We start from the raw sequence: 69508 nt of genomic DNA on the forward strand, positions 1-69508 counted from the left end.
GATGCCCACTAGCCATTGTGAAGCAGGTGAGTAGTGGCCATGGGTAGTGTGCCCATGGGAGGGAAATTCTCCCCCCACACGACACTCTAAGCCACTGTGGATCATATTTTTGAGCAATCCACGGTGGCTTGGTGTGTCATCTGAACAGGGTCTATATCAACTTCTTCAAACCATTTTATAATAGTATAGAATATTTATCTGAACCATTATAATGGAATTTCTGATAAAGGTTTACACTAAATCCACCCGCAAGTCTGATAAAGAAGCTGTCTGGTTTTTCTTGAAGGCAAGGAGCTGTGTGGTTTTACCCAAGAAGGAATATCTTGAAATATCCCATTGTTTTCCTGGCTCTATTTTTCAAATCACCCACCCGTCTTCATTATATTTTCCAAATAATGATGTTGAGAGAAATCAACATAGCAACAGCATTAGACAAGCAAATTCTGGCTGATATATAATGTGCATCCAAGCTGTGGTTGTATTGTTGCTGACTAGTCAAGATTACGGAGATAAGAATTATTCTATTTATTACATTTATATCCCAACATTCCTCCAAAGAGCTTGAAGTGGTAGGTGTGGTCCTCCCCATTCCATTTGATACTGAGAACAACCAAGTGAGGTAGGTCAGGCTAAGAGATAGTGACCAGGTTTGCACAACACAAGGGTTTTGATAAACCAAGATGGCTTATTAACCATTCCCATGTGTCTCAGTCATATCTTGGCCGATTTACCTAATTACTTTCACCGGGTGTGGCTTGTCATGACATCCGAACCCAGTGACAGTGAATGGCTGGGGTGACTAACAAGCCACCCAGAAACCGTGGTCTGTTGTAGGGTTGCTGGATAGTTCATTAACCAGCCCAGCCAGCCACCCTCACCGGGTTCGGACGTCACAAGAAGCTGTGAGGCTAATTAGGTAAATCGACTAGCATGCTACCAGCAGGCTCAAGGTAGTTATTAACCGCTTTGTGAGCTTGTGAACTGGCCCAGGAGCTGGCTGGACCAAACCCATCCAGTGAGCTTCATGGCTGATTGAGGATTTGAGCTTGGATGTCCTTTCTTGCTTATCTCAAATTTAAACATGAGCTCACTGGTTTGATACAACAATTCTGTTCTTGCCAGCTGCCTTTATCATAACTGTCAGTGATGGTCTGTTCAGGAGACCTTTATAGCCTCTTAGATTAAATGGACTCCTAAAAGCCAACTGCCCATTGCAGCAGATACGATATGAAAGTGCTCAGAAGATAGATCACCTGTTACAGACAGCCGCCTCCAGCTCTGCAGCAGTACACGCACCACGCTGATCCCACTGAATTCTCCATGGGTGCCAGCATAGATCTTGGTAAGGATGAAAGAGTCTAGCAAAGGGCAGGGCCCAACCCAGCAAGGTCCCACTGGGCTAAAATCGCACAAAAGCAGTGTGTTTTAAAAGCATATGTGGTGATTATGAGACACACACAGAGAGAGAGAGATCACAATAACAGTTACCACCAAATTAGGGTGGCCGCATGCCCTACTTTAGAGAGCATAGCCCTCTGTTTGAAAGGCTGTCAGAGGCAGTTCCCTATTTGACGGCATCCTCTTGTCTGAAGGGCTGACCAGCCCAAGTCAGCTTTAAAGAGAAAGACAGCAGGAAGGGGCCTAGATCCTGCCCATCAATTGTTAGCACCTGGGCAGCAGACTGAGCAGTGGGCACACTAAGCCATGGTTCGGCTGCTAACCCTTTCACAGCAAACGGTTGGTGAGCGTGTTTAAACTGCTGTTACATAGCCACCATGGTTAGGAATGGTTCACATAACATGCTAAGCCATAATATTTAGCTCAAAATGCTTAACCATCATGGCTTAGCATGTCAGCTGAACAGGGTCACAGTGCTATTGTATTTTCATTCAAATTATTTCATAGAATCATAGAATAGTAGAGTTGGAAGGGGCCTATAAGGCCATCAAGTCCAACCCCCTGCTCAATTCAGGAATCCACATTAAAGCATCCCTGACAGATGGCTGTCCAGCTGCCTCTTGAATGCCTCTAGTGTGGGAGAGCCCACAACCTCCCTAGGCAATTGGTTCTATAGTTGTACTGCTCTAACTGTCAGGAAGTTTTTCCTGATGTCCAGATGGAATCTGGCTTCCCACAACTTTTTTCTCATCTTCCTGTAACTTGAGCCCATTATTCCGTGTCCTGCACTCTGGGATGATCAAGAAGAGATCCTGGCTCTCCTCTGTGTGACAACCTTTCAAGTATTTGAAGAGTGCTATCATGTCTCCCCGCAGTCTTCTCTTCTCCAGGCTAAACTTGCCTAGTTCTTTCTGTCTCTCCTCATAGGGCTTTGTTTCCTGATCATCCTCATTGCCCTCCTCTGAACATGCTCCAGCTTGTCTGCATCCTTCTTTATAAATTTGCATCTATACATATAAATCAGCATATGTAGATTTGTATCCTCTTTTGCCTTTTTTTGTGGTAATGTATGCTTTAGGGTGGATTCCTGCATTGAGCAGGGGGTTGGACTCGATGGCCTTATAGGCCCCTTCCAACTCTACTATTCTATGATTCTGTGTGTGTCCTCTTTTTTGGCAATGCATAAGAGGCCACTTGACCCTAAGTGCAGAGTCCCAGTTCATTGTTTACCAATACTCACTCAGTGAGCTGGCTAGAGATATAGATAATCCTAAGGAAAACCATGAGGACATGGGCTGCTTTCCCTCTTCTCCCCAATTATGGACATGTCTCCAGGGTTCCATGCGGTACCATCACATTTAAACAGGCCACCACCACCGGCTCATGAAGCGTTAGAACACCAGCGCTCCGAGGCCTGGGTGTACACCGTGTTGCTACGCTAATGCCACATGCTCAGACACCTTGATTAAATGTGAGGCCAACCAAATGGATTTCTACATTATAAGTGTTTTTATACAACAGGTATTACATTTACAGCTGTTCTCAGCCTTTGGTTTCCAGGAAAACACACAAACACTACTTAGCTACCTTTCCAACTTAGATGGAAGGCATCAAATCAATGGCTGACAGCAAGACAATCAAACAGAAACATTTTAAACCTTTTTAAAAAAAACTAGATGTTTTTTATTTCTAAATAATTATCTATGCTGTTCATTGGAGAGTATATACTGCAATTCTCCTGGGAACCAATGTGGTTTCATTCCCTTTTTTCTGTTGTGCATGCATTTGATTGTCTGCCTATCAACATTTCCAGATGGGCAGCTGAACTGTCTTCTAAAGCAAAGGGAGACACCTTGTGTTGGATGAGGAGATGGCCAGGATTTTGTAGGAATGGTTTCTTGAAAGTATTGCCAGAGGGCTTTCTTCTTTTTACAATTCCAAGTTTCTTTTTAGATTGCTAAATCACTCCTATCTTGCTTTGGCAACATGTCACAACCGCTGCAATTCTATGCACAACTACTCAATTGGGTGTATTGAGTCCAACAAACCTCTGCATAAATATGTATAGGATTGTGTGGAATATCTTGCAAATTTGGGTAATTCATAAGTACAATTTTGATGATGATGATGATGATATCAAGGGAGCATTCTCCTCTCAGACTCCGTAGAACAAAGGGATTTATAACAAATTTTGGTTCCAGGGCAGAGTGTGTGACCACCTTCAAGGACTGAGATGTTCCTCCTGCTCTCCCCTACCTCCCTGTCTAGAAGCATTTTTGGAATTGGCTTCAACCAAGACCGCAAACAGTAGCCAAAACATTATGGAGCAGGAGTACACTGAAGACACATTCATTCCTGTCTGCATTTCATGCTTAAAAATCATTAGGTTCTCCTGCTGCTACTGCGATATTTGCATTTAACTGTAATTTGTATGTTAATGTTTCTGCAATATTATAAGTCACTTTGTCTGCCCTGAAAAGGTTAAAGATCTATTAAATAAATTGTAATCAACTATAAGAAGCTGTCTTATACCATGTAGCCCAGGCATGGAGAATGTGTGGCCATGTAAATGTTGGTGGGCTACAACTCCCATCATCCCTAACCAACATAGCCAATGGTGAGAGACAATGGGAACTGCAGTCCAACAAGATCCAGACACTCCCCAGCTAAGCAATATTGCCTGCTCTGCATGGGCTACCCATGGTTGCAAGCTCAGATTTTTTAGCTAGAGATGTTATAAACTGAACTTGGAAGTTGAAACACAAAAAAGTGTTACAGATTGCCCCCACCTCTATCTTGGAATAGAAAGAAAACCATTAAAGAAGCCTAATTCTAACTCAGCCCCTCCCCTCCTGCTTTGTGTGATAGTAAAAGCAATCTACTGGAATGCATTCTTCATCGTGCCCTGTGGGTATTTCTACATGAGGGTTTTATCCTGCATCTTTACTGAGGCTTCTGCATTCATTGCAGAATTAAGATTGGCTCCTTTACACATGCTTTTTTCCGGGGTGGGGGTGGAGGATTCTTTTTCTGCCTTTCTATACAAGTCATTATACATCCACTAGATGGTGCTGTGGTATAATGGCTGCAAAGCACGGGAGAGGCCCTGGAGGATGACAATGTCATGTAAAGGACCTGTAAACTACTGTGAATGAGCAAACATGAACATTCAATAAAAGCTTTGAGTAGAAAGGCTCTGTAGCTGCAGAATGGCCATCGTGCAACATTTGTTTCATAAGGTTCACTATTTCAATTGGTATCGCATCAATAATTGGATAGTACTTATGCACATCAGTTAAATCCCTGGCAATGCATAAGTTTTATCACCCGGATATCAGTGCTATTCAGCCACCAGGTGAAATACTTTGTCCCAGGCTTCAAGGGTGCAAGCCTAGTCATGTTTAGACAGAAAAAAGTCCTACAACTCTGAGCATTCCCCAGCCAGCATGGCTGAGAGTTCTAGGACATTTTTTCTGTCTAAACATGACTAGGATTGTGCCCTAAGATATGTTCCCAGTTTTATAAGCAATGCCCAGCCAGCAATGAATGATGCCTAGTAGCCCTTCATGGGTCTCCTCCCTGCAACCTTTGCCTAAACCTATCCATGTCACACTGTGATGCATCTTCTCATACGGCAGGATTAATATAGAGGAAAATTCTGGGGACACTCAGTGGTGGAATCCATTAGTGGACATGACCAGAAAGGTATTTCCTGGCTTGCTGTAGCGATCTAATGTATCTTTAAATGTGGGTGTCCTGAGAGTTTTCCTTCTTCTTTGTGTGCAGAATACCGAGTGGAATGCTCATCAATTCATCTCCATCTTTCTAGACTTGGAGCTGATTCCTTCGTTGGGATGGCTCCAGAATCTGGAGCCAGAATCTGGAGGAAGGGCTCCACTTGCGCAAAGTCCCTCAATCCAACCTTGGGGGATCCCTCTCTCCCACATGCCCCATTCTCTTGACTCTTTGTGTAGCATTTTCAGGAGGTTGGAGGGACTGCCGTGGGAAGGAGGGGGCGGAAAAGCCCACTTCCATCAGAGCAGATGATGCAATGTAAATCTGGATCCAGACCCTTACAATAGTCAAAGCACAGGATTCACATACCAGCCCTGCACAGGGTTTTGTACTTCTGAGTTGCTGCTTCACCAGCCCACAACATACATGTCTCCAGATCCGATATCAGCATTCATAACAAAAGCAGTTCATAAGCAGCTTCTTAATGTATTGCTTGTGTTGTCCTTGTGATACTACATATTATTCAGAAACCTTGAAATGGGATTTGACTATCTTTACAGGTTCACATCAAGTGGGCAAAAAACATGGACTTTGGATTTGTCTATATAAATGTGATCTTGTCTTTGTACTAGGCCTAGAGACGGGGTACCCTAAAATGGGGCTTCCGAAAAAACTGCATAGGTATCCATGCTACATCCTTAGGGCTTGTCACCCAGGCTGCATGTGCCAAAATTCCCTCTTTTATACAATGACTAAAGTTGCCGAGGCCTTGTCCTCATTTGCATCTGGCCATCCTCATCCAGAGGGAGAGTAAAACTCTTCTTCTGCTCACTAATTTCTCAGTTCTCAAAGTATGGGGAAGCCTTCTTAAGAAAGCAGAGTTAGTTGCTAAAGCAGGAGTAAACAGATGTTTTGGCCTACAACTCCCATGATCCCTCATCATTGGCTATCCTGGATGGGGCTGATGGAAGAAGTAGGCCAAAACATCTGGAGAGTCACAAGTTGACCACCTCTGTGTTGAAGAAACTCCAAGCTCCTTTCGGATGCCCCTACACACTCAACCTTATGTCTTCCTCTCAGTGGCTAGATCATGAGCAACTGTGTTGATCAACCAGGCAATGAGTCAACTGGGCACCTACTATTGAGCAATGTAAAAAAGAATCAGGGACCTTCCTGACCTTCATTTCCCCCTTTTTATTATCACTTGGGCTCCACAGGCTCAACCTGAGACATCTTCATCTTGTCGTCATTACAAGTGAGAAGGGTCGCAGCAGCACACCACCTCCTTCACCAGATTTTTAAAAGGGACCGAGCAACCTAAAGTGGGAAAGGTAATTGTCCACCCCCTCAGTTTTTTGCTCATTGCCTTTGGAGAGAGAGTTATAATGCTAGCAAAAAATAAGGAGCTCTCAGCTGCCTATCGCAGACCAGACTGTTGTGATCTCCATGCAAGGGGATGGCTTCTGACCCACCAGAGCAGCAGAAATATCTCTTAGGTTTTTGATCATTGTGGAAGATGTGGGTAGTGCCGTTGCAAAATCCGTTCTGGATGGCCGGCACCAGAGACTGCTGGCATGGTGACCTGTTAAGGAAACAATTGTGTTGAATTTCAAACCCTCACCCTTTAAAATGTCTGTATCCCACACAAGTGGTTTTTTTTTAAAGATGCAGAGTTGGCCAGTTTGGATATAATCCTCCAGTTTTTATGCATTTTATGATCACAGAATTTGAGGTGCTGAATAGAACTTTAGACCCCTTCTAATGGTATAACTCTCACTCTGCAGTAGAAAGAATTAAGGTGCCAATTTGGGGCACTGTTCCATACCCAAACCCATGGGATAAAGCACCATGAACTTTGCACCTAATGAACTTTGACTAAGGACCCTTGCAAAGTGGTACCTGTCAGTGAAGCTAGCCCAAATGGTGTATGATGGAGAAAGCTATGATTATTTCAAGTAAGTAGACCTCCATGTTTAGAGACAGTAGAATCCTAGGTTCCAGATGATGGGACGATCACCAGAAGAGGACTACAGGGACCCCTGATCTGATCCAGAGATCATTCTTATTTTGTTGCTGTTCTAGGTTTTTTGCATACCATTTTTGGCTCAAATGCTCTCATACCATTCATGTGCATGCACACGTATGCTATACCTGAGCAGGATTGAAAAGTGGAACTCCTCCTCTTGGGGGTGGAGGCACCTGATCAGGGCTGCAACAAGGTTTGGAGAAACTAGCCTGAAACATGAGCCAGAAAAAAACAAGAAGTAGCATTCGATGGAACTCAGAGGAAACACCAAGGTCCCTTGGATAGGCATCAGGCTAGTGGAAACATGCTCTCAAGACACCTGGTTCTGCACTTCTGCCAGGATGGATGACCAAAAGCCCTGCCCTCCCCCAGTGGAGGCCTCCCTCATGTGCAATACGGTTTGCCTCCTCTCACCTGGCCTCTTGCATCTTGAAACATGATCCCATCCCTGCTGCTATAGCCTGGCGGACTCTTGGGTCCTGACAAAACAAAATATATTTTGTTTAAATACTGATCCATTGCTTGGATACAACGTGGGATTACTGCTTTATTGAGGCTATTTTTCGGCTACATCCATATCAGCAATATATTCTGCAATTTATTGAGAAACAAACAGGAATATATTTACCCAAAGAGCTTTTGGAAAAAGGGCTGGCATCTGTGTGAGGTAGTTGAGGGAAAGGACGAGGAGGAAGGGATGAAGGCCTTGTCTCACTCGGGGGAGGAAGAAAAGGTGATGGAGCTGCTTTCTCCTGCAGAAAGGAAACCATACACCACTGATGAAACCATCTAGCTGCAAGCTACTTTCAGAATTTTCCCTCTGCCTCCCTGTGATGGGATCTTAACAAATCCACCCCGCCAAAGGAAACCAATCCATACTTTGGAGACTAGTCGACATGAATGGATATGAGATCATACACAAGCCTCACAGAGCTGCAGGAAGGCAATTGTCCAACAGCATCAGGGGCTCTGTGAGGGCAGGACTCTGGCGCACATGTCCAGGCCCTGTAGCCTGGGGGTGGGGGTAGCAGGAGAAGAGCAACACCAGGAAACACTTGCAGCACCAACACCCAGCACGGGCAGCCCATTGCAACGCAACATCCTTTTTTTCTTTTTCATACTTTGGTTGAGCAGTAGTGCAGCGTAACTAAGTGCCTGCTTCAGAGGCTGTAGCTCAGCCTTCCCCAACCTGGCGGCCTCCTAATGTTTTGGGCTTCAACTCCCTTCAGCCCCACCCAGTATGGCCAATGGCCAGGAATTGTAGTCTGTAATCCAAAACATCTGGAGACCACTAGGTTGGAGAAGGCTCCTCCAGCTGCGTTTGACATCTTAATTTCCCCCAGAGTACCTGGGGCAACTGGGCACACTCAGTCCTCTTTGGGCGAGTTGGGGGAAGGCTTAAGGGTTTTTTTCCCACCAGATTTTTGGGTACTTCTGCAGACCTTGGAAGCAAGCTGATACCTCCCCTCTTGTTTCTCAATGAATTCATGTTTTCACTACAGTCCTGCCATCACTCACCAAATGAGTTCACTACTAGTGGGAATTGTTTTCCGACCACCATAGAGAAGGTTGGTTACAGGCCACATGGCTGCAGGCTCACCATAGGAAAATGGGGAATTCAGAGCCTAGCCCAGAACTTGTCAATCTCAACTTCCAGAAGAGACAAGCCAGAAAATATGGGTTCGGTTTGATACAAACTTAGCCATTAGAATGGGTTCCAGTGGACAACTTACAGTAACTTGGATAACCTGCTTATCCTATTCCATAGCTACTGTTTCCACCTCCTCAGAACGTGCCGTGCATGCAAAGTTGAACGAGTCAAAGTGGGCAAGCAAACAGTGGAGAGAAGGCTGAGAGAAGGGCAATGGAAGAGGAGAAGGCAGCAAGTAGGGGGAGGTGGCAAGTTTATACATTCAGTAGCTTGCCTGGATGGGACCACGTCAGGCTGCAGGAGAGGGAGGGGGGGAATGTTCCCACATGTAAAAACTTTCCTGCACAAACAAAAAAAGGAGAAACGTTCGGCCAAACTTTCTCCTCTGCATGCTGTTTCTCTATGTTTAAGGAAATATTTATTTATTTATTTATTTATTTTATTACTGCATTTATATCCCACCTTTTTTCCTGCAAAGAACCCAAGGCGGCGGACATAATCCTCCTCCTCTCCACTTTATCCTCACAACAACAACCCTTTGAGGTGGGTTGGGCGAGAGGCTGTGACTGGCCCAAAGTCACCCAGTGGGTTTCCATGGCTGATTGGGGACTAGAACCCGGACCTCCTGACTCCCAGTCCGACACTCTAGCCACTACACCACACTGTTATGGGGTGGTGGTTGTTTATTTAAAAAAAATTGGGGGGACTCTAAATTTCAATCCCAATTTCAGCTCAAAGTAGCACAATCTGAAAAAAACAACCCATTACCACTTGATCCAGTTGAAGGCATAAAACATTCCTTCGCCTTTTTGCCTCAGGCGACGCAATAGCAAATGCCAACTTGATTTCCCACCCATCCACCCCATCGCTCCCAGCTGTCCTCTTAGACTTCATATCCCCAGCCTTCCACAAACATAATGCAATTTTCCAAGTTCCCCCACCCCACTGTCTGAACCTCATCTGCTTCCTAAAGCAGCAGGGAAATGCTGCAAGGAGAGCAGTGGTCACTCTCACGTCACGCAATCTTCCTGAAAAGGTTGGTCTATGGCAGCCCTGGGGATCCTTGAATGCCTACCAGGGATGCTTGAGTGAGAAGATCAGCAATGGCAGACCAGGCTTCCCCTTGCAGTGTGCAGGTGCTGGAGAACGCTGGGAACGGGAGAGGAGGGTAACTGCAACAAACAGGCAGAGGCTTTCTTTTCAAGAGACTCTTCATTACCTGGGAAACTGGAGCAGGGAAGTCCAAAGGAGCAGCTGGTGGTTTCTTGGAGGGTTCTGCGTCTTTATTTGGCCTGGATCGGAACCAACTGAACCAGCCAGAACCAGAGGCCTGGAAGAATACAAAATCTTGGGTGTGGGAGCTCTCGGGATTTTCTTCAATGAACACCAAAAGGTGGTGGAAGGCACCAAACCCACTGTGAAATTTTCCTCTCTTGTTGCACCAGCAGTATAGAGAAGGTCCTACGTTCTTTAGCATCACTTTCACACACTATGCTAAAAAAAAGTATCTGCAAGGCTCTCTTGCAAACACTGGGTGCGAATGTTACTAATGCAGAACAGAACGCAGAGGACATTGAACGTAGGTTCAGGCATTAGAGGTGATGTTCTGATTATATAAACCCACCCAAAGCCATTTTTTTTAAGTGCTTGAGAAATATCTTTAGATTTTGTGAGGGAATGGATACTTGGCTCAGCAATACTACAAACGAGAAGGATCTTGGAATTGTTGTAGATCACAAGCTGAATATGAGCCAACAGTGCGATATGGCTGCAAGAAAGGCAAATGCTATTTTGGGCTGCATTAATAGAAGTATAGCTTCCAAATCACGTGAGGTACTGGTTCCTCTCTATTCGGCCCTGGTTAGGCCTCATCTAGAGTATTGCGTCCAGTTCTGGGCTCCACAATTCAAGAAGGACGCAGACAAACTGGAGCGTGTTCAGAGGAGGGCAACCAGGATGATCAGGGGTCTGGAAACAAAGCCCTATGAAGAGAGACTGAAAGAACTGGGCATGTTTAGCCTGGAGAAGAGAAGATTGAGGGGAGACATGATAGCACTCTTCAAAGACTTAAAAGGTTGTCACACAGAGGAGGGCCAGGATCTCTTCTCGATCCTCCCAGAGTGCAGGACACGGAATAACGGGCTCAAGTTAAAGGAAGCCAGATTCCAGCTGGACATCAGGAAAAACTTCCTGACTGTTAGAGCAGTACGACAATGGAATCAGCTACCTAGGGAGGTGGTGGGCTCTCCCACACTCGAGGCCTTCAAGAGGCAGCTGGACAGCCATCTGTCAGGGATGCTTTAGGGTGGATTCCTGCATTGAGCAGGGGGTTGGACTCGATGGCCTTGTAGGCCCCTTCCAACTCTGCTATTCTATGATTCTATGTCAAACCCAGACTCCTGCCAATTGATCACACAGGAACATGAGCATGGTCTTACGATCAGGCCACAGAAGAGGCCAGCCAGATGCTTTTGGGAAGCCCACCATCGGGCATGGCAGCAGCAGCCTCCCCTGTGCTTTGTTCCAGGCATCTAGTACTCAGGGATATACTGCCTCTGAATATGGAGGTTCCATCGAACTGCCATGGCTAATGGCAATTGACAGGCCTAGGGTGCTTCCAGTGGTTGGCATCGCAATTGCTGGAATTGTGCAACAATTCCATCTTTTCCTCCTTCACGAACCTTTCATTTTGGGGGGGGAACAAAAAGGCAGAAGAACCACTGGGGGGGGGGGAATGGGAGGTTTACAAGTGGAAGATGATCTCTTTTAGACCCCTGGTGAAATTCTGTGAATGAGGCAGGGCAGTTGCTCAATAAAAGCCTTGTCCAAAAGCATCCTTATTCAATGGGCATGTTCACATGACATGGCAATCCATCATTGGTTTTGCATCATTCAATAACCAAACAATTTTGCAGACTGAGACATAATCGTATAAGATTATACACCAGAGATAATGGAATGTTGTAGTTTGATGATAGTAACTATTGTATAACATATTTTTCAGAGATTATATATAATGGGAGACTGTATGAAAGGCCTTGGCTAATTGTCTCAAATAAGGTAGGAAACAACGCCAGAGATTTTTGTTAGTTCATTTGTTTTAAATAAGAATGTTAAGGAGAATTGCTGGTCTTAAATACTATGTGAGTAATGGTTATTTTATATATATATTTAAGTAAAAATATAACAGTCCCTGGCGAAACAGGTTAATGTACCGGACTCCTGTTGCTATTGAATTTCTCACACGGCAAAATTGTTTTGTTATTGAATGATTACACATTGCAAAACTGTTGTTATTAAATTGTCTCATGTTACAAAACTGTTTTTGTTACTGAATCCATTACCAAACATTGTATAATTGGTTTCAATGTACTCTATTGTTAGCATTATTTACGCACAAGCTACTACACGCCACTTGTGTGTGTTTGTGTGTGTGTGTGTGTGTGTGTGTGTGTGTGTGTGTGTGTGTATATATATGTACTTACAGATTTGTGCAATAGAATTGGGGCAATGTAACGTAACTTGCCAATGAGAACAAAATATATTTATTTAAACAGTTTTTGTGACTATTTGTTTTTCTTGCTTGTGGTTGGAGGGTGTTTTACCCCAAGTTTGTTTGTAGTATTTCCAGCCACCGCCTCCTTCTATTTAGGGTTGCCCTTCTCAATAGGATGCCTCACCTTTGGTTGCTCTTGTTCTGCATTCTCTGTTGGTGGCTTCTCTAACGTGGCTTCCACCCCTGTACCATCTGGGGATCCTGGGGGATCCTCTACCATGGATATAGTGGAACTCTCAGAGACGGTCCGGTTCCGTGCATTTAAAGTGTTCTAGTATCAAGGAGAAAAACGCAGACAGTAGAGAGGCAGGTCCACAGAGATGATTTTTCAAGAGAAATTTGTTTGTAGCCTAAACCTAAAGATTTGTACTCTCACCCTATCCATAAGGTTCACAATAAGTCAAAATCTTTCTTTACACCACATCATCTCAAGAGCCCTATGAGGCAAATGGATACCTTTCCCATTTCGTGGATGGACAGAATGAGGCTGAGAGACAGTAACTTGCCCAAGACATCTACAGCAGGGGTCCCCGGGCCACGGACAAGTACCGGTCCATGGCCTGTTAGAAACCGGGCCATGCAGGTGAGCTGCTTTAACCCACCCACACCCACCCCAGCGTACCTGGGCGCAGGGTGCCATCTCGCCTGCCCAGCCGAAGGGAAGCCAGGATGCTGGAGGGGGGGGCAGCTTCGGAACAGCGCGCCCGGCCAGAAGCCGCTCTGGGAGAGCGATTTCCAGGCGCGTCGTTCTGAAGCCGCCCGCCCGCCCCAGCATCCTGGCTTTGCTTCAGCTGGGCGCCCACCCAGCCGAAGCGAAGCCAGGACGCTGGAGTGGGGGGGTGAGCGTGGCTTCCCAGAACCATCCCCTCAACACACACACCCCGGTTCCATGGAAAAATTGTCTTCCACGAAACTGGTCCCTGGTGCCAAAAAGGTTGGGAACCGCTGATCTACGGCACAAATGGCACTTGAACCCAGATTTTCCACATCAAATTTGATAATGGAATTGTTGCCTTTTATGACCATTGGTGACCCACTTCAGAGTCTCCAGTAAAAAAAAGAAAAGAAATGGAATACAACTTTAAATAAAACAAAATAGATAAATAGGTATATTTTCCCAGAATTCTGCTGGACCCCGAAGTCATGTATTTGTGACTCCACCACTTTAGAGATAGCTGTTGGTCAAGGAAGGATCAAATAGTCATAAGAACATGAGAAGGGACTTGCTGGATCAGACCAAAGGCCTATGTAGTCCAGGATCCTGTTTCCCACAGGAAGCCCACAAGCCAGACATGAGGGTAACAGACCTGTCCAACTCCAGTTCCCCCAAAACTGATATTCAGAGGCCTAGTTCCTCTGATCCTGGAAGTAATCTGTAGTCTTCATGACTAATAGGCACTGATAGCCTCAGCCTCCATGAATTTGTCTAAGCGCCTTTTAAAGTCATCTAAATTCACAGCCATCACCACGTCAGAAGTAGTTCTTCTGAAACTCCCACCATTCAGTTTCTTGTATGATTCCAGGTTTCTAGTGTTACAAGAGGGGGGAAGCCTCCCTATCTACTTTCTCCACACTTTGCAGCATTTTATAATGCACTATGTTACAGTCAGTTTGAACACTCTTCCTTCATCATACAGAAGAGAAGAGAGGCAGCTCTTCACGTCATTAATAAACTCTAGCTCAGGGCACATTGGACTCATCAATACTATCCACAGCTTTCAAGGATTCCAGTCCAACAGTGTTGTTGACATGACACCAATGATATGGGTTTTCCAGAAAAATTGGAATTGGATTTTTTTTCTGATGCAAATTAGCCTACTTCACATGGGGTCATTTGCATTGGAAAATGTTCAGTTCACATCAGAAAATTTTCAGTGTGCATGAAAAAAATCACTAGAGATTGATATAATTTAGTTTACCAAGTACAAGAAAATCATCAACAAAGCTAAAAAACCCAAAACTACCCCATGTTTATTTGTTGTCACTAAATACCACAAATATGTGACCTGAAATATTTAAGGGAAAAGATTGAATGTTTTATTATGTAGGTATTTTAATTGGAAGCCTCGTGTGGCGCAGAGCGGTAAAGCAGCAGTTTCTGCAGCTGAAACTCTCCCCACAGCCTGAGTTCGATCCCAGCAGAAGCTGGTTTCAGGCAGCCGGCTCGGGTCGACTCAGCCTTCCATCCTCCCGAGGTCAGTAAAATGAGTACCCAGCTAGCTGGGGGAAAGGGAATAACGACTAGGGAAGGCAACGGCAAACCACCCCACTATACGGCCCGCCAAGAAAACATCAGCGAAAGCTGGCGTCCCTCCAAGAGTCAGTAATGACTCAGTGTTTGCACGAGAGGTTCCTTTCCTTCTAAATAAATAAATAAAAATTAAAGAACAGCATAGCCTTCCCTTATTTGAATGTAAGAAAGAAACAAAGGTACTGAAAATTATTGTCACACTAATTCAGCCTTCCCCAACCTGGTGCCGTCCGGATATGTTGGACTACAACTCCCAGTATCCTTCAGTCAGCATGGAGGGCACCAGGTTGGGGAAGGCTGCACTAATTAATTTTAGCAACCCAAAGAATTGTTCATGAGATGCTGACAACCACTCATCTATTTCAACAGAGTTCAGCTGACTTCCACTAGGGTTGTTGAGGCACCTCCATTTTCCCTAGCACTATTTATTAGTTCCATTTCACACAGAGACATATGTCATTTATATATTCTCTCACATACTTGCTAGGGATAATCACCTGAAAAACACTGATTACAATTTTGTAACTACCAGGCTTACCTAGTATTGTATTTGCAACTGGCATCCGTTCATTGGGATGCCAATTGCAAATACAACTTGGGAAATGGAAAAATTCCCATGGAAAAATAAAGCACTGGAAAAAATTCCTCCGCACATCATTGAATGACACCCAGCGATGACCAGCAGAGAGGTGTTCTATGGTTGCTAAAATCAGATCTGACTCCTTCAACCTTCTAAAGTTAAATGTCACATGTCCCTCCAACTCTCACCTGATGTTCCAGAACATTCTTCTGATCACCAAGGATGTGATATGGCCCACAGGTTTCCACAGTGTCCCCTGGAGAAGAGAGCAGAGCAGATTTTATGGCACCATCCAAGATCTGGACTTCAACATGTCAAGAATCATCATGGACCATCCCCAATGCCCTGTTAATTGCCTCTGTGCAACCAAATCTAGCCTCTGACGAAGAAGTGCTGCCATGCACAGGCCAACATAGGAAGAAGCAGGCAGCAAACTCCACTCCTGTGCCTCTTCACAAAGGCGAAGAAATCCAGTTCTCTACTCCAATCCTAAACTTGTCCACTGGGTCAAAAGTCCTGCAGATTCCAATAGTACTTAGTTCTAGGTAGGTAGAAGTACTGTCCAAGGAGTGCCAAGACATGCTTGTTCACCTTTGTGTGCTAGTATGAGAGGGTATGGCTATTTTAATTATTCCGTGACCACAAGTGTCATGTAAACCTGCAAAGTGAGACAAAGCATTTATTTAATCCAAGAAACTACTTGGAGATTGCCCTGATATTATAAGTGTATCAATGTAAGTGGTTTCACTAAAGCTAGGGGAACTAAACATAAATAATCATAAGAGGAGCCCTGTTCCACTTGGCACAATATACAGCTTTTTAATATGAGTGATTTATTGCACACTCATGATTGGCCACTCATGGAAGTTTGTAGGTCATTTACATGATGTCATAAACAACCAGGCTGTCTCTTTGGAAATTCCACTATGAAAGTGGTAATATCTGAAAGAAGTGGGATCTTCTGCCACTAGATATTGCTTTTTCAATGGAAGTGAACAGAGCACTCTTAGAGGGGAAGTATTCAGTTCAAACTACATGGTCGCTCCTCTCTGTCCATGTAATGCATCCCATAACAATAGCACCAAAAAACAAGAAGCACAAACACCCCAAGTAAGCAACACAATTTCCCTTTAAAGTTGCCCTACAGTTTTCTCCTTGATTAAAAGCAGCCTCTGACACTGACATTCTTTTAACAAGGAGGGTTTTTTAAGTGGAGCTTAGTAAAGAAATAGCTCCATCTGCTGACAGTTCAAGTTAGGTTGATACTTTTTTTATATATACTTGTTCTGTTTCTGTGCTTGCATTTGATATACAAAAATTCTTCCTATCATTTTACCATCAGTGCCTTTGATACTGTATTTTGTATTTGTGTTTTTAACTTGTTGGTAGTTTTATGATGGTTTTAATTTTTGTGAACCGCCCAGAGAACTTCGGCTATTGGGCGGTATAAAAATGTAATAAAATAAATAAAAATAAATAAATGCCTGCAAAAGCTTTGCCGACTAATTTCTTCATCAGGATGTCATTAAAAGCACAGAGCCCAGAGCCATTTGAAATGGTGGCAATCTTAAAGGAACATCCACTTGTGGTGTTGTCCAATTAAGGACCTAATTAGATGTGATGTTAATTGTGCAAATACATTTACAATGTATGTTTTGTTATGTAAATAGGAGCCATGGGATTGTGCAGGGGTGGGGTGGGGAGAATTTAACCCTTTCTTCCTGTCAGGATCCTAATAAAAATTTCCTCTATGAAGCTGCTATTTGCATTTCACAGGAAGCTCCCATTGAAGGCTTCCCTTGAAATGCAAATAGCAATTTCAGAGAGGGGAGTTTTGTTGGGACCATGACAGGGAGAGAAAAGCTCCCCTCCCCACCCACTATCCCTAGGCTTCTCAAGCCTCTCCATGGATGCTACTTATGTAGGGTGACCATATGGAAAGGAGGACTGGGCTCCTGTAGCTTTAACAGTTGTATAGGAAAGGGCATTTCCGTAGGTATCATTTGTATGCATGCAGCACTTGGTGAAATTCCCTCTTCATCACAACAGTTAAAGCTGCAGGAGCCCTGTCTTCTTTTGTAGAGTGACCAGATATAAAAGAGGGCAGGGCTCCTACAGTGTTAACTGTCCTCCTTTTCATATGGTCACCCTAACTTATATAACCAAACTATGTACACATTAATTGTATTCATGCTAGTAACAGTATGTTTAGTTTGGCCCTCAGTCTACTACATTTTATGAAAACATTAAAAAAAAATGTTCTCAAGGGTTTAAAAAAATCCTCCTTAGCCTCTCCCTTTAAGGTTGCAATTCCATACACATTACTTCAGAGTATGTCCCATGGAATTCAGCTGAATTGTGATCCAAACTCCCTGTGTAATTTACTTCTTCTAAAAGCAGTCACAGGATGGGGGGATTTGGATCAGGGCCATGTTGTGGGAGAAAAGGAGTCTAACCCTGTCTCCCTGAACCATGGTCCTAATCCAAATCTCACCATTACCACCAAGAGCTGCTATAAGGGGAAAACAGAAACCCAATACAGTGTTTTTCTCCCCATGGCTAATAGCAATTCCAGGGGACAATTTGGATTAGAGCTACCATAACAAAGGGGGGGATTGTCTAGGGCAGTGGTTCCCAAACTTTTTCTGGTAACCGCCCCCTTGGTTCCACAAACTCATGCCCAGTGCCCCCTGCACACAGCCCCTTTAAATGGGAAGCACCCGCTGCAGGCTTGCCGAGGGAGGGTGGGGAAAGAGAGCAAACGCCTCTGTTTTGCAGCCAGTGCATTTTGGTGTTTTTGAAACATTTCAATTCACCGTTAAAAGGACTCTTCTTAAATGGTATTAATACATGTGTGGATTCTTCCCCTATATGGCTTGGGACAAAACTACTTTCTCCCATAAAAATGTCCCTGGGTTTAAAGACCTTCTGGAGAGGGGCTTTTCAGAAAAGACCACCTCGAGCGCCCCCCTGCTGCCCCCTTGCCTCTTAATGCCCCCCTATGCAATCCCACCGCATCCAAAGGGGCAGTACCACCCACTTTGGGAACCACTGGTCTAGGGTGATCATATGAAGAGGGGGACAGGGCTCCTATATCTTTAACAGTTGCATAGAAAAGGGAATTTCAGCAGGTGTCATTTGTATGCATGTCGCACCTGGTGAAATTCCCTCTTCATCACCACAGTTAAAGCTTCAGGAGCTTTACTAGAGTGACCAGTTTTAAAAGAGGGCAGGGCTCCTGCAGCTTTAACTGTGGTGATGAAGAGGGAATTTCACCAGGTTCCCCATATATACAAATGACACCTGTGGAATTTCCCTTTTCAATACAACTGTTAAAGATAACAGGAGCCCTGTCCTCCTTTTCATATGGTCACCCTAGGATTGTCAACACACTCACACATCAAGCTGTGTCATCAAACCAAATTGCAGCAGCTCCTGGCTGCTTGAAGAAGGAAATTGCAGCAGCTCCTGGCTGCTTGAAGAAGGAAATTACATGGGAAGATCCAATTACAGATCCCATTTGGCCCTCAAACAAAACATCTCATTTGGCCCTCAAACAAAATTGCTCCCAATTAAGCATGCCTTTGTTTGGTCTGTTTGTAGAGGCACAAACACTGCTGATGGCCCCTGTACAAGCCCAAAAGAGAAACCAAAGATAGAGAAACCAAAAGAAGATAGAGAAACCAAAAGAAGGTCATTTTGGATGCTGCAAGTGTTTCCTTATCCAGTGCTATTTCAGTGAATGAAAATTACTATGAGGCGGGTTCAGGCGTTACAGAACAGTGTGAGGCTTTCATTTGTCTAGACTTCCATAATGCTTTGTTCCTTCTCTACTATAAAAACAGAGCTTTTTGTTGAAACAGGAAAAGGCCTTGAGTAAAGTGGATTTGGTTGGCCTTCTTTCTCTGTCACATGCCCCAGCTTCAGTGACCCTCATGCCGCCTTCCCTGTATGGATTTCAATTGCATCTCTGATGCCTGTTGTTCATTACAGCCTGGTATGATGGCATGGGATGCTGGAACCTTGATGAAGCTAAGCAGGTCTAGGCCTGGTCAGTTTCTGGAAGGGCGACTACCAGGGAACCCCATGTACATTGATTCCTGCATTGAGCAGGGGGTTGGACTCGATGGCTCCTTCCAACTCTATGATTCTAAGACTTATGGGGACATGCAGGAGAAGTCATGACTGCTTTATCTCCCACTGCTACTAAAATCAAGGAATTGATTTTACATAAATGTTTCCCACATCTAGACCAGACAACCCTACATACATACATACATACACATGCACACACACACCACCACCACCACCTTTATAGATAATTCCAGCAGCCCTTACCTGGTGACTGGTATAGATTTGAGGAAAGGTCATCTGGAAGCTCACTTGGAGAGGATATGGAGCCCTGCCCACTGCCTGGTAGGCAAGTTACCAACCCGGCAACCGATGGCTGTCCATATCCAGGAAAGGAATGTAGTCTCTGATCCACACCTGACTGATATTGAGTTGAGTCCACTGGTAACTGGTGGCTAGAAAGATGTTGCTCTAGATCTTCAGTGCATCTTTGGCTTTGTGCAAATTCAAAATGGGGAGCCAAACCTAGACGACATAAAATTGGATGTAGAAGATCAGTATTAGTCTCAATTCACAGATAAGGTAAGATAGCCTGGTGAATTTTGGGGTGATCAATTTAAGAGGAGGGCCCACAACTCAGTGGTAGAATACATGCTTTGAGTGTAGAAGTTCCCAGGTTCAATCCCTGGACCTCCAGATATAATGATGAGGTAGTAGATGCTGATGCAGATGCCTGCCGGATCGCAGAGAGCTGCTACAATCAGAATAGACTGTCACACATTACCTGGAGGAAGATTTGTCTGTTGAAGAAGAGGAGGGAGAGAGCCAGCACAATGGGCTCCAGCCAGAGCCAGGCTAGGAACTAGAGGCTTCAGCTGAAACCATTAAAAGAGCAACATGGCCCTCCCAGTGCCATTCCTGAACTCCCCCAAATGCAGGAATCCAAGCCTGAGATCATTCATCCCTCTGAATGGCATAGGATCAGACACCAGCAGCAAAAGAACAAAAGAAAACCACACCATGGGGCCTCTCTTAAAAGCAACTTGCTGACCTAATTAGCCAGCTGTGCTGATTAACAACCAGCTATAAATCAGCACAGCCGGAGGGAAGTCTCTGCTGCAAACAATAGCTCTTTAACCCCCATACTTCACCTTGCTCTTCTGGGCCTTTACAGATTACTAGACCCTTGGCTACCCATCTAGACCAGTCTCTCAGACACCCCCTGACTGGCCTTGATGCTTGGTACAATTGATTCATGTGGACTGAACTCCAGATTGCTTTGACCTAGCCTCTGCCTTCTCCTGCTAACCATACTTGGAATCTCACGTATGACCCTGGTGTGGCCTGGTTTCTCTCTTTGTGGCTCCTGGGACTACCTGAGTCTTGACTGGGGCACTTCCTGGCCTTTATGCGAGACATAGACAATACTACATTTGACAGACTAACATTCTAATTCTGTGTAAGGTAGCTTCATATGAGTCACCTGAGATTCAATTTTAAGCCCAGGCACATAACCTGGGCCAGAGGCCATACGACTAATATTCATGCAGGCCAATCCTTGAAGTCATGCTACAAAATGTTGCCCTGTTGAGGGCTTCGGCTACTCAGTTCTACACACCCTGCAATGACTTTCTCAATGTTAATTAGGAACTGACCTAATGAGACAATGGGATGGTTCTCTCTACCCTTTTTATATCTATGTCTCTTCCCCTGTCCTCCTTTTCTAGCCATTCTATTTCCCCTGGTTTTCTCTCCTCTCTCAGTCAGATGGCATTCTGTGGCCACTGAGTCCTCATTTGGGTTGTTTTGAAGGTTTGTCCCCACATCTCAGATTTTTCTCCCCTTAAAAAATATACTTCTGAAAGTCACAGGGTTCTGATATATCTGCCAATATCTTCCTTTTGAGTGTAGGTGCTGCCATTCTGCCTACATAACCATGGGCACTCAAATCGGTTTTAGAATATATGTGATTAGAACAACTGGAACAGACCACTGGAACAACGGGTTGGCCAATGTGTGAGCAGAATGTTGGACTCGATGGACCCTTGGTCTGATCCAGTATGGCTCTTCTTATGGTCTTATGACCCAACTATTTCCACATTCAGTTTCCAACAAAGGCCCATCTTTGGAAGTTCACAAATAAAGCATGAGGTTGAAGGCTTCCCTCCTGTTATTTGTCCCCAACAGCTGTCATTCAAAGGCATACTATGGAGGTTTACTATGGAGGTTTCATTTAGCTATCTACTCTAATAGCTGCTGGAAGGCCTGTGTTCCATTAAAATAAGCAAAGGTGCAACCGTATGCATGTTTAGAGAGAAAAAAGTCCTACAACTGGCTGGCTGGGAAATGCTGAGAGTTGTAGACTTTTTTCTGTTTAAACATGCATACGATTGCACCATTGGTTGTTATTTAACTTTAAAGCCTTCCAAAGACTGGGACTGAATATCTGGAAATAATACTACGGGAACGTGATGCTGTTAAACTCCTGGAATGTTTATATTTGTATAATGCAGGAAGCAAGAACCATCCAGAAGGACCACTGGTCCAACTAAAATGGCAATCCTACACAGCCTTACTTGGGAGAAAGTCCCATTGAAGTCCGTGGAACTTACTTCTGAGTGAACATAAGCTGCAAATCAGCTGCAAATATGATTATCTCATGCATCAAGGATTCTTCGGTTCAGTACCTGATCCTGGATTTTATACAAAAGCATACATATACAGAGAGCAAACAGCCCTTCTAGAGAACTTGTTTAATTTAGACCCCTTGCTTCAGTGTAAAGAAAAATCAAGTTAAAAAGAATTAGAGCTGGAGGAGCAGCTGCCAAAGTCTGTCTCCTTTAATCTAACCTGATGCATTTACAGCCTGATCCTATGCATGTTTACTTAGAAATAAGGCCCACCAGTGCTCGAATTACAGGAGGAGGTACAGGGGGGCTAGCCCCCTTAGCTCTTGTTTTTAGAAGGCTATGGCAGCCACAATATGGCTACAATTAGGGAAAAGAGGCAGGAGCCTGTGGGTTTCAGTAAGGGTGCCGTTAGCTTTCCCCTCGTAAAAGCATTGATGCCTATTGAATTCAATAAAATGTACTTCAAAATAAGGGTGTGTGCAAAGTATTCTAACCACTGTCTTTAATATATCCCCCATTTAATAGTGGTTTGTATACCAGAAATCAGCCCAATCCTCAAATGTTTCAGATTAAATTTAAAAGGGTTCCATTCAATTTAATCCAGTACACCACAGAATGCTCCTTTCTGTTCCACACATCACTGTTTGCTCTTCCTTTTTTACCTGCTATTGATCCACTAACTCTGGGGATCTCTGGTTGCCTGGATGTAGCACTGGGGAGGCCTCCTTCCTCCTTAATTCAGATGAAAGAGAGAGAGAAATATGTAAAGCTCAAAGGCAAACAGAGCAGGCTCTGGAGTACCAGGCATGAAGGAATACATGGTGCCAACAAGGGGACAGGTCAAACAGCCCATTGGCAAAACACTGTAGAGCAACCCCTGTCACACTTTCTGGGGGAAGGAAAAGAGGTAGATGCTTGTCAGAACGGCACGCAGAAAACCCAGTTACATACACTGAACTTAGTTCCAGACACTCAATAATCGTGATGAAAAGAACAAAAAATCATACGAGTATTTACAAAGAAGCCCCTTGAGCTGAGGGTGGGAGAGGGGAACAACCTGAGGGGTTATGACATGATGCCATGTACCAGGTGGGTGCGGCCTACATTTTGAATATGCAACCTCTGAATAGAGTGATTGGGAGTTGTGCCATGTCGTGCAAACCCATCCATCATGGGTTATTCAAGAGTTAAATGACCCTTACAGAAGCCTACTGCTATTCAAGTATTATGCAAGGGTTGTTTAACCCTCAAATAACCTAGTGCATGGGTTCTCAACAAGGAGGGGATTCCCCCCCCGGGGGGGGGAATTTTAGGGTTCCAGGGGGGGAATTGGGACCACTATTCAGCAAAGTATGATGTTCTGTAGATTATGTCTTCCTACACATGTTATTAAAAACATCCCAGAAAAGTGTCATGTTGTCTGCAAAAGCCAGGCCTTTGCTCTCTTTTCCCTCCCTCCCTCGCAATCCTAGGAGTTTCAAGCTTCCCATTTAAAGGGGAAACGCAAAGCATGGGAGCTGAGAATGTAAAAGGGGCCATGCTTTGCGTTGCCCCTTTAAATGGGACTAATATAGGAAAAAAATAAAACATTTTCAATATTATATGCATATTATTTGGAATGCACCTTTTGAGTTAGACTATCTTGGGAAGGGGAGAATTATATTCTGAACAATGGTGAAAGGGGGGAATGGAGCAAAAATGGTTGAGAACCACTGACCTAGTGGCTATGTTCACACAATATGGCGCAAGCCCCAATGATCCCAATAGCCCTATTTGGGAGTTGCTTATTCAAAATGGCAGCCACATGCACCCGCCATGTGCCATTATTTAATCCATGATAACTTGCGGATTGTGGATTATTTAATCCATGATAATTTGCCATGTCATGTGAAGTGGGTCCTCAGGTTGCCCCATCAGCATGACAATGGAGGCGTGGCCCTGCCTGTCATAGAGGAGGGTATCAGAAAACACATTGGAGACCCATTCCTAGGTCTAATTGAAGATGGCAGCCATGAGAAACTTGGAGGAGGAAGCAAGAAGCTGGTGTTGACAGCTCTTCAGGGCTAGAGACATCCAGGCCACAGAGGATTCCCTTGGAGCTCAGCTGGGAGCTTAGAGGCTGAGCTTGGGAGGGACAGACTGAAGGAAAGCCACAGACCATTTACTCCCATCCTCTCTGCTAGTGGCCTCAGCAAAAGACACAACCCATAAACCCTGCACTCCCTACCATGTGCTGACATGATCTCCCACTCTACATGTTTTCAGTCATGTTAGAAAAAATTGAAATAATACAGCAAACAAGACTGGCCATTCCTTGTGCTGGATTGATCCTGATTTTGACACTTGTAAATCATCATCACCATCATCATCATCATCAACCAAGAATGCTTTTGCTGATTATTCAGATACACACATATAATCCAATTCCACAATACACTGCTGCTATGTACTCCACTCCCCTTCAGTTTAGCCCAGGTGGCCAGGTCTGCGGAGTGCTGAGTCAGTCCCTCTGCGCTACAGCCCTGAATTCTCACCTCCCACTGCTGGCGTCGGGTTCGGAGCTCCATGAGCCAATCAGGTTCCAGACTCTCCTCTCGTTCAGGCCTCTCCAGCAGCCCTGGATCAGAGAGTTTCAGTCGCTCAGCCAGCTATCTCATTGGGGGAAAGGAGACAAAAGATGAAGAGTGGTGATCTCAGAGTGTGCTGGGAACAATGAAGAGAGGGCTCTTTCAGCCATGTGGCAGGAGAGAATTGCTTTTAAAAACAAACAAATAAGCAGTGGACACACGGGACTCTTGCACAAATCATGACCTCCAGCAATCCAGTGTTGCATTCATGATGTCTGTAGGAAGACATCCAGAATTCTAAAGGAGCTATCTGAGGTGCTGAAGCCTATTCTCAAAATAGGTTCAGTGCCTTGGATAGCTCTTTTAGAGTTCTGGCTAGTTCTGACTGAAATCCAGAATGGGTTTGCAGCCCCACCGAAATTGATGCCATCAGCCTCCACTGGACTGAGTGCTTAGGGCAGAAGGTTTTATATTCAGGGAACATGAAGCAGTCGCCTTGCTGAAGCTAAGCAGCTCTAGATCTGGTCAATGCTTGGATGGGAGACCAGCTTATCTGGTGTGATGGCAGGGGATGCTGCAACCTTGAAGCTAAGCGGGTCTAGGCCTGGTCAATTTCTGGAAGGGCGACTACCAGGGAACCCCAAGTGCAATGATTCCTGCGTTGAGCAGGGGGTTGGACTCGATGGCCTTGTAGGCCCCTTCCAACTCTACGATTCTACCTGGGAATATTGTGTTGGCTTCCTCGAATCCCATAATGAAAAATAGGGGCGGGGAGAATATAAATGTAATAAAATAAAGTAAAAAATAAGTCTTCTGCTGGGTGTCTAGCTGTCACCCTTACAGATATAAAAGAAGACTGGGCCCTTAACAGCATGGACAACTCATAAGCTGTAGCGGCAGGGTCTTGCTATTTTATTGTTTTACTCTGTACAGCACCATGTACATTGATGGTGCTATATAAATAAATAATAATAATAATAATTTAAAAGTCTACCTTAACCATACAAAACAGCTTGGATTGTGACTCTTATTTCAGAGATGCTTTGCAAGATAAGTCAACCTCATGGTGAAGAAATCATCCCTTCCTCAGCAGTGCTGGCAAACAACACAGGGTGCACCATCGACAGTCACATTTACGTCTACACTAACAAAATGCTTTTCACCATGATAGGACTTCTATGGAGAACTTCTATGGTGTTGGGTTTGGGAAACACCACTGCCTCACCTAAGGCCACCTAACACAGAAGTGGGCAACTTGTGGCCCTCTTGATGTTTTGGCCTACAACTCCCAGGAGCCATAGCCAGCATGGTGAGGGTTATAGGAGCTGTGGGCCAAAACATCTGGAGGGCCACACGTTGTCCACACCTGAGGTAATTTAAGTCCCCACTGTACTGACGTCCCCATGCACAGCATTTCATCTTTTCTCCATAGAGTTGAATGACATTTATTCATATGGGAGAATGTAAAGGCATGGACTGAAGAACTCTTGAGGTCAGATGCTGGCATCAAGGGTCAGCATTATTGGGCACCTGCCAAGGCACAAACCCTTGCAGGGGGGCCCCCTGCTACCCCCCCCCCTCTTTCAGGCCCTCCTGCTTTCCTCACTGCTGTTGCTGCCTGTTCACCTGCCTTCTCTGAACATGCAACGAGATGAAGCAGCAACAGCCTCCACTTGCCCTTGTGGCCTCCTTCTGGACAGTTGTGCAGATTGGGCCCAGAGGAAGAGGGTAAGAGAACAGGAGTAGTAGTGCTGGTGAGGAGGATCTTGTCCAAGGCTCCCCCAAAAGCTGGGGCTGCCTTTATTTATTTATTTATTTATTTATTTATTTATTTATTGCACTGATATACCGCCCCCATAGCCAGGGCTCTCTGGGCGGTTTACAGAAATTCTAAAATTAAGATAAAAACGAGTATACAAAATTTAAAATTCTAAAACACAGAACATATACACATAAGGCATTAAAAACTGTTAAAAAACTAAACATGTGGGTGATTAAGATGTGCCGCCATATGCCTGGGCAAAGAGGAAAGTCTTAACCTGGTGCCGGAAAGATAGTAGCGTTGGTGCCAGGCGAGCCTCATCAGGGAGATGGTTCCATAGTCTGGGGGCCACCACCAAAAAGGCCCTGTCCCTCATTGCCACACTCCGAGCCTCTCTCGGAGTAGGCACCCGGAGGAGGACCTTAGATGTTGAACGTAGTGACCGGGTATATTCACGTCGGGAGAGGCGTTCCGTCAGGTATTGTGGTCTCAAGATGTGTAAGGCTTTATAGGTCAAAACCAGCACCTTGAATTGGGCTCGGAAACATACAGGCAGCCAGTGCAAGCAGACCAGAGCAGGTGTTATATGGTCAAACCTTCTGGTTCCTGAAATCAATCTGGCCGCTGCATTTTGCACGAGCCGCAGCTTCTGAACCGTCTTCAAAGGCAGCCCTACATAGAGCGCATTGCAGTAATCTAACTTGGAGGTTACCAGAGCATGGACAACTGAAGACAGGTTATCCCTGTCCAGATAGGGGCATAGCTGGGGCGGGGATTAAACCTGGTGCCAGCTATGAAGACTAGTCTCTTCTGGCAGACCTACGCAGATGAATTTTAAATCTAAGAATTTTAAGATGTCCTGATTGTGATTTTAATATTATATAGGTTCTATATGCTCTTGTAATCAGTTTAATTATTTGACTTATCTTGTATTGTTGCTCTTAATGTTGTTCCCTGCCTCAGTATATGTATTACACCGGGGGATTCCAGGGCCTGACATCCCAGGTTGTGCGGGATAGCAGCCTGTTCATTTTGCCACCTAGACCTCAGAGCTAGCCATAGAGTACCAAACCATATCTCCATAGCCCCTGCCCTCCATCGACATAGCTGTGTGTTCCCTAAATTGCTTCGCTAAACTGCAGTACTTATCACACCGGCGACAACCCTCTCCAAATTCAGCAGCCACTAGCACATTATTCATGTCAAGCACTCCTCGGGAGCGATGCGTTTCCTGATACATGCCGAGGCTGTGTCACAAATTGAGGGGCTTGCAAGCCATTCATGTTAATGTGTTTGTGAATGTATGAAACACAAATTAGGCAAATGTGATTATCATCAAATGAAACATTAGAGAGGAAATAGCAGGTTGCCTTGTAACAAACTGAGCTACTTAAAGCCTCCATCACTTCTGTAATTCGTGTTATTCGCTATATAGCTGTGTTGTTGTGGTACTTTTTCATTTCTTCTGAATTTTGTACAGCTGAATCTCTTGTTAAGGGAAAGCAGACGCTGTTGACTATGGACTGGCAGAATCTCAGGAGTTCTCAGTCAGGTAAACAAGCCCGGATTTACTGTAGGCTGCTTACCCAGCTGTGCTCCATCTTGGGAAATAAAGATTTGCCTATTTTGATGCATGCTGTGGTATTCTCTAGCTTGGATTATTGAAATCCGTTCAATATGGAGCTGGCCTTGAAAAATGTCCAGGTTCTTCATCTGGTTCACTATACAGCAACTTGGATGCTGATAGGAACCAGTCATTGTGAGCATATTACACTTGTACTCAAACTCCCCCAATCTAGCTAAAGAAATCCATGCACATCAACAGCCTTATGCCTGTTTACCATCCTTTGGCTCACACGTAATTTTTTGGTTTGAGAACTGCAGGCATAAATCAGATGCTTGTTGAGATATGCATCCAAGATGAGACACTGCCTCTCTCCTATGCCCTTCTGCCATGTACATACGGGCGAAACGAACTACATCGACAGGAGAGAATAAATGGATACGAATTGGATATCAACAATCGTAACACCTGGGAACCAGTGGGAGAGCTTTTCAATCTTCCAGAAATTCTATATCAGAATTGGAAGCTGATGTACTTCAAAAGAGAGAGCCCAGGGTGAAGTTGGAATTCATGAATAAATCTGACACTATCATACTTGAATTTAAGAGAATCTAGGAATGGCTGGCTCACTACAGTACGGGTGCTTTCCGACGCATGTTTAAATAGGGAGGGAAAGTCCTACAACTCCTGGCATTCCCCAGGGAGCATGGCTGGCTGGGGGGAATTGTAGGACATTTTCTGTTTAAAAATGCATAGAATTGTGCCTAAGTGTTTGTTGCTCTTATTTAGAGGATTCATCTTGCTTGGCCAATTGGTCACCAGTTTGGAGTGAGGACCAAACTAAATGTGACACTGTGGTGTTTTTGAATGTAAATATCAGCCAATCAAAATAACAATGCTCAGGGAAGGGGTTAACTCTCTCCTCCTATGCCACTATTCCAAGAGAAATTCACATACCATATCCCCCACCCCTCCAAAAAAACCACCACCCTACTATTTGGCATAGGAGGCAAGCTCCCATTTGACACCAATGGAAGCTCCCCTCCAGTGCCAAATAGGAGCTTAATGGATGGAGTGATTTTCATCAGAAACATGGCATGGGAAGAAAGGTTTAAATTACCACCACTCCCATGTGCCACAGTCCCGATTCTGATCAGAACCTTTCAGTGATCACTGTTTTAAAAGATTCGTTGAACATGTTATTTGCTCTGGAGTCACTCCCACTCTGGTTGGAACTTTTGCTCTAGCCTTCCCCAACTGGGTGCCCTCCAGATGTTTTTTTAGTATAATTACCATCACCCCTGGCTACTGGTCATGGGCTAGGGATGATGGGAGTTGTCATCCAAAACATCTGGGGAGCACCACATTTGGAAAGGCTATTTTACTCTTTTGACTACACTATGAGTAAGAGACCACTAAACTTCCTAAATTGAGAGTTTGGTGTACACACATCACCTTTTTACAGGGTTTTGCCTTGCTGCTGTTGCTCTCAAACTTAAGCCAGAATAAATCCCAAGCTTGGTTTGCATCTCTGTGCCCTGGTGCCCTGCAGGAAAGGAAAAAATGTTCTTCCAAAGCACCAATTAAATTCCATGTTTATGAAGTAGAGACTGGGACCAAACTCAATAAGAACCAGCCGTTGTAGTTACCACAGTTATTAGCAGCTACAAAATAGTGTTGGCATCAATGACAGTAATTTCCCCCTAGAGATCTGTCACACACCCCTCTTTCAATGGCAGGAAGTACTAATACAAATACAAAGTCTTGTGCACAACTCCATTACATCCCTTCCTCAACCCGCACCCCCAGTTCCATTACGAAAGGGCATCTGAATCTCCTGCAATGTAAGTACGCTTAGGGTTACAGCTTTAAGAAATGCCATTATTGTCTTGTTAGCTTTCCTCGCCCATAACCAAGGACCCACCTTGATCACTTGCTCTAGGAGGACAGGGTGAGTGATCTGTTTCTGAGCAAGGAGAGCCTTCCCAACCCCTTCACAGTAATGCAAGGCCTGGGCAGCGAGACCGTAGTCCAGAAGGCGAGAGGCATAAATCAGCTTGTACACCTGTAAAGGACAATTAGAAAATCAATGCGCGTACAGATTTTAGGAGGAGGAGATGCAGAATAAGGAGTGAGCTGGAGTGTCTCAAATGATGTACCCAAACAGCCCTTCAACTGAAGGCTGTCTTTCCCAATCAGCTAAAACACAATTGGGGTGCTGAGCACTCAACCACAAAGACTCACACGTGAAATATAAGATAGACGCAATATACTACAAATGTGGGGGATATACCGTATTTCTTCAATTGCAAGACGCACACTAATTTCAGTACCACCAACAGAAAAAAAAAACCTAAGACACACCTGCGATTCTAAGACACACCCCATCTTTAGAGATGTTTATATGGGGAAAAAAGTGTGTCTTAGAATCGAAGAAATAGGGTATATAGTATTCTTACATATACAGTTTGTAAATAAGTATACAAAACTCTTTCTTCTTGCAGATACACCGCCTAAAACCCCTCCAAAAAGAACCAACGGTGCAGAAGCCTCCACTATATAGAAAATGTCATCAGTTAAAAGCTGCTGTAATCTAGTGGCAAAGAGACAGTGGTGGAACAAGAAGTTTCATGCCCTGCGTTGGGAGAAGTGATACGGTCCTATCCTTGCTGTACAGATCACAGAGATCATGCACAACAGGTGCAGGAAACCTCCCACATCAGCACCGGACAACGCGGTCAATGTTCAGGGATGATGGAGGGTGTAATCCAGCAACACCTGTAGGGCTGCAGGTTCCTGACGCATGTGAAGGGCTTTCGATGCTCAAAGCCATACAAAAATGCTATGTATTAATCGACTAATTTGTTAAGCCTTTGATGTAAGATTAAAGAATGTAATCATACTTGGGGGAAATGCCTGGTTAATTGAGGGTAAGTGCCCGAAAAACTATCTTGAGAGAGCAATGAGCAAGGGTGTGTACCTAGGCCCTGTAATTATTTGTCCATGTAGATGGACAAATCTTCCTAATAACTTCCTGACTGTTAGAGCAATCCGACAATGGAACCAGTTACCTAGGGAGGTGGTGGGCTCTCCCACACTAGAGGCATTCAAGAGGCAGCTGGACAACTGTCTGTCAGGGATGCTTTAGGGTGGATTCCTGCATTGAGCTGGAGGGTTGGACTCGATGGCCTTGTAGGCCCCTTCCAACTCTACTATTCTGTGATTCTGATTCTATGATTCTATGGCAGTTACTGGCTTAGGATGACCAATGGGAATGAGGGTGAATACAGAGGACCATTCATCAAGTGCTAACTTACCATGGGATGCATGTGACTACTTGGAAAACCAATTGCCTATTTCCCAAACTATATGTGCTGCTAAATCATATGTATATTTTCTCCAATTTTGGTGTTTTATTTGGGGGGATTTCTTTCTTTCCAACACCAACCACAGAGGCTGCTGACAGAGGGAGACCAGTGGTTACTCAAAGGGCAAAAGACAGCTTGGGGTGGTGATTCAGAGCAGAAAAATGGCTGGAGGTGAATGGATTAATCCAGCCTTCGCCACTCTCGCACCCTCCAGATGGATTGGACTGCAACTCCCAGAATTCCCAGCCAGCACAGCCAATGGCAACTAGCCTTTGGGTTTCTGTTACCTGGAAAGAGGGGATGAATGCTTGACGACACCCCAGCAACTGGCAGTACTCAAAGATTTCTGTCCTGTGGATACATTCTGTCCTTGCAAACTGGGCAAACACCTGGCTGGAAGGGAAAAGCAGAGAGACAGTCAAGGATGGAGAGTGAATGCTTTCTCCTAAAACTAAAGGTGGGTGGAGGGGGAGAAGCCGTGTCCTTGTCCTCCTTCAACCCTCTTCTGCCTGTCCAGTAGTTTGAAGATTAAAACTAACACTGTCAACAGCCACAGAATGAAATTGTATTCACTCTCACCTATTAACTGGGTAGTTCATCCATTAAGTTTATATACATTGCATATCACCCAAACTTTAGTTACAGCAGACCTTTAGAGATATTAAAGAAACGGACAGATGACCTATGTATGTCTTAAACAAAAGCGAGCTCTCACTGCGGAAGCAAAGACCTGTTTGGTATCCCCCTGCCCCATCTGACATTCCCTGTTAAAGTAACACACTAGGACCAAAAATAGCCTTTAAAAATAGGTGACGCATGGCCCCATCAGTTAGCATTTGCCTTTGCCAGCTATGGCTGCCAACACAACCCTTGTGTGTGTTCAGCTTTGAATTCCCTGATGTAGCAGCTGAAGCAGCTACAGCTTCTCCCAACCGTTCCTTCTCCAGATAAGTAGCACAAAAAGAGATGTAAAATTTCTGAAAAGTTTTGAAGCCATGGAGTGGGTGGGTGGGTTTCTTTCTGGGGTCAGGGGAGCTGGAAAAATAGAAATTTCAGGGGAAATCTGAAAAATATGCAGTACTTTTCTTTAAGCGTTTTTTGAAGATCTAAAGTCACTTTTACTTTAGGGACTAAAATTAGGGCTGTGCTCCGCTCCGATTCGGATTGGATCGCAAATCCGGAGCGGAGCGACCCGATCCGCTTCCGCCAAAGGCGGATCCGGATCGGGGGAGCTGCAGATTGAGGCGAAGCGGTTCGCCTCCATCCGGAGCTCCGAACGCAGGTAAGGGGGGTGGGAGGCTCACCTGGCGGTGGCGGTGCAATCCGTGTGGCGACGGCAGCAGAGCCAGGTAAGGGGGCAGGGGGGCTTACCTGTTTCCATCAGTCTGTCACAGGCTTCAACTGAGACCCAGGCCTCAAAGCGGAAGCAGGCCTGCTTCCGCTTTGAGGCCTGGGCCTCAGTTGAAGCCTGCGCCGGACCAGAACGGAAGCAGGAAAGTGGGGGGGAGGGGGCTTACCTGCCTCTGCCACCATCGCCACACGGATTGTGGTGGCAGAGCCAGGTAAGCCCCCTCCCCCCCCACTTTCCTGCTTCCGTCGTGGTCTGGTGCAGGCTTCAACTGAGGCCCAGGCCTCAAAGCAGTTGAAGCCTTTGATGGACCGTGATGGAAACAGGTAAGCCCCCCTGCCCCCTTACCTGGCTCTGCTGCCGTCGCCTGGGCCTCAGTTGAAGCCTGCGCCAGACCACGACGGAAGCAGGAAAGTGTGGGGGAGAGGGGCTTACCTGGCTCTGCCACCACAGTCCGTGCGGCAACGGTGGCAGAGGCAGGTAAGGGGGCAGGGGGTGGGGGGCTTTTTCAGCCCCCATTTTGCCCCCCCTTCTCCACATACCTGCCTCCGCTGTCCGCCGCGGAGGCAAGTAAGTAGGGAAGGGGGTCAAAATGTCGATCCGCCCCTCCTGATCTCGCTCCATGGAGCAGGGGAAGGTCATATCGGCCCGATCCAAAAGTTGCGGATCAGGCCACGAAGCGGTTTGGGCGGTCCATGCACAGCCCTACATAAAATGTATTATTGATAGATTTTAAATGTACTTTTATCTATATTTCTATCCTGCCCTTCCTTACAAGGAGCCCAGGGAAGCAACTTGGTTTGCTCCTAAAATGATGAGCACCTAGAACAGCCTCCTTCAACCTGGTGCTATCCAGAGGTGTTGAACACCAACCCCCACAATTCCCAGCCATTGGCCATGCTGGCATGGAATTATGGGAGTTGCAGTCCAACATATCCGGAGGGTGCCAAGGTTAAGAAAGCTGGCAGGCAGGCGGACATGAGAAGGAGAGAGAGGTAGAGCATGTGGCACAGAGATTCTAAAAATGCATGTGCCTTCGTCAGATTACAGCCTGGCAACCCTGTTGCCAATGAATCAACTAAATCACTGGTACTATATCGATAAAAGCCTTCCTTCCACTTACATCTGCTGCACCAAGCAGGGGCCTGGTCTCTTTAGTCATATAATTCCTTTTAAAAATCCAGATTGAGGGAGAAGGATGGCTGAAATAGGAATAATACACTTTCCCACATTGTTGCAGCAGATGGACTCACACCCACAATGCCTGTCATTAAGGCCCTGTTCAACGGGCTTTTGACTGTTTCTCCAGAGTGATGCATCCATTGTCCAAAAATGTCCAAGAGTAATTGAGGACCACTAATGTGCATTTGAAATATACACTGAAGTTCTTTCTGTATTACTAGGTGGAGCTGTTGCTTTTCAGGGGACTGTCATGCGGAAGTACAAGCGAACTTCACGGGTGCTCCTTAAAATGAGGAAATGGTGGCAGGGAGAAGGGTGCTTTAAGTGAGCCTCAGCAAGAGGAAAGGAGGGTCAGCAACGAGGTGGCGTTCCAAGCAGAAAACCCTTCCTACAGGTCAGATTAGATTTCCTGTGGGGAAACTGCTGACGGCCCCCCACAAATGTCCTGATTCCATGGAAGCTACTTTAAGCAGCACCAAAGTGTCAATTGTGTGTGTTGCTTGAAGATGCAAGAGTTGCTTGGGCCTTTAGTTCTAATAAGAAGTGAACAGTGTAAAGGTGAAATGAATCGTTAAAATGCTTTCCTCATTATCCAGCCAGAGTGCCATTAGCATAAGTGGAACTGTTGGCTCCTTAAATTGGATTTTTAACCTTAGCAGTACCTCCTAAGGTGAATGACTAAATCGTTTGCTAGCAGGCCTGCCTAACCTTATGGGAAGCCGACATCATAGTACACCCTAATCTCTCTGTTTCGCCACTTACGGAATCACTTGTACATGCGCCAGTTCAGAATGCAGAACACTGGCCCCTCCCTGTTAACGGAGAAACTCATTTGCCCACAAACATCTCCTAAGATTTTGCTAGTTCGGTTGACAACTACAATCCAGATTGACAAATATCTGTCAGTATTTAACATGCAAAGATTTTACAGTAGCAAAACTCATGACAATGTGTGACAGCTGACATGTAGCAGCAGTTAGTATCAGACTAAGCAGAATGTAATGATCAGCAAGGGTGAGATTTGACAGACGACATGCAGTAGATATCATACATGCAGCAGCAATCAACATTTGGCAGTATCTGAAAGAAGGCAGACATTTTACAGAATGACAGCTGACTTGCAATAGGATGCAGTAAATTTATATAAACTCCATGCATTTGCAGCCTGATCTTAAATCCCACTAAATCCAATAGCAATGCCAAATGTCGAGTACAAACCATGACATCAAAACCTGCATTTCAAATTTTGCAAAACTTGGTTTTGGTTCTACTTCCAATCCAGGAAGAATCACTTTGGGCTGGTTTATAGAACGTTGTTTGTGGAGTGTAGAGACCCGGGTTCAAATTTAGCTCAGGTACCATCTCTCAGCTTCCCAAGAAGGTAAAAACTGCAAATTTAGGCACCATCCGGGACTCCCAAATACGCTGAGCACAGTGAGCTTTAGCATCGCCAATCCGTTAAAATTAGTGCAGATACTAGATACTAGCAAGCAATCAGGCTCATTGTATTGTGGGCAAGTTAATTGGCTGGTTTCTATACTGCACTCCAAGCTTTTGTTGGAGGGGCAGGGGCAGGCCAAGCCAAAGGCATGTGTGTGTTTTCTGGTCAGTTGGCAGCCCTAGCCCTAAGCTCAGGGCTCACCTCAGCTCTGAGCACCTCCCAAGAGGCAGGTGCACAGCGCTGCTCCCATTCTCAAACCCCACACAGAAACAGGAAGCAATGCTGGCCTGCTGCTTCACAAGACCTTTGTAATATTGAGATAAGATCCTATAATGAGACGCCAGAGGTGGGGAGCATGGAGGGGGCATTGTCTGAAGGATCTCTCAAGGATTTCCCCGCACTGTGAGCCTGTGGTTGTGAAAAGGGATGAGTAGAATGAGTCAAACCATTTAGGTTGGCGGATTCCCTGCTGTCTGTTACAGAGAAGAGCCAAGTGGTGGCTGTCCTCAGAGGTGGCCACTGGAAGACTCTTCTGGAAGTGGGGGTGTCACCTTTCTCTCCCCACTCACTGGGGATGTGCTAATTCAGAGGCATTTCCGTACGCCACCCTGAGATCTTATTGATATAGGGCGGGATATAAACGTTTTAAATAAAATAAAATAAATAAATTAGGAGAGAGGTGCAGAACCTCAGGCTCACCTGAGGTCCCAATCCACCCTCCCAGAGTTCCCTGGACAGTCATGACCCTTTACAAGGCCTGGCCAATTGCTGGGTGGTTTCCCGGATTTGTGATTTTTTCCCCCCATTCTAAAAGATTGGAGCGCCTCTCCTATGGCTTCGTTACTGGCAGTAAGAGTGTTGAGCTAACATCGGCTGCTGGGTTTTCTGCCCTGTCCCTTCAGCCCCGGCCCATTTTTGCATTCTTGCCCCCACCCACCACTGGAATGTGGCCCTTGAGAGCTTCTCCTAAATGGAAAAGGGCCCTCAGGCTGAAAGCGGTTCTGCAGCCCTGCCCTAGAAAGAGCCAGCTCCAGGTTGTTGAGGGCCCTTGGGCAAAGACCCCCTCCATGGGCCCTCCAAGGGTCTCAGTGACTTTCCCTTCTCACCGCCATTGCCACCAGCTGCTCTGGCTCCTCCTCCTCTTTCTCCTCCTCGTTGCCCCTTCCTTGCTTGAAAGGCAGACAGCCAGTGCGCAAGTAGGCCGTGGCATCTGCTGTTGCTTCTTCTCACCACTACCATTTGTCTGGGCTAGAGGTAAACAACCAGGTTGCAATGGTGAAGTGGAGCAAGTCCAGGGGACCCTTATCAGTGGGTCCCTACTGGACAGAGGGCCCTTGGCAAGGGCTCAATCATGCCTACCCTTGATACCAGCCCCGGCACAAGCAGCTCACCTAGACATCCAAGGGCAAGCAGGAATCTGCTGGCGTTTTAATGCTCAACCTGCATAGATGCTCAACCTGCATAGATGCTCAACCTGCATATAGATGCTCAAGCTGCATATAGATGCTCAAGCTGCATATAGATGCTCAAGCTGCATATAGATGCTCAAGCTACATATAGATGCTCAAGCTACATATAGATGCTCAACCTGCATATAGATGCTCAACCTGCATAGATGTTCAACCTGCACAGATGCTCAACCTGCATATAGATGCTCAACCTGCATATAGATGCTCAACCTGCATAGATGCTCAACCTGCATAGATGCTCAACCTGCATATAGATGCTCAACCTGCATATAGATGCTCAACCTGCATATAGATGCTCAACCTGCATATAGATGCTCAACCTGCATAGATGCTCAACCTGCATAGATGTGTAAATAAACCTTCTGTTGCAGAAATGCCATGGGTCTCCCAGAGACCTCCTTCTAAGGAAACTGAACCCCGTGTCAGTGCTGGAACCCCTGAGATCGCTCACCACTTGGAAGCAGGCACACGTGTGTAACAAGACCTTAAGTACTTTGAATTAAGCTGGACCTTACCCCTCCCTGCCTTCACTCACCTCTGGCTACTGCCCAGCAACACCAGGCGGTCTGCTTTAACTCCGTAGTGGCCAAAAGGGACATTTGCCATCAGGTAGCAGAAGTGAGCAGCTTCTATTAACTCTTTCCCAGCTGGGTAGGTAAAAGGGTAACATATGAAATTTCAGGAAGACATGAATATAGTATGCACTCTAATTCTTTTGAAGAGAGAAGCCATTGCAGGAAAGATGGAAGAGATTCATGGGCAGGGGGCGACCATAACCTCTTGCCACTTCCCACTCCAAGATGTAGACACTGTACTTTTTCTAATATCTTGCCATTTTCTGGATAGCTGAATGTAAGCATAAGGCAATGAGAATCCGTAGACAGAATTTGCCAGAGGCAGAAGAAGAGGCTGAGAGCGCAAAGGAAGCTTGAGGGCTAATCTGGGCTTCTGGGCCCAGGTTCCAGCCATTCCCTGAGCTTCTGCCAAAGAGGGGGCAGAAAGGAAACATGGTGGTTGGATTAAGGAAGGGCTCCCATGTTTGACAGAAGCAGGCAGGAGCCCGGGAGGAAGGACACTGGCTATTATGTTCAGATTACCATCACTCGCTCTCACTTCTAGCTCTCACAGCCCTTTCTAAGGATTCAGAGACCCAATTCAAGCCAAAGGCAGAAGTGTTTCCCAAAAATCCAGTTGCACAGGCAGGAGGGTGCTGAAGTGTGCTCATGTCCTGCTTGTGGGCTTCCAAGAGGCCTCTGATTGAATGCTGGACTCGATAGCTTTTCGGGTCTATCATGACTCTTCTTATAGTCTGATTGCAGAGGCGCACTTTACTTCTACATTTAAGCTGGAGGTGCACTTCTGCACCCTTACAACGAAAAAGGGTTACTTTTAGTGGGTGTGAGAATAACTTGCCTTCAGAAGCCCCTCCCCTTCCCCTAATACATTACTATGAGTCGCTGACCTGGTCAGGCCTCTTGATCACAAGGAAGACATCCAGAGCAGTGACTCATGCAGAGGCACCAAAGGCAGTCTCTTCTCTGGATGCACCTCTAAATCAGGACTGATGGGTGTGGTTAAGTATAAGAGGAAAATAAATCGTTCATGGAGAGGTGCCCTTACAGTGATTGCAGGGCACTTTACAATGGTTTTAACAGAGGGCCACGTTTGGTCTTGCACGGCTGATTTTTTAAAAACAAAATGGAAGGGCAAGGGTGGGGTGGATCAGACCCATAGCATGGGGGAGGGGACTCAAAGCCCCCCAGACACACACACACACAGTTCCAGTCTGTCTGTCTGTCTGTCTGTCTGTCTGTCTCTCTCTCTCTCTCTCACACACACACACACACACACACTTTTCTTTAAAAAATCAGCCATGCAAAGTAAAACCATGTGACAAAAAGTCATGCCTAGGTCTTCCCACACAGCTTTAGTAATCAACGAGTGGAGGAAGCACGTGGGACATTTTTAGATGCGGGGGGCACCATTCCCTTGATTCTCTCCATGGGGCCCCAGCCCCTCCCACACGGTTCCTGAATTCCTATGAGGCTGGCGTGGCGTGGGAAGCAGCCCACGGGAGAACCATCGCCATCTTGCTCCCCTAGCCTAAGGAGCAGAGCGAAGCGTGTGGCTCTCCCACTGTGTGTTTGCTGTGTGTCTTCTGTGAATCTCCTCACCTAACGTGTCTCCCATGGTGACGATGGCTTTGGGATTCAGCTCCGCATCTCCCACTTCATTGGACAGGATAACAGCCAGGTGTGGCTTCCAATCACCCCATTTCTCATCCCCAGAACACTATATTGGAAGAGGGGAGGGGGAAAGAGGGGAAAACATGAGGCACAAAATCCGTGAAGGATTAAAAATACATGAAACATCACCTCTGCTCACTGGCACAGGACCCAGAAAAAAATGCTTCAAATGTTTAAGAAACAGAATAGATGCTTCCCTGTGGGATTGGTTAAGTTCACACGTTCAGCAAAGCAAGGCAAGAACCCTTTGAACCCAAGGAAAAATCCAGGGCGTTAATCCTAAAGAGAATATTTTTCGCTATAGAAACATACTGGCATCTCTGCCTCCATGCTAGCATCCTACAGAATAACAGCCTCATGCAAAGGCATTAGCATCTGAGGTTTTTATCCAGCTGTTTTGTTTTGCCAGTAGAAGAGACCCACCGACAGAATGGATTTCCCTTTCTCCCCGCCCCCCCACCACCACCCAGATCTACTACAGAGCAATTTGGGGGCACACCCAGGCAGCTGCAGGGCGGAGGAGAGGCCAGGGAAGCGCCTTTGCACGAGCGGCTGTCTACTCATGCGAGGGTTAGACCCAACCCCAGTTGTTCGCTTTGTGTTTCGAAGGAACTCCCAGCCCCAAAAACTGACTGTGGGGACCCCAGCTTGGAAGACACCAACCTGCCAGATCCTGATTGCCCACCTGAACTAGAATCAATTGGAAAATGTCGGTTGTAGCTCTGCCTCATGGTTCTTTAGTTATCTGATTGATTTATGTAATCATATTTTAGGGTTTATGGGCTTACATCCTAAGTTGTCATAAGTTCAAGAGCTTTGTCTAAAAAATTATCTATAAGTGGAAGGAAAGGAAAGGAACCTCTCGTGCAAGCACTGAGTCATTACTGACTCTTGAAGGGATGCCAGCTTTCGCTGACGTTTTCTTGGCAGGCCTTATAGCGGGGTGGTTCACCGTTGCCTTCCCCGGCCTTTATTACCTTTCCCCCAGAGCTAGCTGGGTACTCATTTTACCGACCTCGGGAGAATGGAAGGCTGAGTCGACCCGAGCCAGCTGCCTGTGAAACCAGCTTCCACTGGGATCAAACTCAGGCCCTGGGGAGAGTTTCGGCTGCAGTAACTGCTGCTTTAGACATCAATAAATAAACTGAGAATGCCCTAGCTGTTTTTCAAGTACAGCTAGCCCTGGCACACCCGTTTAATTAGGTCTGGCTTTGTCCACCAAGCTCTTCCCAGCCCTTCTGTCATCCTTCCCCTGCTAAGCTAAATCCCAAGACTCCATCCATCAAAAAGCTGAGTTTGGGTATCCTAAAGATGCATTATGCTGGGCTGGTGCTTCTACACCATCATCAACGTTGCCACCTGGAACAGGCAGAGAGACCAGAGGGCTCATAGACACTTAACAAAATTGCGCTTCCCCGTGCCTTGCTGCCATACAATCTCATGGCAAAGGGATGGAAGCACCTCCAGTTGGCAGAGTCACAGGCAGGAGCCTGCTTGCTTCTGAGAGGCAGCAGGAGGGACAACGCAAAGACTTGCACTGGAGGAAAACAAAAACTGGTCAGCAATTTCCCTAGACTAAACACTCCTAGGAAAGCAGTCAGTCTTCACCAGGTTGCCAGAAGTTTCAAACTAGTGCCACGCGAAGACCCAGGCACGTTGCAGGACCCAGGCACCACCCTGGTGGGCTCGCAGAGTTGCTGGCCTGCACTCTGCTGTGCTGGAGCACCACCCCTGCAGATAGCCAGAGTTCCCCATTCAGCAAAGCTCAGGTGGAACAGGGGGCCAATGGGGGTCCACCTGGTCCTATCCTGCTACCTCCATCTTGCCCTCTCAGCCTAAGTGGTACTTGGGTTGTCCACCCCCACTCCACGTTCTGCCTGCCTCTGCATCACCAGCCCTGACAATTTCGTCCTGCCTATCCCAGCTACAGAGAGGCTACTGAGGCAGAAGAGGAGGCTGAGTTCAGTACCAGGGATGCCTGGGGTATCCTTCCAGACATGAGCTGGAAAAGTGTCTGCAGAGGGTCGTTGGTGGCCAGCGTACTGGTGAACCTGCAACAAGACAGAAGGCACCATTTTGAGGAGATGGGGCCAGCGCTGAACAGCTGAGAACAGTGGACTGAGCCTGACAGAGTGGTCACTTCCAGCAACGGGCTCTACGCACCCACTCAGGACCCAGCTGTAGGTCCTCTGGTCCATCTTGCTTGACAGAAAAAGAGCATGGCCCCACAGCTGGTTTCTCATGGCCCAGTCCAGAGCTTCCTGCAAAACAAGAACCAATAAAGCCAGAAAGCAAGAATCAACATTCCATCTCATGTCCCTCACTTCCCCCAGCCCATCACTCCAGCACGACAAAGGGTCAAAGTGCACATCGTGTTAATTACGTAGTTTGTAGCTGATCCATCTTCTCCTCTTACTCGAGACTAAGTGTGCATGTCCCCAATTCCGATAGGGACCACTGTACACTGGGAGGAGAGGATTTTTATATTGCTTTTTATATTGTATTGTGTATTTGTGCTTTTAACCTGTTGATTGTCTTACTATGATTTTAATTTTTGTGAACCGCCCAGAGAGCTTCGGCTATTGGGCGGTATAGAAATGTAATAAATAAATAAATAAATAAATAAACGTCCCGCACTCAGCCCATTCCTTCCCAAAATGCATGCACCCCTGACACCCACACCCCATGCAAGAGTTTAAAAAAGATGGGAGAGGAGGAAAAAGAAAAATACCCAATGGACATGTTTTCTCTCCCTTTTGTAATCCCGGTGCCGGAGGGGGGATTTGGGGGGCGCAAACAGCTCTGGGATAGATCCTCCTCTCCAGGTGAGCAGCGGCCCCAATCCAAATCAGCGCTGTGCACACATTCTGCTTGTGAAATGTGACAATCCTTAAGATAGTATAATAATTTTATCTAGCATTTACATAGTGCTTTGCTTTTCACTGATCCTTACAAGTGACCATGTAAAGTAGGTGCCACTGAAATGTATCGTGTCTGAATTGAATTTGGGTGATCTGATCATTCTATATTAATTTTATTTATTTATTACATTTTTATACCGCCCAATAGCCGAAGCTCTCTGGGTGGTTCACAAAAAACGGTTCACAAAAATTTGCAGTGGTTCACACACACAATCATTTAATGCTGCAGGGATGAGATTGTATATGTGATCCAGGCCTCTTTTACAGATAAACCAAGCAGAAAACATCCCGGAAGGCATGACCCTTCAAGCTTACTTTCTTTCTGCCATAGAAGAGGAGTTTGGTGAACTTCTCCACTCTTTGCTCTGGTGTGCCAGCACTCGGGACAATCTCCCCGGTGAGAAGGTCCGTGGTTCCACAGCCCTCCGTCGGCCACTCCTCATCTGTCAGGTTGATCAGGTTGGCCCTGGTCTCTTGTCTCTTATACCTTTCCCGGTGCTTGCGCTCTTGCATCAGCAGCTCAGCAATGTCTGACCCCACCATGGACTGCAAAAAGGGGGGAGGAGATTATCGGAGTTCAAGTGCGCAGGGCGGGAGGGATCCCGTGCATCCAAAATTGTACAAGTTGACTTCGTTAGACAACAGGCACTCCAAACTCAGGATGGTTATATTTACATACATACACAAACAAATGGTTATTTATTACGGTCGCAGACCAGCAAAATCAACACCCAAACATGCAAAGGATAGATACAAAGTGACATAAAAACAGGATACAGCTTAGTGAGTTACTTCTCTCAGAAGGATTGCAGCATTATTTTTCTAATTTGCATTGAGGTCATGAGAAACTTAGAGACCCTTTCGGTAATATGGGAGGACACATCCCTTAAACAGATTAATACCAACGTTGTGGGGCTTCATCCAGAAAAGGCTGTTAATAACGGAAAGATTAACTTTTTTCTGCATTCCTCATACATGTTACAATGCAAAATGACATGTTCAACAGATTCTATTGCTCCAGAACCACAGGGACATATCCGTTCATTAACCGGGATTTTACTAAACTGTCCTTCTAGTAATGCTGATGGCAACACATTAAAGTGAGCAAGGGTAAATGCTCTCCTATACTTGGGAATGGTTAAAGCACACAGATATGAAGCTGCAGTGACAAACAAACATCCATACATCAGTGCATACACAAACAAACAAACAAATGTATTTCAGGTTATGTCATGGATTTTGGTGACTTAAACCCATGAAAGGCCAATTGATTGGTCTTAGGGTAGGGCAGAATAGTCCGTTGGCTGGCAGACAACAGCTCTACGCCTGTAGAAAGCCTGCTGAAGTAGGAGAACCAGTAACAGTGGCCTTTCCAAGGGTGGCAGGGGCCAAATAGAGGCATGTCTGGGCAGATCACGGACAGCTTTTCACCCAAAAACCCCTCACTTCCCAAAGAGGCCCCAGGATCAGGCCCAGTAACTATGCTGGCCTGGGGCTGGCGTGGTTCATGCCCCCTCGATTCGTTTCAATGGGGAGGGAGGGATTGAAAATACTGCCCATCTGCTGGGCATGTTTTTAGGGAAAACCTACCCTGGCAGGTGCAAGCAAACAGAGCTTTGGAAGTAGGGGAAGATTTTACACCCCCAGGGAATCCAATAGCTTCCAAATCATGTGAGGTACTGGTTCCTCTCTATTCGGCCCTGGTTAGGCCTCATCTGGAGTACTGCGTCCAGTTCTGGGCTGCACAATGCAAGAAGGACGCAAACAAGCTGGAGCATGTTCAGAGGAGGGTAACCAGGATGAATAGGGGTCTGGAAACAAAGCCCTACAAAGAGAGACTGAAAGAACTGGGCATGTTTAGCCTGGAGAAGAGAAGATTGAGGGGAGACATGATAGCACTCTTCAAATACTTAAAAGGTTGTCACACAGAGGAGGGCCAGGATCTCTTCTCGATGTTCCCAGAGTGCAGGACACGGAATACCAGGCTCAAGTTAAAGGAAGCCAGATTCCGGCTGGACATCAGGAAAAACTTCCTGACTGTTAGAGCAGTACGACAATGGAATCAGTTACCTAGGGAGGTTGTGGGCTCTCCCACACTAGAGGCCTTCAAGAGGCAGCTGGAAAACCATCTGTCAGGGATGCTTTAGGGTGGATTCCTGCATTGAGCAGAGGGTTGGACTCAATGGCCTTGTAGGCCCCTTCCAACTCTGCTATTCTATGATTCTATGATTCCAAGCTTTCTGCAAGGACAGGTCACGCAGGTGATACGCACCCCATTCTGCCGGCAAAGGAGGAGGAGGAGTTTCCACAGCAAGGCCAAATCTCTGCCTCGGCTGGATGCCGGGTCACAGCCCGTGGCGGCTCTGCGTTGACAAAACGTCATCACGTCCACTTTGTGCAGATCCTCCCTGAAAGAACAGAAAAGTCAACCATCACCAGAGGAATAATGGCAGGCGCACGCTACTTCCTCAGTAACATTTACAGGGGTTAGTTTTCCGTGGCTGAGAGAGCAGTCAAGACTTAAGGTGTCTTTGTAATATGTGCTTCATGACAAGTATACAGCAGAGCATAGCAAAGGCAAATGTACTCTAATAAGCTTGCTCTTGCATTTGCTTGTCCTCGGTGCACAGAAATGGTAATAATCTGATACTGTACATAGTTTTAGAAATCATTTGGAGAAGTAAATATCTGAACACCTGATCTTAAACATTTTATTCATCATGCTGAAATAAAACATCTCATAATCCACTTTTTTCAATTTTTCAGGGGTGGGGGGACGACCCCAAAAAAGGCTTCAGGGGAAAACGGGGGGGGGGGGATATTTTTTTCCTAAATTTTTCTGTGTTTTTTTCCGGGCCTTCACATCTCTATTCCACCCAGACTGTGGAATGACTCATCAACTTAACAGTCTTTTAACATTTAAGAGAGCTATAAAGACTGATCTATTCCAGCAGGCCTATCCAGTGGAATTTTAGGATGTTTTTAGGATGTTTTAATAATGTATATTATGTTTTTAATTCAGTTTTATGTATTTTATAATTATTGTTCCCCGCCTCGATCCAAATGGAGGGGTGGGTAAGAAATAAATTTATTATTATTATCATTATTATTATTATTATTATCATCATCATCATTATTATTATTCCACATATTTGGAGCATTCAGTATTTCATACCATGGGGAACAATTCATTGAGAAGTTTTTCGATGCAAATCTCATCCCAATGAACAAGAGCTGCACAAGGGCTCAGCCAGGCCCTGGCGCAGTTCCCATTCATTTCAACCTGGGCAGATTGTGAACCACAGTCAGATCCACGTGACTCCCATTTTGCTACCCTTAATAGCACCCAAACTCTGTTGCCTGAAGAGGGATGCCTTAGCTTGCTTCAAGGGTGAAATCATAATCTAACCTCATCCAGAGCTCATGTACCTGATCAGAGGTCCTGGGAAGACTCGCATGGCCTCCTGCTCAGCAGTATCATGCAGGATAACCTGGAAAACAGGACAGAAGCAGAGAGTGGGATCCTAACGACAACTGCTTGAATCATAGAATAGCAGAGTTGGAAGGGGCCTACAAGGCCATCGAATCCAACCCGCTGCTCAATGCAGGAATCCACCCTAAAGCATCCCTGACAGATGGTTGTCCAGCTGCCTCTTGAAGGCCTCTAGTGTGGGAGAGCCCACCACCTCCCTAGGTAACTGATTCCATTGTCGTACTGCTCTAACAGTCAGGAAGTTTTTCCTGATGTCCAGCCGGAATCTGGCTTCCTTTAACTTGAGCCCGTTATTCCGTGTCCTGCACTCTGGGAGGATCGAGAAGAGATCCTGGCCTTCCTCTGTGTGACAACCTTTCAAGTATTTGAAGAGTGTTATCATGTCTCCCCTCAGCCTTCTCTTCTCCAGCCTAAACATGCCCAGTTCTTTCAGTCTCTCTTATTTTTTTATTTATTTATTACATTTTTATACCGCCCAATAGCCGAAGCTCTCTGGGCGGTTCACAAGAATTAAAACCACAATAAAACCTCTCTTCGTAGGGCTTTGTTTCCAGACCCCTGATCATCCTGGTTGCCCTCCTCTGAACACGCTCCAGCTTGTCTGCGTCCTTCTTGAATTGTGGAGCCCAGAACTGGACGCAATACTCTAGATGAGGCCTAACCAGGGCTGAATAGAGAGGAACCAGTACCTCACGTGATTTGGAATCACGTGAGGTACTTGCATTCCTTATAAAGCCAAACTGATAGTGGGGAATTTGCTATCATCATGTGCCTGTTTTAGTCATCTGCTAGTGTAAACACTTTAAACCTCTTCCTGTGTTCTGGATTATATAAGTTGACCAGGACGGAGAGGAAGCTGTAGATGGATGGTCCTGGGTACCTTCATACTGAAAGATCTTTTTCTCTGAATTATATTACTAGGTTTTACTGCACTGTTGAATCCATGCACAATGTTGGTGCTTTTTCTAATGGCTCAATGCACTCCACATACATTATTTCCATATCTTAGCCCTACAAGGTGATGCCCACATAGCAGATATGAAAGATAATTACTTGTTTGGGGCAAGATTTGAACCATTATCTTCCTGGCTCACAGCTCATTCCCTTAACCACTGAAGTAGCTATTTCATAGGAATCTCCATGACCAAAGGGATCACAGAATATGTTCTGCAATGCCGATATCACTGTCTGCCTGCCTTCATAATCTCTGCTTTCTTCTTTTTAAGAGCAAGTTTCTAGTGCTTGTGATCGTGATGAATACTTTTTTTATTGATTGATTGATTGATTTCATTATTATGATCATAGACCAGTCAAACAGTTAGCACAAAATCAGTATGGTGTGTCAACAAAGTATAAAATACATAAAAATATAATAAAAGCCAATGAAAAAAATACTGACAATACATAAAAATCATGATTCATTCAGGGGAGTTTGGGACTAAAATTAAATGATTACTATTCCGTAATAGCAAATATTCTCAATTTCCGTTGATTAATTGCAGACACACAAAAATGTGCCACTTTTGAAGTGATCTTGGGGTCATTATCTGACAGTTGATGTGCTAGATGCTGGTCCTCTGTTCTCCCCAAGAACCATTGTAAAATGGGAGTTATAACTATGTGGTGCCAATCCCGATAGAAAGTACAATGTAGTAAAACATGCCCTACTGTTTCTACTTCTCCCGAACCAAAGGGCCATCCCCATTCCTGGTACAGTTTCTTCTAAACCTTCCATCCAATAAGGCGGAAGGAAGGTAATACATTGCATCTTGCCAAGGTAAACACTTTCCTGAATTTGTGATTGTGATGAACGCTGAAAAACAAGTTGGTGGTTTCTGCCAAATGGCCATCAGAGCACAAGCCAAGGATGGAAGATGCCAGCAGAAACAAGAGATTCCCAACACCATAGATAAGGGAATTAGTAAACAAACAAACAAAAGGGGGGTTGGTTGACTGGGAGCAAAAAAAAACACAGAGAGAGGTAAAGTGGGGATGAGAGAGTGAAGCTAAGGAATTTTAATTTTTGTGAACCGCCCAGAGAGCTTTGGCTATTGGGCAGTATAGAAATGTAATAAATAAATAAATAAATAAATAAATAAATAAATAATAGGAATAGGAGACAATATCCAAGACATGTCACAATTGTGGTCCCTTGTGGCAGACATACATCAATCCAGCTCAATTCCAAGGGGTAAGTTAAGGTTTACCTCTAGGCTGTGTATTTCAACAAGGGCAGGTTGCCCCTCTGCTGGGTAGTTAGGACATCCTCGGACGAGCTGCCCTCCAGCTCCAAAGCATACAGGTACATGGGGGAGGGAAAACTTCTGGGGTGCCACAGGGTGAGAAGCAGCTAGTGTGTCTTCTGCTGAATAACAAGCACAGAGACCTTTACTGACGTGCCAGTGGCCCAAGCCAGGGGATGATCGTGGTCTGGAAAACAGGCCACAAAACACAAATATCCCCAAAGGTGGCCTGTGAATCACGCCCCAAATTCCCATATATCCAAAGGCAGGTGGAAAGAATGAATGGGGTTGAATGGCTCACCTGCTTGAATTGGGCTCCAGTCCGTGGAGAGAGCCGCTTCATAGTGGTTGGAGGAATCATACATGTACTGGCTAAGCTCATAGCTACTGGAGCTGAGACCTGAGTCTTTATACTGTTGGAGCAGGCTTGGTTCTTCGGGCAATGGAAGCTACATTGGGGGGAAAGGGTGGGGACAGGAGGAATATTGTGTAGAAGGTGCTGGTCTGAATAAAAACAGACCAAAATAAATCACAACTTCTTTCACAAGGAACATTAGAGTTGAACAAAAATGGATATTTCCAGGGCCTGCCATTTCCTCATGGTGGACATTTTTCCCCCATGGCTGTCCTGTCTATTAAGTTCTTAGATATTCCTGCTGTAGAAACAGCTGGGATGAGGGCAAAAGAAAGGATACTCTGATCAAGTTCCAAAGCTTGTACCTCATATGCTGGAACACTGGCATTCTCCAGAAAGTTCGCTTGGAATTCACCCTGAATCCAGCCTTGTTGCAAAGGAGAGTTATAATTGGCCTCATAGAAGCCATCTTTATTTGAACCATAATTGTCTTCATAGGACTCATGCGTCTTAGATCTGGGGAAGAAAGGAATAAAAAGAACAAGATTTTGCTTAAAGTCTGTTGGGCACACTCTCATAGAGAGCTCTTGTGTCTCCTCACAGAGAGATGTGCTCCAAAAGAAGCATGAAAAGTTGAATTTATGCTCACTCATGTATTACTGTACATTGATGGGACTTTTCAGGCAGCAATACTTCAAGCGTGGCTGGGAGCTGCCATTTTAATTTCCCACAATACCCAAGAGTGCCCAACACAATGTCACTCCAGTGCATTTACTTCTGAGTAAACATGCATAATACAGTTGCTGAATTGATGAGGGCAGATTTTAAATAGTGGGGCTGAATGTTAGGGGCACACTTGTTTTGAGGCTGTCTTGGTACTGGGGCATACCTGCAGTAGTGACTGCAAACAAATATATTCGATGTAGGCTTCTAATGCTTATTGTTAAAAGGCTATCTTGGATATATTTGCTTTTCTTTATTAAATCGTTGCGATAGCAGGATTCAGTTTTTCGGGGAGAGAAACAGAGCTCACATAGAAGCCTGAAAGGTAGACAGCCTGAAAGCATCCTGGACCTATACTCACTCCAGAAAAGCCCCAAAGACCTGCAGCAGGGAAATGTGTTTCCTGAGGGCACATTGAAAGAGCAGTGAGGCCATGGCACAATTGGTAGGTCGGTATTCCCCAACTTGGTGCCCTTGAGATGTTTTAGACTTCAATTTCCTTAAGACCCAGCCAGCATGGTCAATAGTCAGAATCCTGGAGGGCACCAAGGTTAGGGAAGAGCAGGGTAGGTCATGAGCCCAAACCCAATGAACACTACAGACCCTGGATTAAGAAGATCTTAGATATTTTCCTGTTGGACGGGTCAGCTCTTGGGATTTCTTTCCAGCTTCCCTTACCGAATCGGTGTCACATTGTTCTGCCCAACAAAGCCACTGCCGTCCTCATGACGATAACCTCTGCAGTAACTCTGGTCCCAGGAATCTGCACCTTCACCCCAGGTGTCCCTCTGTCTCGAATCTGCACACTCAGAGAAAATATAAAGCAGCTGCTCTATTTCCAGGCATCAATAACATTTTACAAATGCTAGCACTACGTCAGCGACACCAGTTAAATTTCATTGCATTTTGTTCTCCACAGGATTATGCTCAGGACGAAGGTACATTTGAGTAAACGAGGCCATAAACCCTCATTGATTGATTGATTTTGACTCATCCTACTCCTATTAATTTAACAGCAGCCTGGTCTACAGACATACAGGAGGTGACGCTTTTCCCGCCATGAAGGTAAGTGGGGGAAACAGTTTTGCTTGGCAAATTCCTTCATGGTAGGCAACTGTTAAGGCATGGAAACAGAACTTTAGAAGGGTTGTTTTGGGGAAAATACATAATAAAGAGCCAGCAGGCCAGGTGGAGGCAAATTACTGAGATAAATAGGCTGGTCAGGGTTGGTTTTCCTGGGGGGCGGAGCCGGACACCATGACTGGTAAGATCTCTCCTTAAGACCTCCCGATTCGGGAAGATCTGGAAAGCTAATTATCTCATTTAAAAGGCATGGGTCGTTAATGAAAAAGAAGGTTGATCATTATGAGTGCTAAGAGAGGGTGAAAATCCTGTTTTTGGAAGCAGACTCAGAAAAAGGAGGGAGGAAGCAGCCCGTTCCTTGGCTGTAAACAGACGGAAGGAGGGGGGACTTGAAAAACGAAACTAACTACGACAGTTCTCCCGTCTCCTAAGTCTGATAAGTGGTGATTTATACTCCTAATCTGAGAGAAAGGTTTATTTGGCAGTAAATTCACCCTTTAAAAAAGCACCGAAGAAGAAGTGTTTATTTTGCGGAGAATGAGAGATGGGTGGAATGGAAAAAGGAAAAAAAAACACGGGGAAGGCTACTTGGCAAAGAGTTCATCCTTCTAATCATAATTTGGCCCGTCTTGAGAAAGTGTCTGTAGAAAAAGACTTACAAAGTTCTGAAAGTGACAACGGAGCTGTCAAGATGGCTGAGGGTTCTGGCACGGTGCCAATTTCAGCTGCATTGGAAGAATTGAAGAAACTGATTCTGGATAGCACTGCTACTTTGAGCAAGAAGATGGATGTTAATGAAAAGAACGCAGCAGCACGAATGGGGGTGCTTGCAGATAAGATCGCGCAAAATGATAGAGAGATAAAGAAGCTGGATGTGGAAGTTAAAGCACTTGTGAAAAAACAGGATGTCTTTGAAAAAAGTTGTGAGGTAAAATTCCAAAGTCAAGATTTACAGTTGATCCAACTTCAAGATCAGGATCGGCGTTGCAATGTACGCATTAAACAATTTGCTGAAGAACCAGGAGAGGATTTGAGAAAAATAGTTTTGAAGTGGTTCAACGATATGATGCCAGATTTGGATATAAAAGACTGTGATATTGAAAGGATCCATAGAGTGGGAGGAGCAAAGTATAGAGGATCAACCAGAGACATTCTTGTGAGATTTGGCAGTTACTACAAAAAAGAGCAAGTGATGAAGAAATTGAGGGCTATGGTCATGATTAAATATAAGGGCAAAGCAGCGCAAGTATACAACGATCTTTGTCAGCAAACACTCCAATGGAGGCGCAGCGTTAAGCAAATAACTGAAACGCTAATAAAAAATACAGTGAGATATGCTTGGGGTTACCCTGTTTTTTTAAAGTTTTCCTATGCTGGGGGTGAACACAGAGTAACCTCTCTGGAGCAAGGCAAGGAGCTGCTGAAGAGTTTGGGGTTATTTAAGGATGCAAGTCTTGGAGCTGGAGATGGGAATGGAGCCAAAGCCGGGGCGTCTGGGACGGGGTAAATGGGGAATGCTGTTATGAGATAATTAATATGATAAGTAGTTAAGTATAGAGATCTAGCCGTTAGGGCGGGGCACCGCCTCCCCCCTCTCCCCTAAGTTAGATGGCTGGAGTAATAGACTCACGAGGATATGGGGAGGGGGAAAGTAGTGGGGGGGAAGAGGGGTTGGGGGGGATTAATAGGGTGGGAGGGAGGGGGATGAAAGGGGGTTCAGGGTTTATTTTTATATTTGTTGTTGTATATATTTATGAGTTGCAGAGCACACGGGATCGGAAGGAAAATCAAAAGGGTGATTATGAATAAGAACATTAAAGTATCAACGCTCAATGTTAAAGGTCTGGGGGCAGTCGTGAAAAGGAGGAGAATAGAACAAATGTTAAATAAAGAAAGATCGGATATTATTATGTTGCAAGAAACACACCAAAATTTGATGGCGTAAATGAAATTCGGACAAGGTGGTCTGTTTATTATGAAAAGTCATTAGGGACGTCAAAAAAAATGGAGTAGCAATTTTGATTTCAAAAAAAAGTGGATTCATATTGAAAACTGTAAGAAAGGATGATAATGGTAGATATCTTATGATAAAGGGGCAAATAGAAAGTGAGCAATATACATTAGTAAATGTTTATGCCCCTAATGAGAGACATAGAGAGTTTTTTATGAATTTATTTAATGAAATAGAGGAGTTTAGGGAAGGATATCTAATTTTAGCTGGGGATTTTAATATGGTAATGGATAATAGAGTGGATAGATCAAACCCCACAAATGTGGAAAAAAGAAATAATATTACTATATTGCATAAACTAGTAAAAGAAAAAGACTATGTAGATTGTTGGCGTTTACTGAATGGCCTGAATCCGGGATTTTCTTATTACTCCTCAGTTCATCAGACATACTCTAGAATAGATTATATAATGGTTTCAAAAGAGTTTGCAAGTAAGGTATGTAAAATGGAAATGGGGGTAATAAAGGTAACAGACCATGCATTGTTAAGTTTAGAATTTACAGTTAAAAAGAATTATAAGGAAGCGTTTAGGTGGAAACTAAACACAAAACTTTTGAAGTATAATAAGGTGGTAGAAAAAATGCAAAGAGAATTGACAGAGGCTTGGGAAATTAATGAGAAGGGAGGAACGTCAAGGGCAGTAGTTTGGGATACCATGAAGGCAGTATCAAGAGGGATATGTATTAGGGAAATGTGTAATTTAAGAAGGCAACAAGTAGCAGAGCAGGAACAATTGGAGGAAGAGATTAAGAAAATGGAGAAAGATTATTGGCAACATAAAAATAAATATAAATTAATAGAAATACAAGCAAAGAAAAAACAGTTAGAAAATTTAAATTTAGAGGAGGTTCAAAAGAATTTAATATATATGAAAAGGGAGTATTTTGAAAATAGTAACAGGAATTCTAGAGTGCTTGCCAGGCTCACACAAAAAGAAAAAGCCAGGAATGGGATAGGGATTTTGAAGGATAAACAAGGGAAGTATTGTCATACAATGAAGGATAAAGTAAAGATTTTTCAGGAGTTTTATCAAGAATTGTATAAGGGAAAGGATATTCAAAAACAAAAGTTGGAAGCTTATATAGAAAAATATATAAAGAAGAGAATAAAAATAGAGCATAAAGAGTCAATGGAAAAGGTAATAACTCAAGGAGAAGTAGAGGAAGTAATTGAGAATTTGAAGCCGGGTAAATCTCACCGGGGGTAGATGGTTTAGGACCAGAATATTATAAGGTTTTTAAAGGAATTTTAATACCAAAATTAATAAATTTGTATAATTCCATATTGGAAGAGGATAGAACGCCAGAATCATGGGAACATTCAATAATAATTTTAATTCCAAAACCAGATAAAGATTTGACTGTCCCTGATTCATATAGACCTATTTCATTAATAAACCAAGATGCTAAGCTTTTTTCAACTATTTTAGCAAGGCGGTTGAATAAATTTATAGAGGAATACATAGGGGAGGACCAATGTGGATTTGTGGCAGGTAGACAGATGTCTAATTTAGTGGGAAGAGTATTAAATGTAATACAGGTGATAAATAAGTCTAGGATTAAAGCGGGAATTCTGGCATTGGATAATTTTAAGGCTTTTGATTGTTTGAGCTGGCAAGCTTTAAAGATGGTTTTAAATAAAATGGGGTTTGGAAATAAATTTAAAGCGATAATAGAACAGTTATACTCTCAAAATACAGCCGTAGTGGTAGTGAATGATGGTGTGACAGATAAGATAGGACTAGCCAGAGGGACAAGGCAAGGTTGTCCGCTCTCACCAGTCCTATTTGTAATGGTAATGGAATTATTGGCGAATGCAATACGAGAAGATGAGGAGATTGAAGGAATAGGTAGTATGAAAGAAATCAAATTGAATATGTTTGCAGACGACACGTTGTTGACGATAAAGAATCCAATAGAGAAGATGGGGAGAATTAAACAGCAATTGAGAGAATTTGAGGATATTACGGGGTTAAAAATAAATTGGTCTAAATCAGAATTGATGTTGTTTAATTATACTAAAAAAGAAGAGAAGGATTGGGAAGAAAGGGGAAGAGAAATTAGAGTTAAGAATCAGATTAGATATTTGGGAATAAAAATTATGCAGAAGCTAGAGAGTTTAGAGAAAGAGAATTTAAATGTGTTAAAAAAAGAGATTTTAGCAAAATTGGAAAAATATAAAAGGTTGAATTTATCTTGGTTTGGAAGAATAGCATTAATAAAAATGAAGATTTTAGCAAAGATTAATTTTGTGTTCAGGATGCTACCAATAAAAATTTCAGAATCAAAGCTAAAAAGTTGGCAAAGGATTATAAATAATTATTGTAATGGTGATAAGAAAGCGAGAGTAAATAAAAGTAAATGGTATTTGAGCCAAAAAAAGGGAGGGTTGGGTCTCCCGAATATTAAATTATATTATGTAGCTAATAGATTAAGATATATAGTGGAGGCAATTACAGGATTAGGGGAATTAGATTGGATGGAAGAAAAAATTACGAGTAATATAGAGACTAAATTGGAAAATGTATTTTTTATGGAAGGAAAAAAAAATGGGTGGAAAGTATAAATAACCCGCTTTTGAGGTCTCACTGGGAAATTTGGAGTAAATATAAAGGGGAGCTGCTTCCAAGCAGCTCTCCTTTGTCGCCGGTAATAATGTTGAAGAATTTCCCGGTGGACTTAAAGAGTAGATTAAGTAAAGTTTTAATAGAAAAGAATAAAATGAAATTAAGGGATTGGTTAAGAGGAATGAGTACAAAAGAGGATATGGAAGAGGTTTTGAAGGATATTAAATTAACTTGGTTAAATTATAGACAATTAGAACAGTGGACTAAAAAGTGGGTAAGAGATAATGGAGAGTGTAGAGAATTAACAAAGTTTGAGGAACTAATAGTTAAGAAAGATAACGAAAGGGAGAAAAGAACAGTGTTAAAAGGGTTGATGAGTGAAATATATAGAATATTGGTGGAGAAAGGGACGGTGGATAATTCGGGTAAAATGGTTTGGGAGACAGATTTGAAGGTACAAATAGGACAACAGGTTTGGGAGGGATTATGGAAACAAAGAGCGTTGAGAAATATGTCAGTAAGAATAAAAGAGAATTATTTTAAAATTGTATGGAGGTGGTACCTAACTCCGGTTAGACTGAATAAGATAAACAATCAGCAATCAGAAAATTGTTGGAGAGGTTGTGGGGTTAAAGGAACGTATTTGCATATGTGGTGGGAATGTAACTATGTTCAGAAATTGTGGAAGATGGTGTTTTTGGAGATTGAAGAAATTGTGGAAATGAAGATAGAACGAACACCAAAAGTTGCATTGCTGTCACTATTTGAAGAAGACTTTAAATGTAAAAAGGAAATTAAGGAACTGATAATGAATTTGTTGATTGCAGCAAGATTGATTGTAGCTAGGAACTGGAAGATTCAAGGGGAATATTCTATTGAATGGTATAAAGAAGTATGGGATATAGCTATTAATGATAAATTAACAAGTAATATTAAATGGAGAAGAGGTATAGCTAAATCAAATGATTTTGAAGGAATTTGGAAACAGTTCCTAATATTTGTGTTTTCTAAAGGAAGTGGGAAACCACCAGCAGAAGAAAGTATGAGATTCTGGAATCAGGAATGAGATCCCGAGGTGGGGGGTGCACTTGTATGTTAATCTTGATTATGTTATTAAGATAAGATATTATGTATTCAATATTCAACATTATGCAGTATGTTGTTGTTGTTGTTTTTTTATGTGAATGTAAATGTGTATGTTTAAGTAATGTAGAAAAAAAAAAAGGGTTGGTTTTCCTTAAAACCATGAGCAATGAAGAAGTCTCATGGAGTATAAGGGTCATAAAGAAAGGCCAAGTTGAAGGTTTACAGCACTGGTGCCCAGAGTGTCAGAATTTTCATACATGATTTTAGACCTCTGCGTGGTTTCATTGTTTTGCTGATGGTCTTCCTTTCTTTCTTTTTATTTTCCTCACTGACTTAGCAGTGATTTTCCAGAAAGAGACGTGTATATATACAAGCGCACACCGATCACAAACACATTTTGTAAAACTGTTGGGCTCCCCCCTCCCTCCTATGGAAAATGCAGTACCTCTTTCATTCTGCTGCACTTGGGGGGATCTCTGGTAGCCTCCATATGTGCTATTGTCCGCAGAGCTCCGATACACATCTTCGTACCCTTGCCTGAAGTATAATCCAAAAGGGAGTAAGCGGAAGGGAAGGGAAGGCATATCTACTTGGGGGTAGCTCTCTAAATTCCTCTTGTTTTGTAATGATAAAGAAGCAGGAAATAGCAATGTCAGAAATAGTTTCAAATATTGTTCTGTAGGATAACAATGGGTTCTAATGAGCCTTTGGTCATTAAAATGACCCTTTCCTGCAACTCTCTGTTTAATAATTTAAAATATGAATAGAGAGCCATGATTATACTGTGGTTATAATGACAAATGCCCCCTGAAATCCTACTTGTTTTGTCTGGGCTGGACAGTCTATAATTAACCCAGATAACTTGTGACAACCCTAGTGAGAGGACCAGGGGACAAACTGGATGAGAAAGGAGGGCAGAAAGGAAGTACAAACAAAAGAAGCCGCGTGACCTTAAAAACCAAAGGTGATATCAGAGACACATAAGACCACTTCAGATGTACCAGGAAACCACAGTTTCCACTCTGAGAATGAGCTCATCACAGGCTCATCCCTTCTCTTCTTTCATGCCCACAAGATGATTGGACGGTTTCATTTCCACTTTCATTTCCCATGACATCCAAACTCAGTGAAGCATTTAACCTACAGTTAGTGAGAACCACTAGCTGTAGTGAGAAACCACAATCAAACTAGGTTTTCAGATCTTGGTTTTATCTGAAACCATAGCTTAAGTGACCTAGAGTTCCCCTCATTCAGACGTGAAGGGAAACTGTGGGTTATTTAAAATAGTATGTGAATGATCCTGAGTTTCTCCTCATGGACTCAAAAGAGAGTAGGGGAAAGCACCCTACAGCTTATTCATTAGGGTGACCAACTGTCAGGATTTCCCCGGATTTGTCCTGGTTTTTGTTCTTTCCATGGTGTCAGGGGGGATTTTTTATAATTTTCAATAATGTCCTGGAATGACACACCTTCCCCTTTAAGGCTGCCATTAGCATGGCAGGAGGGAGTGACATGCTTTCTTGAGGCACATCATTCCCCCACCCCAAGCTCCAATTGAGGTCTTAAAGGGGAAAGTGGGTCATTCGTGGACATTATAGAAAAGGCCCCAATTGGAGTGGATGGTGGTGGTGCAGAATGAAATCCTTTCCCCTCCTCCACTCCAATCAGGTTCTTTAAGGTGGCGGGGGACTAACGTACTTTCTGCAGGACTCAGAAAGCTGCTTCTCCACACACACACACTAGGTGTCCTCTTTTTTGGTTTCCCAAATATGGTCACCCTATATTCACATGTCAGGAAATCACATTTTCCCATTATGTCTTAATCAAGCCAATATATGTCTCCTGAAACTGTTTGTTTTTGCTTTAATACTGTCATAGGGAACTCCAAATTTGATTGGAGTAATGGAGCAGAGAAGGGAGTGTTTAAGCCTTTCTCTGTGGGCCATTTTCCCATTTAAAAATCATCCCACATGCTGGTTTTCTCACCATATTAGAAAAGTTTTGCAGCTTGACTACTATGCTCACAGGATGGGGCCTGTTACTATCTCTCAACCTATTCTTCTTCACAGGATTCTGGTGAGGACAATATGGAGCCAGCCCTTCTAAGCTGTCTTGAGCTCCTTGGAGGGATACAGATGTGAACAGTGGTAACAAGTGCCTGTGGCTCTATTGGTGAGACAGAGAACGGCTGTGAAGGTAGAATCATAGAATAGCAGAGTTGGAAGGGGCCTACAAGGCCATCGAGTCCAACCCCCTGCTCAATGCAAGTATATTGAAGAAGGTATATGCAGGTATATTGAAGAAGATGTCCAGCTGCTCTCCTCAAACAATTTCACAGCCCTAGTGAATATTACTTTCTTCATACCAACCTTACCTTGAGTATGACCAGTTGGGGTGGCCGCTTTCATAATACCCTGCCCTGGAGTTTGGTCTCCTATAGTCCTGTAGCCTTGGATGGTAGGTGGGATGGTAGTATTCTACTCGAGACTCCGGCCAAGGCTGAGGCCCTGCCCGGGGCTGATGGTGGTACATCCACTCACTGTTGTGCCTGGAATGAGGAGGTGGAGGGCCACGGGAGACTTCTCTCCATGGACCCCTGTCATAGCCTTCTGCCCATGTTGTGTGTCTCCCTCGTGGATGGGGCTGCCGTGGTGGAACCCAAGGTTCCATCTGGAAATTGCTGTGGGTCCTGTTTTTGTTTCGTTTTCCTTAGTATCAAGATTGCTTCAGCTTCCTGCAAACATAAGAGTAGCCACAAGGCAGGTGATACAATGAAAGCAGACCTTCTTCCAAATAAGATACACAATTTCTTATGGCTGTGGAGATGTGCTTTCAAGCATGCACGTAGCATCTTGCAAAATTCCCCTGTATAAAGGGGACGAAGCCCTTCTTCCATTTTGCCTGTCTCCGTGTCGCTCCTTTATAGACTCTGGAAAGGTAGCTCCAGCTTCCTTTGGAAGAGAGCAAACTACAAACTTAGATGATGTTTGGTAATATCTCTCCACATAGTTGAGCAGGCAGAGGGCAAACTGGCACATTGGCAGGCGATGCTAGACCCAACTCAATAGCATCCCCCAAAAGTAACAGCAGCAACCCCTGAAGACCAAGCTCCCAAAATGTAGAGCCTCTTTCCTTTTTCCTGGGTCAGTATCAATTTGTCCAAGCTATTCCTTTTGGCCTCCTACCAAGAAGGTGGGTGTGACACATACTAGGAGCGTGGAAATGGTACTGCCCACCAGAATCTGATGCCTATTGGTTATGGTCACCGTCAAGTCACCAATTGGGTTGTTTTGCCAACAGAAGAGCAGACACGCAAGCAAATTCTCCTGTCCACATTCCACAATCCTCTCTTCCTGCCACTTCAGTTTTTGTCCCAACATTCCTCAGTATCCAAAGACTCAAATTTTGAAGGGGAAAAATGCTTTGAAATTGAACACCTTGATGCGAAGTACATAGACTGACATAAAGTGTGTGTGCACTTCATTTTGAAGTTGGAAGTTAATGTTTTGGACACATAGTTTTTACATGTTCAGTACAGAGATTCAGACAACCATGATTGATCTCAACATTTGTAAATAACAACAACAACAACAAATAACAACATCATTGCAGCAGTTTCCCTAATTGTTCTATACTCTTCACATTCATTTTCTCCATATCATACAAAAGCCCTGTGTTTGGCCAGAAACTGAAGTGCTTCTGGTTCTCAGTTTGATCTCTTTACTCCTATATTACTGTACAAAAAACACACCTGCAAAAATCCCTGAAAGCTACATTTTAAAACAATTTGAGGTCTTGCTGCCCTTCTTAGCTGATTTTTTTTAAAAAAAATCACATACCCTCTGCCATCTTTTACAATCCAGCAGTGAGATGTCATAACATCTGGCACTAACAAATGCTACTTGATTACAACTGTCTCTTCCAAACCTATCTAGTACACAACTTTAACATGCGTAAATGTTTAAATCCATTTCACCCCAATCTTAGACCAAACAAAATGGGTTTCAATTACATCCTCAGATATTCCGAGATAAATCCAGGATCAACTGGATGAGCATCAACGTTCCCATCAGCACATGTGTCCACCCACGCACACACACCTGTTTACAAATGAGACCACCAGCTTCAGCTGTCTCAGCCTGGCCTCAGCTCTACACGTCCCCAAAGGCAGCTGTCAAAGTCCGCCTGCCACATCAGTTGACACCTGATTGATTCTCCGCCCGCTCTGGGTCAGTGCTCTCGGCTTTTTTCTGTGCCAAAGTCCCAGCCCATGCCGGAACACTCATTGAGCAGGGCAAAGGGCACCTTGCCTGCCTGCTTGCTGGTAGCTGTTTGTAAACAGGGGAGTGTATCCTTAAAGCGGAGGGGGGATCCTGAACAGTCAAAGACTTTTGTTAAAATATGAGCAGTCTGGGATAAGGTGAATTGAAAAATCCCAATATAGGCTTGGGAAAACTGTCCAGCACCCAGGTTTGCATTACAGATGTTTTTCTCACCCATCACAGCTTCAAACATCTGTGGGGAGAACATTCTCTATTTCAGTTCGCACTTGATGTTCAACTATACCATTAGTAGTTTATAGAAGTGCAGAAAAAGACATTCAAATTAAGCAAACAACCCACTTACTAATAAAGTTGCCTCCCCCACACTGGCGCCCTCAAGATGTGTTGGACTACAACTCCCATCATCCCCAACCACCCGGGTTGGCTGGGGGGGGGGGTTACAGAGAGTTGTGGTCCCAACACATCTGGCGGGTGCTAGTTTGGGTGAGGCAGTAATACAGGATTCTCTTCCTTGAACGAAACTGGGAATTCTTCCAAAGCAATGTGCAGCGGTACAGTCACACTGTAATTCACATTTTTCATCCTCGTTCACCTTCATTTAGTCCTTTAAAATTAAGGATTTTAAAGGATTAAAATCCTTTAAAGCTTCCCTTGACTTGTCTGTTTTTACAAATCCACCAACGAATCACAAGCCAACTTGATTTGAAAATTGTAAAGCGAAGTTGTATGTCATTTCGCCGCTGATTAGTTCCTTTGGGATGTAGCTGAAACAAAACGCAAATCGGTCTAGAAGAACCGATTATTAAAGAATGACTCTTAAAATCAAGGCATTTCTTTCTTTCCTAAGAACGGTGAAGTTTTCTAAAGGTAGTATAAAGAGCAGTTTTATTTTATGCATTTTCCTCTTTCCCAGCCACGAATCCCGTTTGCCTTATTCCGCCTTTTAAATGCGCACTAGTTTTCTCTATTAATACTTTTTTTATAAAGGTTACTTACACCTCCTATCACTAAATCAAAGTCTTTGATGATGCTCCTGCATCCCATCATGGCAACAAGCGCTGCTCATTGGCATAGCCGCTTCTCCGGGCTCTCTCTGCCACGTCAGCTAGTCGGAACCTTCGAGCTGTCAGTCTTGCTTCTTGCCGGAACTCTTTGTTAAGGACGCTGAGAGTGAGGGAAATAGCAGGCGGTTGGGTGGACACGCCATAGAAAGAAGGTCATTTCAGTACCGGAGGAAGGTGATTCTTGGGCGCCTGTGCATTTTAATGCCCCCCTGTATTGTCTTAGGCATCAAAGCAGCCGGAGAAACGTCGCATTCAAGTGTGTTTGATACAATAACTACGCGAAATACTTGTTACATTGGGACGATCACTTTGCGGAGTTGCCAGGCATGTGGGAATTCTCCTACACGTGCAAGAAGAGCCTTTGAGGAAGTGATGCATTGCTTTCCACTCTTGTATCGAAATATATTTAGGGTTGCAGGGGCAGATCTACACCAAGCAGGATATAACACTTTGAAAACGTTTTGAAAACTATATGGCGTGTGTCCTGGGTCTCAACAGTTGTCACTACTGTTATAAACCGTTTTAAAGCAGTAGTGTAGGTCCTGCCCAGGTCTCATCTTGACCATGAACTCATTGGGTGGATGACTTCTGACAATCGTCCTCGTCATCATTTCATTTATTACGGTCACAGACCAGCACATTTAATGTAAGGCATGTAAAAGATAATCAAAAAGTAATATAATAACAAAATACTGTTTATAAAATTCCTTCTCTCAGGAGAATAACGTTTTCCCCCTAATTTGCATTGAGGTCATAAAAAAAAACTTGGCAAACTTTACAGTGATACAAGGGGATCGTAGCTTGGGGGTTCGTAGCTTGGGGGTTCTCCTAAAACCATCTCTGTCACTTGAGGGTCAGGTGGCCTCGGTGGCACGGAGTGCTTTCTAGGCTTAGGTGGCCCAGCTACGCCTCTATCTGGACAGGGATAACCTAGCTTCAGTTGTCCATACTCTGGTAACCTCCAAATTAGATTACTGCAATGCCCTCTACATTAGGGTGACCATATGAAAAGGAGGACAGGGCTCCTGTATCTTTAACAGGAATGTAGAAAAGGGAATTTCAGCAGGTGTCAATTGAAGAGGGTGGAATTCTCTCTTCATCAACACAGTTAAAGGTGCAGAAGCCCTGCCCTCTTTTGTATCTGGCCACTCTACTATAGCTAGTGTAGCTTTAACTGTTGTGATGAAGATGGAAGTTCACTCACTTCAATTGACACCTGCTGCAATTCCCTTTTCTACAGTCCTGTTAAAGATACAGGAGCCCTGTCCTCCTTTTCATATGGTCACCCTACTCTACATGGAGCAGCCTTTGAAGATGGTTTGGAAGCTGTAGCTTGTGCAAAATGCAGCAACCAGATTGATAACTGGGAACAAGGAGGTTTGAACATATAATACCGATTCTGGCCCGCTTGCATTGGCTGCCTATACGTTTCTGAGCCCAATTCAAGGTGCTGGTTTTAACCTATAAAGCTCTACATGGCTTGGGACCACAATACCTGATGGAACGCCTCTCCCGACATGAACCTACCCATACACTGCGCTCAACATCTAAGGTCCTCCTCCGAGTGCCTACTCTGAGGGAAGCTCGGAGGATGGCAACAAGGGAGAGGGCCTTTTTGGTGGTGGCCCCTCGACTGTGGAATGATCTCCCCGATGAGGTTCGCCTGGCACCAACACTGTTATCTTTTAGGCGCCAGGTCAAGACTTTTCTCTTCTCCCAGGCATTTAACACCATTTAACAACACGAAGTTTGTTTTTTAACGGACCCCCAGAACTGTTGTTTTTAAATGGATACTGTTGTTTTTATATTGTTTTTATGTTTTTAAATTTTGTATACTTTTAATGTTTACTGTTTTAACTTTTGTAAACCGCCCAGAGAGCTTCGGCTATGGGGCGGTATATAAATGTAGCAAATAAATAGATAAAACAAATTAATACCAAAGTTGTGGAGGTACTTCTAGAAAAGGCTTTTAGTAATGGAAAAATTAGCTTCTTTCTGCTTTCCTTATACATGTTACAATACAAAAGAACATGTTCAGTAGATTCTATTGCTTCAGCACCGCAAGGACATATCTGTTCATTAATTGGAATCTTACTAAATTGTCTTTCTAATAGTGCTGATGGCAACACATTAAAGCAAGCAAGAGTAAATGCACTTCTGTACTTTGGAATGGCTAATGTACATAGATACAGAGTAAATTGCCTAATTAATTTGAATCAGAGTGGCTTGAATGAAGAACTTGAATTTTTGCTACTCCTGGGACTCAGCAATTTCTTGCAGGCATGCCCCCCACAATGGCAGTAGTGTGTCATTATGAGACCTGTACTTATCACAGCTACATGGAAACACCTGACAGATTATTTTTTTAAAAAAAAGAAACTGTGGAATGATCTCCCCAATGAGGCTTGCCTAGCGCCAGCACTGTTATCTTTTAGGCGCCAGGTCAAGACTTTTCTCTTCTCCCAGGCATTTAATATCATTTAACAACGCTAAGTTTGTTTTTTAATGGACCCCCAGAACTGTTGTTTTTTAAATGGATACTGTTGTTTTCAGCATAGGAGTAATGTCACCTGCAAGAGCACTGGGGTAACTTATGGAGCTTTCTGTAGCGTTACACCCCACACGTCAGTTCCCTAATGCATGTCCGAAATTGGTAAGTTTGTGGTGCTTAGAATGTTGACCTGAGTAGGTGGAGATTGAATATCTTAGGAGGGGAGAGGAGCGATATATAAGGGAATGACTGAGGGGATTGTGGGAGACTTTTAGGTACTCTTGGGCCACAGCTAGACCTAAGGTTTATCCTGGGATCATCCAGGATTCGCCCCTGACTGAGCACTGGATCCCCTGTGTGTCACCTACATGAACAGGTTTGACCCCTGGACGATCCAGGGATAAACCTTAGGTCTAGCTCTGGCCTTAGAGTCTTTAGCCTTTAGTGCTTTAGCTCTCTGTGTGCAGAGTACTTGGGTTCTGGAGAATTTGAGGTTCAGTGTAGAGAGTGGTGTCTTTTGAGTGGGGTGCGCAGATAGACAGTTTGTGTAAAATAATACTGATAATAAAATTCAAGACAATGTGTGTGTGACAGGAAAACGTGTACGTGAATGGGTGAAAGGATTGGATGAGAGGTCTCAAAAAGGTTTTGAAATGTTTTAATTTGAAACAAAGCTTGTGAACTTCTAAAAATAAATTTTAATCATTTTGTTTTAACTACCACAAAAATCCCATGTGTCTGTTTGGCATTTATCATCTGAAGTTTATACATTTAGCACCCACTCTGACAATAATTCACCTCAGCACATATAATTCACAGCGTATTGTTTTATATATTGAAATCCTTCTCCATTTAACCCCTTTCTCCACATAGTTTGGAGAAAGGCAGTGTTTGTCCCTCGCCTCAGGCATATCAAGAGGTGCTTGGCTTGAGCAGGGAGCAGGGAGCAGGCAGTTGTCCAACTGCCTCTTAAATGCCTCTAGTGTGGGAGAGCCCACAACCTCCTTAGTTAACTGTTAACAGTTAACTGTTAACTATTAATGGAGTTAACCTAGTTAACTCCATTGTTGTACTGCTCTAACAGGAAGTTTTTCCTGATGCCCAGCTGGAATCTGGATTCCTTTAACTTGAGCCCGTTATTCCGTGTCCTGCATTCTGGGAGGATCGAGAAGAGATCCTGGCCTTCCTCTGTGTGACAACTTTTCAAGTATTTGAAGAGTGCTATCATGTCTCCCCTCAGCCTTCTCTTCTCCAGGCTAAACATGCCCATTTCTTTTAGTCTCTCCTTACAGGGCTTTGTTTCCAGACCCCTGATCATCCTCATTGCCCTCCTCTAAACCCCCATCCAGCTTGTCTGCATCCTTCCTGAAGTGTGGTGCCCAGAACTGGACACAAAATGAGGCCTAACCAGTGCCAAATAGAGAGGAACCAGTACTTCACATGATTTAGAAGCTAAACTTCTATTAATGGATCCCAAAATAGCATTTATTTTGTTTGCAGCGCCATCATACTGTGATTACAGCTTGTGTTCTACAACAATTTCAAGATCCTTCTCGCTTGTAGTATTGCTGAGCCAAGTGTCCCCCATCTTGTAACTGTGCATTTGATTTCTTTTTGTTAGGTGCAGAACTTGGCATTTATCCCTATTAAATTCCATTATGTTATTTTCAGCCCAGCGCTCCACTTTAAAAGATTAAACTATTTATTTGGTATGGTCACAGAACCAAGCCCTTAAAAATCTCTTCTCCATCCGAGGGAAGCCACAGCCACGTACTGCAGCCTTTTCCCACACAGAAATAGCAGAGAAAAACAAGAAGAAAAACCATTACCTAAATTCAACAGGGCCGGGCCTCACATGAGCCAGAATGAATCTGTTTCACTGTCCCAGTATGAACATTTGTGTGATGCCCGTCTGATGCTCTGATGTATGAAAGTTCATGCCTCAGTATCTCTGTTAGCTTTTGACCCTGTTCAGACAGCACGCTAAGCCACATCGGTTAAGCATTTTGAGCTAAATATGGCTCAGCGTGTCGTGTCAACCATTCTTAATCATGGTGTTTCATAGCCACAGTTTAAACACAGTCACTAACCATGTGCTGCAAGAGGGTTAGTGGCCTAACCATGGCTTAGCATGTTGTCTGAACAGGCCCAATATGGCGCCCTGAAGGCTAATAGGATTACCCCTCTGGAACATGGACTCTAAAAATAACTGTTCTTTCTCTCCCAGGTAGTTGTGTTTGCATTTCCCCTCAGAACACATTTGCACTTATTCTCTATGTGCGAAATGGCCTTCAGCCTTTGCAACAGCACCATTTCCAGGTGTGGTTTCCTGATAATACTGAAGCACTCTGGGAGACGAGCTATCCATGTTATGCCTGCAGCAACAAATGCTACTTGGCTGTACATTTGAATTCTTACTGAGCTGTCTTTGTCTACAATCACAAAAGATCTACTCGCGGTTCTTAGAGAAGCGCCTTGTGGCATTCCAGCTGTTTTTACACTCCAGGCTTGAGTCAGGACAAAGGAAGAGAAAGATCCAAGCAAAGATTTCACAAATACAGACTCGTTCCTCTGCCTGATATCTTTATGGATGCAATGTCTTGTTTCTAGGGCTGTCATCTGCTCAAAGAAATCTTGGCTGATTAATCTTATAATTAATCACATAAATCCATTTGTGGGGTTGAGTTCAATGGGTTTTCCTACATTAGCACCCACCCCAGACTTCCTTCTCGTTCCTACTGCAGTGACCAAGTCAGTTTGCAGTGGCTTGGAACAGTTCACAGATTTTCCAGGCGTTTTGTACACCCCACCCCACCCCCGGTTCCTCAACTTGCACAAATTATTGAGAAAAAAGCCATGCAAATTGCAGAACCTGTGGGGAAAATGCATGAAAAAAAGTTTCCAGCATTTGGTGAAAAGCCTGCAGCTTAGCTCGCAAATCAAATCATCCACGCCCTGGAACTCCATCAATTTGAAAAAGATCCTGATTTCCCAGCAGTGGACATCTATAAGCTGGACTCCCCTAAGAGCTTTATCACACCAGCGTTATACTGTGCAATCACTGTGAATTGCATGCAAAGGACTCAGAAGTTTTCCACCTTATAATCTGCTTTGACTGTGAAGTACTCCCGTGCATCCTGCCTTAATTGCACAATAAAGCAAAAAGATTTGCCGTATTTAGCCCCTACATTTTGAGCGTATCTTCTGAGCCGCCGCTGGGGCGCAGGAGCAGGATTTTATAGAAATGCTTACATCTGCGTAAGCTTTAAAACTAAAGACACCAAAATTGGCACAGTAATAGATATTAGGGAGAGCTTTAAGCATACCAAATTTGAATTGAATCTGTGGATTTTTAATGATTTTTACATTTCCCCCCTTAAACTCACTTCCTGGTGTGCAAAGGATCGTTGTCGCCCGATAGCAAAAACAACAACAACCGCGAAAGCTTAGCACTACGGGGATAATCTGAGGGAAGCAGGTACGTGGGATGAAGCTTTAAGAGGAGGGTGTCTTTCAAGGATCAAGGCCTATGGTTAAATTCAATGTTAGTCCTACTTAGAGTAGACCCACTGAAATTAATGGGACTTAAGTTAGTCATGACTAAATTAAGTCTACGCTAAGTAGGGCTGATATTGGATTTAATCCTTAGCTTTCCCTCTTCTGTAGGAGACAGTCATCAAGTCTTTTGCGAAAAAGCTTCAAGTTTAGTATTTGAGGCAGAGCAGCTTCCAGCTAGGAGAGACTCAGACAAGATCAGGATGGATAGTCAGAAAGCTTAGATGGCTGGAGTTCTGGCAATATCATTGGGTGCACGAGTCTCCCTAGAAACTTAAGGGAGGAGCAGTATGTGTTAGAAGGGTTGGAGCTCTGAACCTCCTCTTATGCGCCACCTGTACACACATATGCCACAAAAATGCCCTAAGCCTCCAGTGACCTCATTTCGAGGTAACAAAACCTGCACTAAATATTTGTACACCTCAAATTCTCATTGCTTAAAGAATTGGGTATTTGTGTGTACATGTATTATCTTCTTAAGAGACTTGAAGAAAGGCAAACCCCACTCCACCCCCAAAAAACCAGCATGGTGTCATTTGCAAAAGCAAAAACGTTCAACAAACTACAATCGACCTGTTCATACATTGCTGAGCGTGGCATACAAACCCAGAGTGCTGGGTTGTTTATGGGCTAAACAACCCAGGGATTAACCAAACAACAAACCATAAACAATCCATTGGTCCGAGTTCCCATGTCACGCTCAACAACCTATGAATGGGCCAATTGTAGGTTGTTGAGTAAAAGCAGAGGTTGGAGGTCTGTGGGAGGCAGTTCAGTCTCGCTAGCTCTCACTCATGCATGACAGCCATGGGTTGTTTAAACCATGGGTTCTTGTTAATTACAAACCAGGTCAATGTCAAATTGTAAGGACTGCAGATCTGTTACATCTTTCTAATCCACAGATGATGAACCTATGGTCCTCTAGATGTTACTTCCATTACCACCAACTACCACAGCCAATCGTCAGGGATCATGGGGGTTGTAATCCAACAGGTCACCCACTATAGTCTGGATCTTCAGTTACAGAGCTAGGAATGAGACAGCAGAGTCCTACAGTAGTTGTATGGAAGAGCTACCGGTTCAGACTACAGGACAAATTTTTAATGCTCACCTATGGAAAACCAAAAAGTTCCCAACAAGTACAAAACTAGTATAGCAGGCTTGATTAGAAGTCTTCTCTGTGATGTGCTAGCCTTTTACTTGTAGGGAATTGTTTTATTTGATGAGGGAGCATCCAAGGATGGCATTCCCACACCTAATATCTGAAAAATTACACCCCACTCTACCATCTCAGGATTCCACCACCTCATTCTGCCAGAGCTGCCCAGAGCTTCAGTGGGTGCCACAGGGTGGGAGTTCCAGTGGCTTCATGCCAACCGAGCATCCAGGCTGCACTCATGTAGAAGTTCTATCGTTCTTCTACAGAGAAGTTCAGAAGCCCTGAAAGACCACTTTCATCCTTTCCTCTGAATCTTTCATGAAAAGGAACACTTCAGTTAATTGACAGACCAGAAAACAAAGCATTTTCTGCCCACTCTACCATGGGTTCTGTAATTAAAATGGTTCCTTTGGACTACAAAGTAAAGCCAAGGGACCATGACACTAGAACATCCATAATTCAAGCTGATGAATTATCTACAAGATTTCTTTAAACTTTAACATTGGTTTAAAAGACGAATAACACCCCCTTCCCTCACATGAATAGTTCATGGGTGGCTTGATTGTTGTTGGTAACAATGGTCCAAACCTTAGATTCTTGGCAGCTTGTGAAGACAGAAAAAAAAGTTTAGCCTTTCTCAATGAAACACCATTGTAGCAGTTATAAAACAGATGGTGCTTGTATATATAGACAGAACTGCAGAATTTGACACGCTGAAATGTTGGGGTTTTTTTTATTAAAGCAGGTTTCTAGATCTCAGATTATAGTTTAAGAAGAGAGTTTAAAAACCAGAGAAAGTGATGGTGGGGTTGGGTGGGGAGGAAGTCCTGCACAATGTTTTATAGAGGCTTCTACATGCTTTCTTTTGTTTATTAATTTCAGTGAACATCTTGCCCACGGTAAGGAAAACATCCCTGTAAATAGATGACTAAGGGATAGCTGTCAATTTTCATGTTTGTAGAAGCCTAACAATTTTACAACCAGAAAGGTTGTAAAAGAACTTGCTATTGAGACAAAATATGTAAATAATTGTGCAGCAATGTACTGATCATTGAAATTCATTTCTGCCACAAGAGTGGAGTATTTTGCAGCATTTTGGAGGCAGGGATTATCTCTTTATTTGCATAATTTACCTCTTGCTTTTCTTGTCCAAATAGAGGCATCAAAGTAGGTGATATCTCTACAAACATGTCTGTCGTGGTGGTGAAGCACATGAGGATGTAGAGAGCCACAGATACTTTTCGTTTACAGAAAAAACACTGCTTGAGCAATTGCCAAAGTGAATAGATTTTATTTTCATTTCCTTTGTATATATTTATTTTCTTTCATTGCTACTTAAAAGCATGGCAGATTAACTCTCTCCACCAGCGAGTTAAGGACGCTTTACTTAAAAACTGTCTCCCTGAGTTTTTGTTTTTATTTATTTCAAGTGGCACAGAAATATAATCCTCAGGAATTCTGAAAATGCAAAGAGTTGAAGGAGGATCTTAGGCTTGTAAGTGCAGCCATTAAAAAGAAGATTTGTGCAGATGTCGAGCTAATAAAAACATCACCAATCAACCCTAGTTTTTATTTGAAATTAATAGTGCTGGCTGAAAACTACTGCAGAGTAATATACCATCTAGTCACT

General features: G+C 44.1%; 2 protein-coding genes across 6 annotated transcripts in view; both read right to left on the minus strand.

The window, feature by feature from the left end:
• Positions 1-6312: 6312 nt before the first annotated feature.
• SEC16B (SEC16 homolog B, endoplasmic reticulum export factor) lies at positions 6313-60700 on the minus strand. 5 transcript variants are annotated; one of them, XM_063134117.1, is made up of 26 exons: positions 60606-60700; positions 57701-58060; positions 55772-55863; positions 49259-49379; positions 48223-48373; positions 47804-47951; positions 47467-47624; positions 45196-45257; positions 44039-44174; positions 42082-42312; positions 41009-41106; positions 40815-40896; positions 38774-38891; positions 37135-37246; positions 31447-31552; positions 29716-29856; positions 24433-24546; positions 22561-22630; positions 19536-19793; positions 15386-15453; positions 12491-12637; positions 10030-10140; positions 7788-7911; positions 7574-7638; positions 7285-7368; positions 6313-6715 (listed from the first exon to the last, which is right to left on the minus strand). In XM_063134117.1, the coding sequence occupies exons 2-26, from the start codon at positions 57994-57996 to the stop codon at positions 6638-6640; spliced, it is 3171 nt and encodes a 1056-aa protein (XP_062990187.1). In that variant the 5' UTR covers positions 57997-58060; positions 60606-60700; the 3' UTR covers positions 6313-6637. The 5 variants fall into 5 exon arrangements, with proteins under 5 accessions (XP_062990187.1, XP_062990195.1, XP_062990171.1 ...); XM_063134125.1 differs by lacking the exon at positions 60606-60700 and adding an exon at positions 59427-59504 and having other exon boundaries at positions 47467-47621; XM_063134101.1 differs by lacking the exon at positions 60606-60700 and adding an exon at positions 59427-59504.
• Positions 60701-69214: 8514 nt separating this feature from the next.
• LOC134392610 (quinone oxidoreductase-like protein 2) overlaps positions 69215-69508 on the minus strand; it is a 21597-nt gene continuing 21303 nt past the window's right edge. The window contains exon 10 of the mRNA XM_063117076.1: positions 69215-69508. This exon is cut by the window's right edge and continues 1361 nt beyond it. The gene's annotated coding sequence lies outside the window, so the exon portion shown is untranslated.

Source organism: Elgaria multicarinata, chromosome 1 (assembly GCF_023053635.1).
Source record: "Elgaria multicarinata webbii isolate HBS135686 ecotype San Diego chromosome 1, rElgMul1.1.pri, whole genome shotgun sequence".
NCBI lineage: Eukaryota > Metazoa > Chordata > Lepidosauria > Squamata > Anguidae > Elgaria > Elgaria multicarinata.

Excerpts from the sequence above, each read along its gene's own strand:
- SEC16B (XM_063134117.1), bottom strand. The coding sequence starts at position 57,996 with ATGGAACCTTGGGTTCCACCACGGCAGCCCCATCCACGAGGGAGACAC. Across the intron at positions 7,912-10,029 it reads TCCCTGCTCCAGTTTCCCAG|GAGAAAGCAGCTCCATCACC; the intron begins GTAATGAAGAGT and ends TCCTTTCTGCAG. Across the intron at positions 7,639-7,787 it reads TTTTTCCAAAAGCTCTTTGG|GACCCAAGAGTCCGCCAGGC; the intron begins GTAAATATATTC and ends TTGTTTTGTCAG.